This window comes from Lontra canadensis, unplaced genomic scaffold, assembly GCF_010015895.1.
Source record: "Lontra canadensis isolate GAN:19392208 unplaced genomic scaffold, GSC_riverotter_1.0 scaffold84, whole genome shotgun sequence".
Taxonomy (NCBI): domain Eukaryota; kingdom Metazoa; phylum Chordata; class Mammalia; order Carnivora; family Mustelidae; genus Lontra; species Lontra canadensis.
In genome coordinates, this window is record NW_022631078.1 from 693621 (window position 1) to 761230 (window position 67610).

Consider the following 67610-nt stretch of genomic DNA (forward strand, 5'->3'; position numbering starts at 1 on the left):
TGGGTCACTCCCACACGGGGGGCGGGGATCACACCATTGGCATCTACTCCCATTTGCCACCTGAGTTGAGACTTCCGTGGTTTTCTCGCGCCAGGTCATTTTCGTTTCTATCCTGGACATTTTGAGTGTTGTATCATGAGACTCTGGCTCTCCCGCCTGCCCCTCAGAGAATGTGGATAGTGCTGCTCTGGTCTTCTGTGCACTGCGGTTCCCGTGTCCTCTGGACATCCCAAGTCTCTGCAGCTCTGATCAGGGCAGTCCTGCACGAGCACCACCTCGTGGTCACTCTGAGACTTAGGCCACGGTCAACCTAGCAGGCCAATTCTCCAGCTATTCCATCTGCTGGCAAGGTGACCCCCACGCACCTGTGGATTAGCGCTTTGGCCAGGAGCCCAAACCTTAATCTCCTGGACTCGTTTCCCTCCATTTGTTTCTCTCCATTATCTTCCTGGTACTTTCCAGTTACCTGAGGTTCCCTTTTCCTCCAACCAGAAACTGTCCACTTCTGCATTTGTGACGCATTTGGGGCCAAATGGCAAGAGGACATGGAAAAAAGGCTGCTAATGAGCAAGTTCACCGAGGTTCCAGGAACCAAGAGGAGTACACAGATATCAACGGCATTTTTAAAAAATATTTTATGTATTTATTTGAGAGAGAATGAGAGAGAGTGAGACAGAGAGCATGAGGGGGGGAGGGTCGGAGGGAGAAGCAGACTCCCTATGGAGCAGAGAGCCGATGCGGGACTCGATCCTAGGACCCTGGGATCACAACCTGAGCCGAAGCAGTTGCTTAACCAACTGAGCCACCCATGTTCCCACAACAGCATTTCTTTACATTACCCATGATTAATCCCACAATAAAATTGAGAAAACAATTTCATTCACAACAGAAAGAAAAGAATAAAATACCTCAGAGTACGTTTAATAAAAGGAGTGTAAGACTTCTACACTTAGAACCACACAGCATGTCTTAATAAATGGAGAGACATCTAATGTTCCTGGACTGGAAAACTCAATATTGTTAAAATGGCAATATTCCCCAAACTGATTAATAACTTCAATACAATCCTTATCAAAATGAGAGTGTTTGGGGTTCTTTTGGCAGAAATTAGCAATCTGATCACAAAATTTGTTTGGACATACAGAGGACAGAGGATAGCCAAGCAATTTTGAAAAGGAACAAAGTTGGATAATTTACAGTTTCCAATTTAAGAAGTTACTATAGAGCTACAGCAGTAAAGACGGTGTGTTCTGGGATAAGGACTGACATACAGATCAATGGACCAGAACGGACAGTCCGAAAATAAACTCACAGGTTTATTGACAATTGATTTTTGGATAAAGGTGCCAAGGCTTTCACTGGGGAAAAGGAGACTCTTCAGCAAATGGGGTATAAAATTGGAAACCCAGGTAAAAACTGGCAGTCAGACCCCTACCTCACACTACACACAAAAATTTAACTCAAAATCCACCAGAAACCCAGATGGAGAGCTAAAGCTATAATACTTTGGAAAGGAAACATAAGAGAAAAATATGTGGGACCCTGAGATAGGCAATGTTCTTAGGTACAGGCCAAGAGCAGGGTCTGTGAAAGAAAACCAGATGGATCAACAGCACAGATCTGAGCTTCAAATGACAATAGTGAGAAAACGAAAACTGGCACAGAATGTCAGCAGATCGTATACAACAAGCGGTTTGTACTTAGAACATGCGCAATGCGAACATGAAACAAACATTCACTTAGGGGCGCCTGGAGGGCTCTGTCGGCGAGGCGTCTGCCTCTGGCTCGGGTCATGATCTCGGGTCCTGGGATGGAGCACCGCGTCATGCTCTGTGCTCAGTGCGGAGTCAGCTTGGGTTCTCTGGCTTGCCCTCTGCCCCTCCCCCCACTTGTGAGCGCTACCTAAAATTAATAAATATATAAAATGTTAAAAAAAAAAAACAGACAAGGATCCCATCAAAAAAGAGAACTACAGACCAATATCCTTGATGAACACCAATGTGAAAATTCTCACCAAAATACAGGCCAATAGGATCCAACAGTACATTAAAAGGATTATTCACCACAACAAACTGGGATTTATTCTGGGGCTGCGAGGTTGGTTCAACATCTGCAAATCAATCAATGTGATACAACACATTAATATAAGAAAGAATAAGAACCATATGATACTCTCAATAGATGCTGAAAAAGCATTTGACAAAGTACAGCATCCCTTCCTGATCAAAACTCTTCAAAGTGTAGGGATAGACGGCACGTACCTCAATATTATCAAAGCCATCTATGAAAAACCCACCGCGAATATCATTCTCAATGGAGAAAAACTGAAAGCTTTTCCCCTAATGTCAGGAACACGGCAGGGATGTCCGTTATCACCACTGCTAGTCAACATAGTACTAGAAGTCCTAGCCTCCGCAATCAGACAACAAAAGGAAATTAAAGGCATCCAAATCGGCAAAGAAGAAGTCAAACTATCACTCTTCGCAGATGATATGATACTATATGTGGAAAACCAAAAGACTCCACTCCAAATCTGCTAGAACTTGTACAGGAATTCAGTAAAGTGTCAGGATATAAAATCAATATGCAGAAATCAGTTGCATTTCTCTACACCAACAATAAGACAGAAGAAAGAGAAATTAAGGAGTTGATCCCATTTACAATTGCACCCAAAACCATAAGATACCTAGGAATAAACCTAACCAAAAAGGCTAAGAATCTATACTCAGAAAACTATAAACTACTCATGAAAGAAATTGAGGAAGACACAAAGAAATGGAAAAATGTTCCATGCTCATGGATTGGAAGAACAAATATTGTGAAAATGTCCATGCTACCTAAAACAATCTACACATTTAATGCAATCCCCATCAAAATCCCAACCATTTTTTTTTTCAAAGAAATGGAACAAATAATCCCCAAATTTATATGGAGCTAGAAAGACCTCGAATAGCCAGAGGAATATTGAAAAAGAAAGCCAGGGACGCCTGGGTGGCTCAGTTGGTTGGACGACTGCCTTCGGCTCGGGTCATGATCCCGGAGTCCCGGGATCGAGTCCCGCATCGGGCTCCCAGCTCCATGGGGAGTCCGTTTCTCCCTCTGACCTTCTCCTCGCTCATGCTCTCTCTCACTGCCTCTCTCTCAAATAAATAAATAAAATCTTTAAAAAAAAAAAAAAGAAAGAAAAAGAAAGCCAAAGTTGGTGGCATCACAATTCCAGCTCTTTTACAAAGCTGTTTTCATTAAGACAGCATGGTACTAGCACAAAAACAGAAACATAGGTCAGTGGAACAGAATAGAGAGCCCAGAAATAGACCCTCAACTCTATGGTCAACTAATCTTCGACAAAGCTGGAAAGAATGTCCAATGGAAAAAAGACAGCCTCTTCAATAAATGGTGTTGGGAAAACTGGACAGCCACATGCAGAAGAATGAAACTGGTCATTTCCTTACACCACACACGAATATACAAGGCAGCAACCTCTTCAATCTCAACCGCAGCAACTTCTTCCTAGAAACATCACCAAAGGCAAGGGAAGCAAGGGCAAAAATGAACTATTGGGACTTCATCAAGATCAAAAGCTTTTGCACAGGAAAGGACACAGTTAACAAAACCAAAAGACAACTGACAGAATGGGAGAAGATACTTGCAAATGACATATCAGATAAAGGGCTAGTATCCGAAATCTATAAAGAACTCAACACCCAAAGAACAAATAATCCAATCAAGAAATGGGCAGAAGACATGAACAGACATTTCTGCAAAGAAGACATCCAGATGGCCAACAGACACATGAAAAAGTGCTCCACATCACTCGGCATCAGGAAAATACAAATCAAAACCACAATGAGATATCACCTCACACCAGTCAGAATGGCTAAAATTAACAAGTCAGGAAATGACAGATGCTGGCGAGGATGTGGAGAAAGGGGAACCCTCCTACACTGTTGGTGGGAATGCAAGCTGGTGCAGCCACTCTGGAAAACAGCATGGAGGTTCCTCAAAAAATTAACAATAGAGCTACCCTATGACCCAGCAATTTTACTACTGGGTATTTACCCTAAAGATACAAACGTAGTGATCAGAAGGGGCACGTGCACCCGAATGTTTATAGCAGCAATGTCCACAATAGCCAAACTATGGAAAGAACCTAGATGTCCATCAACAGATGAATGGATCAAGAAGATGTGGTATGTATACACAATGGAATACTATGCAGCCATCAAAAGAAATGAAATCTTGCCATTTTGTGACAACATGGATGGAACTAGAGGGTATTATGCTGAGCTAAATAAGTCAATCATAGAAAGACAATTATCGTATGATCTCCCTGATATGAGGAAGTGGAGATGCAACGTGGGGGGTTTGGGGGGTAGGAAAAGAATAAATGAACCAAGATGGGATCGGGAGGGAGACAAACCATGAGAGACTCTTAATCTCACAAAACAAACTGAGTGTTGCCAGGGAGGAGAGGTAGGGAGAGGGTGGTTGGGTGATGGACATTGGAGAGGGTATGGGCTATGGTGAGTGCTGTGACGTGTGTAAACCTGGCGATTCACAGACCTGTACCCCTGGGGCTAGTAACACATTATATGTTAATAAAAAATTAAAAAATTATTTTTTTTTTTAAAGACAGACTTTGGGCACCTGGGTGACTCAGTGGGTTAAGCCTCCGCCTTCAGCTCAGGTCGTGATCCCAGGGTCCTGGGATCAAGCCCCGCATAGGACTCTCTGCTCAGCAGGGAGCCTGCTTCCCCCCTCCCTGCCTGCCTGCCTCTCTGCTTACATGCGATCTCTTTCTGTCAAATAAATAAATAAAATCTAAAAAAAAAAAAAGACATAGACTTAAAATTTTTGTGTGTATTTTACCACAATTAAAAAGAAATAGAAATTTAAAAATAGTAATAGTGAGACTAACAACCAAGTAAAAAAATAGGCAAAAAAAGTTACTAGACATCTAACCAAGGAAGGAGGGGGGAAGTTGGGCATCTTCTTGGGTAAAATGTCTCTCCCAGTTTGGAAAGATGTGCAGCATCATTAGTTACTGGGAAAATCCAAATGGAAAGTCAGTGCCGCAGCACCTCCGAGCCCCAGGACGCCTGGGACCAGAAGGAAGGGCGGTGAGAAGCACGGACCGGGGTGTGGAAGGCGGGAGTCCCTGCGCGGTGCTGCGGGAAAAGCAAGAAGTCAGCACATACTCGCCATGCGGCCAGAAGTTCCACTCGTCCGCGCTTGCCCATGGGCCGTGACACACGCGCGCACAAGAGCTTGCACGTGGGGGCTCCCGCGGCTTTATTCCAACACGGAAAACAACCCCAACCCCATCTCTGGTGAGCAGATGCGCACAGCGCGGTGCAGCCACGGCGAGCGCTGTCGGCGAACCCGTGGGCCTGAGCCTCGGGACACGGCGACAGCAGCCCCACCCCCGTCCCCACCCCGCGCCCGTGGGGGTCCCCGCAGGCAGGTGCGGAGCGCGGGAGAGCGGGTGCTGGGGCGCGAGCGGCGCGGCAGGGGATCGCCGGCTGCACACCTGCGGCGGCTGCACACCTGCGGCGGCTGCACACCTGCGCCGAGCGTGGGAGCGTCCTTGAGTCGTGCAGCGCGGGCGAATCCCACGGCGCGCGAGTCACCTCCGTGAGCGGCTCCCGAGGCCGCTGGAGCTTCCCACTTAACTCTCTGCGGAGTTGGAGGTGGCTCGGAGAGAGCCTGTGAGGAATTCGCTTCTCCCAGAAGGTGTGGTCAGCCCCCAGCGGGAGGCGACCTGGACCGGGCCCCAGGGCGCCCTGCCTGCGTGGGACCCCCCAACTCTGCGGCTTCCTGGAGCCACACGCATCTCACACGCCCTGCACCCCGCATCCCAGACACCGAACACACACACACACATACACACGCACCCCACACATGCCCCACACCACACCCCTCCCACACACCTTACACACACGCACCCTGTACACCACACACACACCGCACACACCCTACACACGCACGCATACACCACACACACCTCCCACATACACACGCACCCTACACACACATCTCACACACCCCTCACACCCCCCACCCCACACACACCCCACACACACCCCACACACACCCCACACACACCCTACACACACCCTACACACACACCCCACACCACACACACCCCACACACACCACACACACACCACACACACACCCCACACACACACCCCACACCACACACACCACACATATCACACACACACTTCATACCACACAACCATGCACACCCCACACACACTACACACACCACACACACATACACACATGCACACTGCATGGTGTGTCTACCTTCTTGTGCACTGGACAGAGGCCCTTGTGCAGGGGACTCCATGTGTGGGGACCTCGCAGACCTTGGCCAGCGGGGGAGGGCCACAGGGGAAAGGGGTGGGGGCTGGCGCTAGGGGCTTGACCTCCTGGTAGTCAGCAGGAGGAGACCCCAGGCCCAGGAGGTGCTTTCCCCCAGATGCACGGAGACCTGGGCAGTTGCTCTCTGCTGGCCTCCCCATGTGGGAGCAGAGGGGGCTGGGGTGGTCTGAGGAGGTTGGGGGCCCCCAGGTGGGGGCCAGTGGGCACGGCCTATGTGTTGTCACTTGGGCTCCGGTGGGAGAGGAGGCTAAGGGTGGCTGACCAGGCCAGCAGCTACACAGGTGGATGGCAGGTGTGAGGGGAGCAGAAACAGGGGGCCTGAGGGGAGTGGGGAGCAGGACCCAGGAGGTGTGACCCCCGGGAAGCGTCCAGGCACAGCATCCACGATGGTGGCCTGGGGGAGGGAGCATGGGTGGCGGTGGACTTCGGCCCAAGGACTGGGTCACAGTGCCCTCTGCCCTGGGGCCTACCTGCCTCCAGGCTGGGACTCCTCCACTCCTGCCCCCTGGTCTCCAGAGACGGGGCCACTGAGGCAGGCCGGGGATAAAGGCGATGGCCACTGTGGCCCACGTGGCAGTGTGCGCGCACCGGGGGCTAGCGCCAGCTCAGCGTCTTCCTCCCTGAAGCCCGGCGGCCTCCACTGGACCTGGGGATGACCTGTCTTCACCTCCTTTGTGCCCAAGAGGGAGTCAGGCGAGGGCAGTCAGCCAGCCCAGAACCAGGCTTTCTGTGGGTCGGCGGGCTGGACCCATGGTCCTGGAGACAGTGCTCTAGCCGGTCCTCCCCTGCGGCCTGGCCTGCTTCCCTGTGCCGGGTGGTCAGACCCCGCTGCCCCCGGCCCCCCAGCTGCCGGTACCAGAGCCCCAGCCGGCCAGCTCGGGGTGCCCACAGCTAATCTGCCCATTAGCTCTCGATAGCTTGGGCTGCAGCCTGGCATGGGGTCAGGTGCGGGCAGGCAGTGGCCAGGGCCTGGTGACCACGTGCAGGGAGAACAGGGACAGAATGTCCCAGAGATAGGGCCCGGGTATGGGGGTGGGGAAGTCAGTGGACCATGGCTCTGAGTCCACAGTTGTCCCCAGGCCTCCAGCTCCCCGCTCAGCACAGGGCAGGAGGAGGTCAGGTCGGGGTAGGTCAGCATGGGCCAGTGCATAGCCTCGTGCACTGATCTGAGCCAGAGCTGGCTTTAGTCGGGGGTGGGGAGCCATTGTACGTGCCCTGGGGGGCTTCCCGGGTGTGTGAGTGGGTTCTCCTAGGCCTTCTCTCCTTGGGTCCCACCGACCTTCTACCTCCAAAAGCACCCGGAACCCAGCCCACTGTGCTCCTGGAGGACTCCTCCTCGCCCGACTGCTGAAGACCCCCCCAGGCCCACTCTGGCCACAGGTTGCCTGCATCTGGCCCCTCCATGTCCGTCTCTTACCCACCTCCACCCTCCCCTCCCCTGAGATCTGGTCGATGGCCTGTATGCCCTGCCCCCATGTCCTCCCTCCTCACCTCCTCACTCCTCAGGTCCCCTTGGCCCCTGGACACCATCTCCTCTTGCTCAGATCGCAGCTCTCTGGGAAGCCCCTTCCTAGGACCTGGATGCCCTCCATGGCTCCCGGAAGGTGGGCTCCGCTAGGCCCGGGATGCACCAGTGGCCCAGGGACGTTCTTGAACACCCTCGGGCTTCAGGCCATCCCTACACACGGGCCCACAAGCCTGTGTGCCCCAGCCCTGGTCCATGGGTCATGGCCACCATGTGCTGAGCGGCCCGGGCCAGCACAGCCCAGTGGGCAGAACCTCGCTCCACGGCCCAGGGCACACACAGCCTTCCTGTCTACTCCCCAGCCCCGCAGGCCCTGAGCCCAGGCAGCCACAGTGGACAGGGCAGGGGATGGGCCGCACTCCACCCAGACCGGGTCCCGCACAGGAGCACACACACGGGTCATGTGCATGGATCTGCTCACAACGCACACTCAAATGCACACACGCACCATCTTTGTGGTCCCATGGGTCCTCTTGGCCCTTTCTGGACTCCGGGACCCGCAGCAGCTCCTGCCCCACTCCAGAGTTAGCCCGGGCCCTGGGGCAAGCTGAGGGGCCTGATCTGGTCCCTGGCAGTGGGACGCCTGTCCACCGTTCTGGCTTGTTGAGAAGGGCGCTGTGGGCTGTGGCACCTGCGGGCCGTCCCTGCTCTGTCCCGCCCCCTGCCTCCTAGCAGGAGGAGGGAGGCCGAGTCTGCCCCGGGGTTCTGGTCAGGGCCTCAGCTCACCCTGCGTGTAGCAGGTTGTTGGGTGGGGGGCGGGGGGGATTCAGGCCACAGAGCAGAGCTGGGGAAGAGCCCCGGGGACTCCGCAGCCCCCACCACCGCCCCGCCCTGTGCCCGCCATCTTGTTCCTCTGTTGAGTGAGACAGGCCTGGGCTCGTCTCTTTGCCTTGGGGCCTTCGCACCTGATGGCCCCTCTGCCGGAGCCCCTCTCCCTGGCTTCTGCAGAAAGGCTGATGGTGACCCCTGGAATCTCGCGGTCACACCCGAACACTATCGTGCCAGTTTGTCCAGTCACTGTCCCTCTGGCAGAGGGGAGCCCCCAGGAATCTGGAATGTCTGGTTCTCTCTGGAGTGCAAAGGGCCCTTTGAGCTCACTCACGGGAGAGGCTTGGTGAGCAGAAACCAGCCGATGGGGGAAGGGTAGCAGTCTGGGTTGGGCCTCTTCCGGAGTGCTCCGAGGGGTGAGAGTGAGAACCCCCTCCCCATGCGCTCCCTAGGGAGTGGCGGTGTGCCGGGCCGGCACTGCCATGACCCAAATCCTGATTTAGGCCTTGCCAGGCTCCCGGCCCCAGCATGGCCCTCGCCTCCAGCCCCCAAGATGGTGAAGTAGAGGGTCCCGAGGCATCCTCGTGCTTCCAGGATCGCACCACCCGGAGCAGCACCCAGCGTCCGGGATCCCTGGCCGGGTACGTGGAGTCTCCCCGCCCTTCCCAGTCTCTGGGTCCCACGGCCAAGGGCATCTGACACCCGGAGAGGTCACCGCCTGCCAGGAGTAGCACCTTCTCACCCTTGGGGTCCAGCCATGGCGGGGGCCTTAGGGGCCATAAGGGAGAGGAGACATAGCCATTGGGCCTGGCCTTGGGTGCCAGCACCTCTCATCCCCAATCCTCCTGCCTGCTCCTAAGGTGCCCAGTCGGGCGGGGGATCACCAAACCCAATGCTTTCCAGTGAGGAGCCCAAGGAGCACCACTCAGGGCAACCCAGGTGGGGCGGGTGGGGCTGCTTGAGGGTCCCCTCCCCCGGTGGGACCAGCGACATCAGGGCTCCTTGCCTCTCCTGGGGCCTGAGCCTCAGATCAGGGCAGGTGGCCTCCTGGCAGGACAGGTGAGAGGGCCAGATCCCAGATCAGAGGGAGCTCGCCTTGCTGAGTCCCATGCTGGGAAGATGAGGTCCAGCCCACGCCAGGGCACCCTCCTCCTCCTCATAGGGTGGGGTGGGCCCATTTGGCGCCTCTGACCTTTGGTGGGCCCCGACCCAGCCTCCTCCACTGGGGTCATTCAGTGTTGGGTACGGATGACCCCTCCCCCAAAGGAGGCTGCTGTTCTTTGATCCGGGAATGGACCTCTCCCATCCCACCCCATCCTACTCTGGCCAATACATGGGCCCAGCCTCCCAGGAAGAGCTTTCCTGCCTTGACGGGGCCAGGAGGGCAGTGACTTGTGCTGGAGGGGCAGGCCCTGCCCCCACCCAGCCCGATAGGCCTGACTGCCAGGAACTCCGGGGCTCAGTTGTGTAATCGAACTCAGGGTTTTGCCAAGGCTGGCCAGCAAGTCATGTGCTAGAGGCTCGGCAACCTCGCCACCCCCCAATCAGAGACCTCTGGAGAGGGGAAGGGCCCATTGAGAAACCCCAGGGCTAGCAATTCCGCTGGGTTCCTGCACCCCCTCGGCAACAGCCCAGGGCAGGAGATGAATGGGGGCCCGGTGAGTTCCTGGCCATCCCTCGACTCCAGGTCTGGCTCATCGCCTACTTGTGACCTCTGGCCGTGCCCATCACTGTCCACACAGTGTCCCTCCAGAAGCCTTCTCCAGAGGGCCCCAGGGTGCCTCCAGCTGGGGGGGGGGGTGCAGGCGTGTCCCACGCCTCCTGGGACCCCATGCGGCGCGGGGGTTCCCTGAGCCCCTGCCCATCCAGGCCTCTGCTACCCGCCTCAGGAGTGGCCCTAACGGCCCGATCGCATTTCCTTCTTGCACGACCTTCACGAGCATGGGGGCTCCCTGGCCAGCTGGTTTCTGCAGGCCCAGGAGGGGCAGGTGGGGCTCCTGGGGTCCTGCCAGGGATCACTTCCCTTTTCCGTGAAGCTTTGGCACCAAAGGCGCGCCAAGGTTTTGTTTCGGGGCCGCACCAGAGAGCAGAAACTTAAGTCTCTGACCACGGCAGGAGCTGTTCTGGACCCGTGTCTGCTCTTCCCAGGAGCCGGGGGGTCTCAGGCCAGTAGGCAAGGGGCCTGGATGCCGCACCCCCACCTCGTGGGCAGTCAGCGCCCACCTCCCCTCCGAGGGCCTGGCCACGAGCAAACCGCTGGAAGCTTGGACCGCAGACGGGCGTAGCCTGCTGCCCCGGGAGGGAAGGGGCCAGGGGAGCCCAGGCAGGACCTAGATTCAGTTCAGGATTTTGGTTCTTGCCACAATGATTTCTGCATTCCATGCAACCCCCCCAGGGGCGTCCCTGAAGGAGGGACACTGCAGAGCCAACCAAGTGACTCTAAAGGAGCGTTGAGAGTCACAGAACCCAGATATTGTAAATGAGGAGGTTGGACAGTGGGAGCTGCCCCAAGCCGTCCACACAGCCACCATCCCAGCCTCAGGGGGGTGGGGCCCGGCCCACAGCAGCAGACCCCCAGGAGGGTCCATGCTAGCGGACACCCCTCCCCTAGCCACCCCCCACAGGCCCCTCAGGCAGCACTGGTCTGATGAGTGCAACAGACCCTTCCCCAGCAGAGGGGCTCCCGCAGATGCCGGGGACTGCAAAGTGCTGTCCGCTCAGGGGTGAGGGGCCCATGGAAGCTCCCTAGCCCCCCACACTCTGCAGAAGCCCTGCACCCAGAAGTGGGACAGTGTCAGATGGGGGCGTGGGGAGTCAGAGGCTGGCCCACCCCAGGCCCCACTGGTCCCGGGCCCAAGAGACCGGCCTGCCCTGGGGCTGGCCTAGCTCACCTGACCCTGGACCCCCAATGAGAGGTGTTGTAGCCCTGGAGGCTGCCTTCCGGGGTGGGAGGGGCCCAGGATGGGGGGCGCTTGAGCACCCCCAACCAGATCCCAGCAGGAACCAGGAGAGGTCCCTGTGCTGACTGTGGGGACTAGGGCAAGGGCAGGCCGGGGGGTGCAGTCTGGTCCCTGGGATCCTGACCGAGCACCAGGTTTGTGTCTTAGAGCCAGGGGGTGGGGGTGTCCGATGCAGAGGGAACAGCCAGGGGGCTCATGTGGCAGGGGTGGGACAGGGCAGGGCTCACAGCCACAGCTCTGGCTTTCTGCCTGTGCCTCAGACCTGGGGCTCTGCCCATGGCAGTACCTGGCCAGCCAGGAAAGCTCCTCCCACCGGGTGCCACACCCTCTGCCTCTCCTGTGGTCTGAGCCTTGCTCCCACTGCTGGGGTCCTGGATGCAGGCCCCCTCCCCGGCTCCAGGCCCACCCCAGCGGGAGTGTCCAGCCTCGCTCTCAGCTGCTCGCTGACATGTGAGGGTATCACAGTGGGGGCCGGAGCCATGCTCCAGCATCTACATGAGGGCCTCAGTTTCCCCAAGCATGACCTGGCTGCGAGCCCTTGCCTGAGGGATGCCCATAGCATCCAGCCCAGGACTGGGCAGGCCACAGTGTCCCATGGCCCTGGTGCTTGGGGTGCCCAGGCTAGTACGGCCAGCGTGGAGACAGAGGGGCGCAGGGCTAGGCCAAAGGGGTGAGGACGGCCAAGCTGCCCGCTCTCAGCCTTCTCCCGTCTTCTCCCTCTTGCCCCGGGACTGGGCCCTCTGCCCAGGGTCACACCACCTGGGCTGGTAGGTACCGGCCCCCCATCTTCTGCCGGACCTCAGGCTCACTCCCTGCGTGACCACCCTGACACACACTGGCCTGGGCTTCCCCCAGCAGCACCCCTGGATCTGGGGCCAAAGACACCCTGTGGCCCCAGCATCCGCATCCGCATCCCGCGAGCCCATCAGTGGCCACCCCCGGGACTGTCCCCGCATGGCTAGCCTGATCCCGTCCCACCTTCAATGATCCCAGGGAGTGGGAAGTCAGAACGTCCCCTGGCGTGGGCGCCCCAGGGGCTCCAGCACTCCCCGTACAGGGCAAGCCCCTCCTGCTAACCTCCCGACGGTGACCCCTTGCCCTCTCGATGACCCTGTGCCCTCCCGAGCATCCTCGCCACATCCGCACCAGAGACTGGCCCTCCACAGCATGTCCAAGAGACCCTGGCCTCGCCCCAGCAGCAAGCTCTGAGCGCCCGAGGGTGAAGGGTCCTGGCCCTCCCACAAGCGCTTGCCTCGGGGTCCCCCCAGACGTGAGCGCCACGGGGGACGGCTGGACGGCTGCGTGGGTGGACGGATGCTCAGGTGAGGATAGGCTAATGCAGGGGGAGGGGGCAGTGCCAAGAGCAGCCTGGCATCCTCAGAGGGCAGGTGGGGGAGCTGGCATCACAGTGACCTGGGAGTCATGGTCACCAGAGGAGGACGCAGAAGCCCTAGGCTCAACTCTCCCTGCATAGTCCCCCACCCAAGCCCCAGCCCATGAGGCCCAAGGCTCCTACCCAGAGTCCCTGTCCTGGCAAGGGGTGTGGGAGGAGCCACAGCAGGCTGGCGGGGGTGGGGGGGGGAACAGGTGGACTGTCTCCCCAAACACCCCCCTGCTTTATGCATCTGCCTGTGCTGAGGGGGGCCACCCCTGGGGATCCCTCGGGAAAGACTCCCCAGGCCCCAAGCAGGCCACAAACATCCACTGACTCCCCGCAGGGCCAAGATCAAGCCAGGAGCCACCCCCTCCCCGCCGCAGCCCTCCTACCTGTCCCCCGCCACCCCCACCCAACGGACACGAGGGCTTCATCTCCTCCAGACTGTCCCCGCTTGTGGCCTCGGGACGTTCCTTCATCCCGCTCTGAGTCCCCAGGGACCCATTAGCAGGCACTGGGGCAGGCGAGGGTGCGCGTGCTCTGTGGACGGGACAGGGAGCTGGCACCGGCGGGGCTGTGGGACCCAGTGACAGGCCTCCAGGGGCTCCGGGCTGCGAGCCCCGGAGCAGCCACTCTGCGGCCCGCGGCTGCTTCACCCCCTCCAGCACAGGAGCCGCCAAGCAGAGGGCCCCGAGGGGCCGGATCTGACCGAAGCCTCCACTCAGCCTGCCCTTCGCGCTGGGGCTGGGCCACATTTCCACACCTGGACCTGGCTGTGGCTTCTACCTGCTACCTTACCCTTCAGCGGTCAGACCGAGGCTGCACCAGCCAGCACGCGCCCCTCACCTGGCTCCACTTACTCCTGTAGTGTGTGCAAGGAATGCCTTCTCACCCCTCCACCTGGCAAACTTCTACTCATCCTCCAAAACCCCTTCCAACCGTCTGCCCAACAGTGCAGATCCCTCTCCCTGAGTGGCCTGAGCAAAGGCCACCTTCTCTTCCCACCTCTGGGCATCTCTAGTAACAGAGGCAAGAAGGTCCCCCCAGGACTACCCACAGGCACACTCTCCAGACTAGGGGTGGCAAAAGCCCTCGGGGCAGTGGGGGGATGGGGATCATGGGGTGACAAGAAGGGGGCTGCTCAGGGGCCCCTTCCCCAGACCTTTGACCCAACCGTCCTGCCCAATAAACACAAAATTATATACAAAACAATTTAATTGAAATACTGTATAAAAAATATGATCTCCGGACATCTCACTTGTGAACTGAAAGAAACCCCATCCTCGATGCCTACACACACCGGGACCCAAAAACACAGCTGCTACAATAAATTAACGGCTTGAGACTCTGTCCCCCCACCCCCCACCTCCAGAGCCAACAAGCAGACTGTACAAGGTCAATAATTTAAAACCCACCCCTACCCCACTCCCCCCACCCCCGAGGCGCAGAGCCACAGGCGGCGGGGTCCCCCTCACCCCTTAAATTAGCCGCTGTACAAGTCCATCTTCGACAGACACAGGTAGGATCAGGACCTGAGGTCCACACACAGCCATGCCCCCACCTCCGGGCCCAGAGGTGCCGGGGGCGCTGGCAGGAGAGAACCTCCACAAATAAATTAGACAATAAATAGCCCTCCTCGGGGTCAGACCAGAAACAGACGAGAGCAGGCGCACACACTCTCGGGCACGCACGGACAGCAGAGGCCCCGCCGTTGCATTGTTTGTGCACAGACGTGCCCAGACGAACACCGGAGGCAAGCGGGCGCGGGAAGTGGGCACAAGGGACCCCACGTCCCTGGTGAGATGAGGCCACGGGACATGCTCCTGGTCCCACACGGTCCGACGGGGGAGGCGCGGAGGGCCAGCACGGCAGCCGCCCAGAGCAGCGCAGGAGAGGGACAGTCTCAGGGTCCCGCCCCTGCCCGGCCCGGGCCGGACCTCACATCGACCGGGGCGTCTTTGGACAGACAGAGCTTGAGAGGACCAAGTCCCGTGAGAGCAGCGTTCGGAAAGGCACTCAAAGCAAAGAAGAGAGCCCGGCGCCAGAGGTCACTGCTTCCGCAAGCAGCAGCCGGCTCGGGCGGGGCTGGTCCCTCTGGCTCCCACCGGCCAGGCCCGGGCTCCTCCTCACAAGCTCTCACTGCTGGACGTGGTGCTGGCCCCGTCGTCCACATCCAGCGCGCAGAGCCGCAGGTCACAGCTCTCGGCGGGGCCCCCCTCAGCCCCGAGCATCCAGGGGTGCGCGGAGATCTGGTCCAGCGAGGGCCGCTCCGAGGGGCGCAGGGACAGACACCACTGAATGAGCTGCTGGCACTCTGCGGGGAGGGGGGCGCAGGGTCAGGAAGGGGCGGGCTCCTCGGGCTCCCAGCGCCAGCCCCGCACCCGCCACGCACCTGGGGAGACCCTCCTCCGGAAAAAGAGGCGGCCGCGGAGGATCTCCTCATCCTGCTCGAAAGGGATGTCCCCGCACACCATGTCGTAGAGCAGCACGCCCAGAGACCACACCGTGGCCGAGCGCCCGTGGTAGCGGTGGTAGCGGATCCACTCCGGGGGGCTGTACACCCGGGTGCCTGGGGCGGGGGCGCGGGGCCGTCAGGGCGTTCGCCCAGGGACCAGCGCCGAGCCCCCGCGCCCCCGCCCTCCCAGTCCCCCGGGGAGGCCGGCCCCGAGGCGGCAGCGGCCTCCAGAAATCCTGCCCGTCATCACCCTGGAAAAGCCCGGCGGGCGCGGCCTCCCCAGCTGGCCCGCCCGGTCGGGGGAGGGGCGGGTCACATGAGCCAGGGCTCGGGTTTCACAACAAACAGATGTGACCCAAGGACAGCGCAGGCGGGGCGCGGGGGGACGCAGGCGCCGGCAGCCCCGGCTTCCCCGCGCTCCGCAATGCGGGGTTCTCTGCGGCGCCGCCCCCGCTCGGCACGCACGCAGCGTCCGCCCCACGCACGGGGAGACCCGGGCACTCCCGGCGCGCCCCCGCCCGCGGCCCCCCGCGCCCCGCCCCCGCCCGCGGCCCCCAGCGCCCCAGCCCCGCTGGCGGAGGCGGTCTCGAGCCCGCCCCCCCCCCACCGCGAACCCGCTCCCCACGCGCGCGGCCTCCAACAGTCAGCGGCCCCCGCGGGCGTCCCCGGCGGCCGGCGGCGCGCTCACCGTCGAAGTCGGTGTACACCGTGTCCTTGAGCAGCGCGCCCGAGCCGAAGTCGATGAGCTTCAGCTCGCCCGAGCGCAGGTCCACCAGCAGGTTCTCGTCCTTGATGTCGCGGTGCACGACCCCGCAGCTGTGGCAGTGGCGCACGGCGGCCAGCACCTGCGCGAAGAAGCGGCGCGCCAGCGGCTCGTCCAGGGCGCCGCGCTCCGTGATGAAGTCGAAGAGGTCCTGCGCCGGCTCGGGCCGCTCGAGCACCAGCAGGAAGCCGTCGGGCCGCTCGAACCAGTCCAGCAGGCGGATGACACCGCGCGCGCCGCCCGCCGCGCCCACCTTGCGCAGCAGCACCACCTCGAGGGGCACGGCCGCGCCGCCCTGGGGGGACACAGCGGCCGGTCAGCGCGCCCCGCGCCGCGGCGGCCCGCCCCCGCCGACCCTGGCGTCCGCCCCACGGCGCCCGCACTCACGATGCTGCCCCACTCGGTCACCCGCTCCTTCACCACGTGCTTCACGGCCACCTGGGGGGGGGGGGCGACACGGACGGTCAGGCCCGGCGGGGACGCGGCGGCACGCGCGGCGGGCGAGAATCCGGGGGTCCGCCCGGCGGCCCGACTCACCGGGAGCCCGTCGGCGAGGCGACTGCCCGCGTAGACGGTGCCGAAGCCGCCGCTGCCCAGCACGGCGCCCACCTGGTACAGCTTCTCGAAGCTCTCCTTGTCCGCCTTCACTGTGGGGACCGCGCGCGGGCGGGGTTGGTGCGGCCCGGCGCGCCCCGGCCCCGCGCCCCGGCCCCGCGCCCCGGCCCCGGCCCCGCGCCCCGGCTCCCGCCCCGGCCCCGGCCCCGCGCCTACCTGGCTGCAGGATCTTCACCGGGAGGTGGTCCACGCCGCCCGGCCCGCACAGGTGCGCCAGGGAGCCGAACTTGGAGAGCAGCATCGCGGGCGGCAGCGGCGCGCGGGCCCGCGGCACCCGGGCTCTCCGCCGCCGCTCACCTGGCCCGGCTCCCCGCGCGGCCGCAGACGCGAGAGGGCGGCCTCCCGGCGCCGCGCGGGGCCCCGAGCCTCGGACGGACGCGGCCGCGGCGCGAAGCGGGAGCGCCGAGACCCGCTCGGGCGAGGCAGTCCGCGCGGCGCAGGGGGCCCGGGCCGAGCCGCGCGTGGACCGCGTGCACGCGCGCAGAGAGCCGCTCACACGCCCCGGCCGCCTCGCCCCGGGCTTTTGGTCCGCGGCGACCGTATCCCTCCGCGGGGGCGGGGCGAGTGGAACCCCGCCCCCTTCCGCCGCGGTCGTCGCCGCGGGGTCGCCCCCGGGAAAGCGCGCGGGCGGCCGAGGCGACGGTCTGACGGGGCTGGGCGCCGCCCCCCCGGGTCGGCGAGGGCCGGTGTGCCAGGGGAGCGCGGCGATCCGCCCGGAACTAGCTTCGCTGTACTGGAGCCGCGGAGGCGCACAGCGTGGCGCGGCCATACACGTCAGCCCGCCCCCGCGCGCGCGCACGCGCGGACACGCACACACAGACACGCGCGCACACACGCACGCACGCACTCACACCGCGCACGCGCAGCTCCTGCGCGGGCGGTGGCCGAGGCGTGTGGGGCGGGGCCGCGGGAGCCAATGGTAGTCGGGGTTTCCAAGGGCTCCGAGGCCTCAGCCAATGGAGGCGCGCGGGCGGGGCGGGGACTCACCAGTCCCGCCCGAGGCCGAGCCGGGGAAGGTCGGCGGCGGAACGCGCGCCCACCTCCGCCGCGCTCCGAGCGGGCGGCAGCACGGCGAGGGCTGTCGTGAGCGCGGGGTCCCGAGCCGGGGCGGGAGTCCAGGAGACGACCCCCGTGTGCCTCGGGCCGTGCGAGTGGGTCTCCGGCGGTCCGTGCCCCCTCGCGCGCAGCCGGCCCAGCGCAGAGGGACGCCGTGCCTCCCCCGCGAGGACCTGCGAGACCCTGCTCAGCGTCCGCGCTCTGGAACTCGCAGCCCCTTACGTGGGCTAAATGCTGACCCAGCCCTGGGCGCCCCCTGCTCGCCCCGGGGCCAACGTTCTGACCGGCGCTTGACCTCAAGCCCGCAGCCCGAGGTCCCTACCTGGCCACGCCTCCCCTCCCTGGAACCTTTGCTCTGCTGTCCCCATACTTGGAACACAGGTCCCCGCTCTCCACCCACCTGGCTGTCCTCCAGGCCCTGCGGCTCTCCGCCTTTCCTAGGGACTCCACCTCGATCATGGCAGTCAGGGCCCGAGACAACCGAGGTCCACTTGAGCCTTCAGGGCTACACAGAATCACCTGTATGAAGTGGTCAGCCCTTATGAGTTGCTGACCTCGACCCAAGGTCACCAGCCTGAACTGTCCTGGACTCAGTGTGAGCAGCTCTCTGCCAGCTGCAGCAGCCACAGAAGGGGCTTCCACACCCGCTGGCTCCTTTCCCCATCTCAGAGAGGGTTGAGGGTTGGGGAAGCCGAGAAGCCAAGGTGCTGGCGTTGTGGGTGCTGTGTGAGGCCTTTGTGGCGCATGTGGGCTAGGCTGGGGTCTAACCGTGGCAGCCACAGCCTTCAGGAGTGCCCCGCAGACATGCACACTCCCGTGCCTCCGGGGCCTGCCCTGCTGGATCCCCCAGCACACCCAGCCTCCCCCAAGACCCTCCGCCTTCGCTGCCATTCACTGCCCCTATTACTGTCTCAGATCAGAAAGTGGACCCTCTCCTGGTCCAGCTCGTGGGCTCTTGCCTTACAGGAGCTCTATCCACCATCCTGCAGCATGGGCCTGTGGGGCAGGGCCCCCACAGGGTCAGATCCGTGGTAGGAGGCAGGAGCCCACCCCTTTGGCCCAATCCATGCAGCGCTGGCAAGGAAGGAAGGGCTACTGTCCACTTGGGGGTCCTTCCAAGGACAAGCAGAGGGTCCCAGAGCCTAACCCCTGGAGAGCGAGTGCCCTCAGGTCAGGCTTTAATGGGTTTCCAGACCTATGGCCTGTGCTGGGGCTGGGAGGGTGGGACTGATGTAGGTTCTTCTGGGTCTAGGTGATGACCACAGCAAGATGTGGTTCTGAGGCAGGCCTGACTCCTTGGACAGGGACTGAGGTCTCCAGTGGCCTCCCTAGTGGGCCCCCAGCCCCTCAGGTGAGGCTCCAGGCCAGTCCTCCTCACATGCCCTGGTCTGTGTGCCCAGTGGGTCCTTGGCCTTGGGAGGCCAGTATCCTGGGGTGGCGGGCGGGGTGGGGGGAGCTCCTGAGTCTTGATCTGAAGACCTTGAGTCTCCCCAGACTCAGAGCAGCATGCTGTCACACTTCCTCAGAAAGTGGTGTGTCCTGTCGGCAGCCCCTCAGACGCAGGTAGTAGGCTCTGGAGCCCACAGGTAGCTGTGGCCCAGCCAGGAAGTCCATGAGCAGCAGGCCTGGAGATACCCCAGCACACGGCGGGGTGGGGGCCACCAGTCGTGGGCTCAGAGGGAAGGTTGAGGTGCGGGGTCCTTATCCTGCTGCCTCCGACCACAGAGAGCCAGGCCTGTCCCTTGGCCTCCCGTCACCCTTCCAGGTGTGTGGGGCTCAGGCCCCTGTGCTGTAGACACCTCCATGCATGGGGCCATCCTGCTGAAGGGGCAGACTTTCACCCGAGCCAGGTGCCTCTTCCAGTCCCTGTCCTCTGCAGGCAGCTGCTTGCTGAGGTGGAGAGCGGGGCAGGATCCCCCCGAGGCTCCCTGCCCGCCTCTGGCCCTGGAAACAGCTGGCCCCATAGGTCACCCTATGTCCTGCTGGCGGGAGGGGATGCGCTGTTGCCGTGGTGACCGGAGGCAGGCTGGTCTCCGGGACTACGAAGGAGGAGCGGGGTGGACAGAAGACAGCCTGGGTCACCCACAGTCTGTATCTCACACACACATGCACGCACACTCTCACATGCGTATGAACACACCCACAGAGCTGGGCGTCATCACAGCTGGGGAATGAGGAGGGAGGGCACGTACTGGGGGAGTGCTCTCCCACACTCCCCCAGACCCTGGGGCTCAGGCCTGCCCTGGGCCCTTTTCCTTATTCCCTGGCTATCTTGTCTGCCCCAGTCCCCACACCAACAACTAAGGCCTCCTCGATATGCCCCTTTCCAGCTCCCCCTAGCATCCCACAGGTTTGGTCAGCCCTTCCCTGGCCTCTTCATACCCCTCAACCTAGGCCAGTCCTGGAGGGTCCCTCACCTTCCCCCATCCATCGCTTGCCTGCCCATGGTTCAGTGGTTCCGTCCCACTGTCCCACAAGTGAGTCCCCGTGACTTGGCCCACGGTCACAGCTTTCAGCCTCAGCCCCTCCAGCCTCCACTCCCAGTGCAGGAACCCTCGGCCTTCCTGGGGTGGTCCTCTCCCCAGCCCGTGCCCCTGGCTTGCTGTCTCCCAGACAGTGTCTGCTTTGCAGCCGCTTCCCTCCTGCCCTGGCCCCCAGCTGGGCCCAGCCCCCCTCCTGCAGCACCCGCCCACAGTGGCAACCTGGCGAGGCAGGGAAGGCCTTGCTTCTGGCCTCCACTTGCCTCAACTCTGTGTGTCCTCTCACCCGCTAGGGAGGGGAGCCAGCAAAACCGGGCCAGGGTTTTGCAACATTTCCAAAAGCAACACAGGGTAGAGTTGGGCTGGGGTTGGGTGAAAACCAGTGGGAGCCCATGGGCGGGGTGCCTGCATGAACTCTGGCCTCCCCCCCCAGGAGACCCCAGCCTGACCTGACCCTTGGCCAAGGCCAGCCTGCACTCAAGAGCTTGACACCCCACCTGCTACCACCAAAGCTTGTTGATCCCACAAGCCACTGGGGCCTGGCGACAGCTCACCATGCTCTTGGCCAAGGAGATCCTGAAAAACCAAGAAGCCCAGAGAGCATCCATGCCTAACCTGGAGAGAGGCCAGGTCCCCAGTCGAGTGGAACCAAGGGCAGCTGGACCGGGGACCCCAAAGCCAGCCTTGGCGGCAGCGATGGAAACAATGGACATCCAGGCAGGAGTCCTGGCCTCACACGGACCCTCTGGCCGGGGATCAGGATCACGCTGCCTCCATGATATGAAGGCGTGTGCCGTACCCGCTTCCTGGACACTTAGCTGGGGCTTCCCACCTCTGGGCCTTCCTTTCCCGCCCCCTCCCTGACTCCCTCCCCCACAGGGCTCCCTCCTCTGAGCTGAGCGGCCTCAGCCCAGCCCCATCCAGCAGCCAGGCCACATGCCTGCTCTGCCACCCACCCACGCCAGAGCTGTGGGCACATCCCTGACCTCTCCTAGCCTGGGTCTCCCATCTGTGGGGACTCTGAGCACCCTTGCCTGGGCCCCAGGGGAGGATCTGGGAAGATGTGTGGGAGTGCTTGTCCATGACATGCGGTAGGCCTCTCGTGGACACGGCTGTGGTGGATTGGTCGAGCTGCTGTCCGGGATACGAGCCCAGGCTTTCGTCGAGAGAGTCTGGAGTTTCGTTGGGACCAGGAGGCCCGGTACACCCTGGCAGCTCCACCCTGACCCCACTGAGACCCTCAAGGCCCAGGAGCCCGGGCTGGATGGGACTAGGGGAGGGCAGCCCCACGCCCCACCTGCGGGGCCTCCGCTGCCTGCCTGCCGCCTCTCGGAATCCAGCCACGGCGTCCAGCAGCCTGTGTGGATGGTGCCTGGATTGGACGGGACCCTTGCCCTGCGTTGCTCAACCTCCGGCGCGCAGATGAGGAGATGCACGGGGGCCACGACGGGGATCCCCAAGGAGCCAGAAGCTCACTGCGCCTGTGTTTGCCTCTGCCTGGCCTGCAGCTCTCACTGGCCCCGGGCCAGGAGCTGTGCAGGCACTGGGTCCCACGTGGGGGCCTCCTGGAGGAGGAGGCCCAGCTCAGCTGTCTCCAAGGCTGACTGAGCAGAGGGAGGGGGTTGGGGGCTCTCGGCGCCATGATGGCCAGGGTGCAGGCTGGGGCAACAGCAGAGCCGTGGGCTGGACCCGAGTTGTGCTGTTGGAGCCAGTCAGGAGGTCTCTGTAGAGGGGAAGAGGCTGGTGTCCTGAGTCCCGGAGGGCCTTGGGGCTCAGGGCCTACAGCAGTGGTGACTAGGACAGTCCCTGGGCTGCAGCGCGGGCCACTCAGACCGTGCTCAGGCTGTGGAGGAACTGTCCCCTACAGATGGATCCCCAAGGTCCCCAGAGCTCAGACCCCCGAGGGCCTGGTCCCAGCTAACTTGAGCTCGGGACATAGGATGGCCTTGGAGAGGCGCACTCAGGGAGTCCTTGCCACGTCCCTGCCTGTGCTCAACGCTCATACACACCCCGCTTCAGCCCTGGCCCGGGCCTTGCCTTCATGCGGCAGCTCAGAGACAGCAGCGGCCCATGGGGGCAGGGCCGGCCTGGGGTGGCAGCTGGCCCAGCCAAGCAGACACGGGAGTCACAGCCAGGGTGCGAGCTCCACCCAGGAGCAGGTCGGGCTGGCTCAGCCCCTCCCTGCCAGCCCCTGGCCCCCAGCCAGTGCAGAGCCGCTAAGCCTGGGTGCCCGGGCCCTGTGGGTACCCCCTCCGCGGATCAGAGAAGGATGGCCGGGGAGCGAGTCCCCCATGCTGGGCGCTGGTGGAATGCCAGTGGGTCCAGGGAAAGTCTGCAGGCCCCAAAGTTCTGCTCGGGCACGAAGGACGAGATCTGCACTGGCCAAGGCCTGTGTGGTCCTCAGTACCCTGGGGACACAAGCTGGCGCCCAAGCCTCCCTGGACCAGTGCTTCGGCCGGCCCGCTCCCTTCCGTGCTGCTGGGGGTGGCCCCAGGCCTGTGGGCAGGGGCAGATCATGGCAGCCACAGGCTGGGTGGGGAGCTGGGCAACTGCCACGGGAGCCCCAGAGGCCGCCTCCAGCCTGTGCTGCCTTTCAGACTCCCCTCACTGTGGCTTTTGCCAGAAGGACCCAGGTCTGCCCCTGGAAGCATCCCTAGCGCCAGACCAGGGCTGGTGCGGAGAGGCACCTGGGCACTTGGGTCTCAAGACGTGGCAGGGTCAGAGCGTGGAGGCTCCTGGGACCCCACTCAGGAAATGGTGCCCACTGGGGAACATCAGTATTCACGGGCTGCTGGCCAAGCCTGTGAGGGAGGAGGGGACAGTCTGGTGACCCTGAGCCATGACCCTGGGCTCAAGGACTTTCCTGCCTTATCGTGTTGTTCTGGGGGTGGGGGGACCTGGGGACTACTAAAGGAAGAGGGGTTTGGGGTTGCTGTAGCTCTGGGCGCCCCACCCCTGCAGCAAGTCTAGGCTCCAACACAGACTGGGGGAGGTCAGAGGGCCCGCTGCAGGAGGGGCCCTGCCCTGTCCCTGTCCCTGCTCCCGCCCCCAGGCCAGAGGTGGCCTGGACAGAGCATCCGGTCTGAAAGAAGTTGGGGGGGGGCTAGCTTCCCCCTCAGGGCCACTTCCCTATTCCCAGAAAGTGATTGTGGATGGGAAAACAGGGAAGGGAGGGCTCTGGCCAGGACACGCCCCCAGGTCTTGCCCCCTGCTCACTCCTGCTGCCTCCCCGAGTGGGCTTGCATGCCTCTGAGGGCTTCCCTGGGGCTGGCGGCAGCTGCACCCCAGGGCCCAGGAGCCCAGAGGGGCGCAAGCTGGCTGGGAGGCAGGCTTTCCCAGAGCTCCCCAGTATCTAGTCTGCCTGCGTCTGGGCTCAGACAGACAGGAAGGGCGCGCACTGGGAACAGGTGAGCAGGTGTGTGTGCAGCCTGCGGCCCCCGTGGACGAGACAGGTCGTGTCCAGGCGTGCGTGGTGGGCACTCTGTCAGGCAGGCTGGTACATCCTTCCCCTCCTCCTCCCAGGCTCCGGCCCGGCTGGCCAGGCACCATGGCTTGCAGCCCCACCCCACAGCAGGGCAACTGAGTCACCACGGGGTTGGGGGCAGAGCCTCACAGAGCGCTGTGTGGACCCTCTGTCGAGATCCAGAGCCAGGTCCTCTGAGGGCGGCAGGGGCCAAGCACCCTGTGAAGCCCTGAAGGCAGGAGGCCAGGCTGGGTGTGGAGAGGGCCAGGGCCAGGTCCTCCGGGTGGGCGACCAGGACAGGGAGAGCGGGGGCAGGTGTGGCTGAGCACACCTGACAGGAAAGAGAAGTGGGGCTGGGGCACAGGTTTGGTGGGGGGGTGTTCTGCTAACCCCACCCTCCAGGTCAGGCACATTCCTGGGCTGACGCAGGCCCTGTAGGGGAGGGGAGGAGGCACAGCCACCAAGTCCCGCAGAGAAAGGGAAAGACCTGTGCTTTCACCCTCCGGCTTAGCTCTCCCACCCCCAAGAAATTCCCCACCCCAAGCCACCAGTGCCTCCCTGCCCGATCCCTTCCTGCTTTCTGTGGGCCTAGCTCACCCCCAATGACCGGCTGTGGGGGCTGGAGGACGCAGCCCACAGGTCACCCTGTGTCAGCTCAGCGCTGGTCCCCTGGGCAGGGGTGCGTGCTCAGCTTCTTTGGGGCCCAGAGAGGGCCCCACTGGCCTGAGTTGGGGTGCACCGTGGCCCAGGCACCAGGAGGCTACCCAAGAGCCATCCTGGCCCAGAGTGGACCCTAAGCAAGCCCCCTCTACCTCTTTTTGGGGGCCTCCCCGGGCCTGGATGGACTCAGGACAGGGTCCTTGCCTCTCTGGGATCAACAGCGCAGGAACACTGGCCCCTTTGGGGTCTGGGCCCCCAGGGGTTCCACGCTGAACCTGCCTTCCTATCTGTGAAATGGGTCCTTCAGGGACTCCCCTGCTTCCAGGCGGGAGGCAACACCCCTCGTAGCCAGGCCGGGGCATCTCCCTCTCTGTTCCCTCCAGCTCAGGCCGGCTGTGCCCGCCTGTGCCGCCTGGCCACATCCCCACACCGACCCTCTGCCCTCTCAGCCTCCACCTCCCGCCACACCCCGTCTGGGTGTTCCGGGAGCGGCTTCCCTGGCGGCAGCAGCAGGAGGGGAGCTGCTGGCTCGTAGTTTCTGGGACGTGCCTGTGTGGGGTTTCGACCTGGCCCTCGAGTCCTTCCCAGGCAAGCGAGTCAGCTGCTCTGGGACCTGGGGCTAAGGCCGTCCCACGGGCAGCAGGAGAGCCCAGCTTACCGGGCCACCCACCAGCTGCAGTGATCCTGGGATCCATCCTGCCCTTGCCAGACCTCCCCCAGCTCCAGCCCCCAGGCTCTGCCACTTCTCTCCACCCCCAGGGGCCCTCCGCACACTCCTTCTGATGAAGCCTTTGGAGCCTGCTTCTAAACACACCATTCTCTTGCTCCAAACCCTTTAGTGGCTCCCTCTTGCTTGTGGAGGAAAGGCAGAGCCATTGGGCCTCAGTTCTCTGACCTGCAAAATGGGTCTTCAGGGAGCACTGCCGGTCCCCACAGGGCTGCCAGGGGAAGGTGTGAGTGGGGAGGGGCATGATGTGCTGGACAGGTGGGGGCACCCAACAGCACCCTGAAGCCAATGGGACCTGCTTCTGTCTCTCCCCGCCGCTCCCAGCACCTCCACTCCTATGCCAACCGCTCCTGACCTCTAGACCCTAGAAGCACCATACTCCCAGGCTGCCTCTCAGGCTTCGCCTGGGCTTGGCCTCTGGCAAAGGCCCGGAGCAGACCCGGTCAGGGCTGGCTGAGCAAGCGATGGGCGTGTGCCAGACTGAGGTGGGCTTGGAGGTGGCTGCAGGAACAAGCTCAGGCCTGGGGGTCCTGGATCATTCCAGGTCCTGGATCCCAGTTCCTGGCATGGCTCCTAATGCCTCATCTTGTCTGCTGGAGAGCAGGGCTAGGAAGGGAGGGAGATCGATGGCCACACCCCCACCCAGGTTCAAGACCTGCGCAGTCCTCCTCCTGGTCCTCATTTGCATATTGGGAAACTGAGACTCAGAAGTGCAAATGGCCAGCCAGTCCCCAGTTGCCCGCTCGGGTCAGGCTGTGCTGCCCAGCTCAGAGGCTAAACAGCCAGCTGAAGCCGGGGTCCCTGAGCCGGTGGGAGGGGTGTGAGGGAGGGGAGGGTAGGGAGCTGGGGTGGACGGCCCAGAGCCCAAGGCCAGGCCTGGAGACTGGGCAGGAGGGGCTGGGTGTCCCTGTGGGTCCCTGGGTCAGGCAACATCAGGACGGAGGTTTCTCCCATCGGGAGGATCTAGGGTCACAGAGGAGCGGGGGTAGCTTGGGGCAGAGGGACTCCAGCCAGGCCACGAGGAGTGAACTTGGACAGTGTGATGGGTGGGGGCGGAGCCCAGCCGGGCTCGAGGAGTGGGCTGGGCTGAGCCTGGACAAGGGGGCCCCAATGCAGAGTCTGCCCTCCTGACGTCTCACCTGCCAGGACCCCAGTACTCCCAGCAGAAGCGACTCACTGCATGCCTGGGTGTGGAGCCTCTCAGGGAGGTGGGGCGGGGGGGCCTGCGTCTGGGCAGCCTGGCCCCTGTGGCCCCGGATGCTGGAGCGGGGCCCCCATCTGCCTGGCGCACAGAGATGGGTCTCTGGGCCCACAGAGCAGGTCTTGACACCCCCAGAGGCCAGGCCCCGGGCCGCGTCCAGACCCATCCCCCCGCCCCATGCACCCATCTCTGCGTCTCTTCCCTGAGAGGAGGAGCGAGACAGCTGCTCTCGGCCCATCCCCCCACCCCCTCCAGGGCCCAGCCTCCGTGGCTCTGCTGCCGTCTGGGCTCTGCCATCTGCCGCTGGGCGGGCGCCCCAGGGTGCTGCCCGTGACGCAGGCTGTGGCGTCTGTTCCGCGGGCCTCCCGGCTGGATCCCAGCCCGCGTGCACATGTGAGCGTGGCCACGCAGGCACACACGCCCACACGCACACGCGCGCACGGTCAGACCAGTTCTACCCCTCTCAGGGCAGAGGACAAGGCTGCCTGGCGGCTGTCCTCTCCCTTCCTTGCGTCTGGCCTAGGCCTCCCACCTGCCAGCTGGGCAGGAAGCCAAGCCTGCCCTAGGCTGGGGACCTGGAGGAGGCTCGTGACCTGAGGGGGTGGGGCGCGGGCAGAGGACAGACCCCAGTCAGTGGGGACCCTGGAGAACCCCTGGGTGGCCGAGGGGCTGGGGAGGTCACGGAGGAGCGGCCGTCACCTGGCGTTCCTCTGCGGGCGCCTCCAGCTGGGTGAGGGGCACCGCCGCCGTGCCCCCGAGCTGCACATCACCCACACACGTCCCCGTGTAAGGGGCCGCCGGTTGATCCTGAGAGCCCGGTGCGGGGGCCTGGCAGGGCAGACCCGGATCCCAGCAGCTCCCAGCAGAGGGCCTGCACCAGCCCCTTCCTCTGACCTAGGTCTCGGGTCCTGCTCCCATGCCTCACGCATCAAGGACACACCAGCCCAGCGCCTCACCCTGTCCCTGCTCTCCCCTGGGCCCTGTGCTGACAGCCTTTCCGTCACGGCGACCATTCAGGCCCTCCTGGCATGTGGGCACCCCCTCACCCTCTTCTGGCCCCTGCCCCAAGGTTTGGGGGTGTCCGAGGCGCATCTGGGAAAGTGCCGAGTCAGCTGTGGGACTGGAAGGGAGTGAGCATCTGCGTGGGCAGGGGGCGGTGAGCGGGCACCTGCGTGCCAGGACCTGGGCGGGCTTGCCTGGGTGCTGGGTCACGGCTGGGCCGGTGCGGACCCTGAGCCGCACGCCCGAGCGCCAGCCTCCCCAGGAGGGTGCAGGGGGCTGTCCCCAAGCCCGAGCGTCCACTGACAAGTCCAGACACCCCGATGCCTGTGACCAGGCCTCATCCTCAGGCTCCGTCTTGTGCCGGTGCAGCCGGGCTGCCACCCTTGACGGGCAGCCCTGTGGCTCACTGATCTGCGGGCCCGGGCCCTGAGCCTGACATAGGGCGTCCAGGCCCTGCCCCCCCCCACACACACACCCCAGGACCTTTGGCCCCACCCAAGGGATGGCCACCTCCCAGGCCCCCTCAAGCGAGAAGCCCTGATGCTGAGGGCCTTGCTTTCCCCACCCTTAGGCCTGGCCCCAGGCAGTTGGCTGGGAGGATCTCCTGCCCCACGGACACCTGTCTGGGTGGGGCAGAGGGGAGGAGCAGCGGGCAGGCCCACTAAACATGGTGCACACTTGGAGTGGGTGTCTAGGCTGGGAGGAGCACCTGAGATCTGGACCCGGGATGCCTGGGTCTAGGGGCCGGCCAGGGTATGGGCTGTCAGGGGCATGGGCACTGGGGGCAGGACATGGGGACAGGCTAGGGGTTGCAGGCTGCGGAATGCAATGCAGAGGCCGTGGGGGGCGCAGGTGGAAGGAGGGGAAGGCAGGGACAACAGGCAGGAGATGGAGTGGGGTGGGGGGGTTGCTGGGCAGTGGGAGGCTGTAAATCTGGAGGGTGGGGGCAGAGCAGTGGGGAGTGGGGGACCCAGCGGGAGCTTTGTGGCCCACGGCTGTGGGGCAGGGGTGCCTGGGGACACAATGGGCCCTTGTCCAGCCTGCCGAGGCTCCCAGGTGCTGTGCAGGGACCCGTGGGGCGTCTTGAGCAAACACACGCCCTGTTCCGGCCGCACACAGTATCCTGGGACGGGTGGCCATGGCGCCGGGCCAGCAGAGAGGGTGGCAGTGGCCAGGCCCACACCACCAGCTGGAGCCGCCCCTGCCAGGGGCCCCAAGTCTACCGCGAGCAGCCCAGAAGGCTCCCTAAAGCTCGGCCTCAACCCCTGGGCTGGTAGCCGCCCCCCACGCCCCTGCTGGAGCCTCGGTGGGCAGGTGGGTGTGGGTTCTGTCCCTCAGCCCGTCTCCCAGGGCCTGCCACCCCAGCCCCACATGGCCACAGGACCCGGGCCTGGCCGCCACCGGCCAGGGCTCCCGGGGCGCCTGGATACAGAGGCAGGCTCAGCTCCATGGGGTGCGGCGGGCCCAGGGTTGAGCTCCTTCCCTTCCCTCTTCCTTCATAGTTCTGGGGGCGGCCAAGGACGGACTGCTGGCCGTCCCGGACTGCCTGGGGGACCGTGGCTGTCCTGGGTTGCACAGAGGCCGGCATGGACACTGAGGCCTCAGGGTCCAATCGCAGGCCAGCCTGGGTCTGCCGCTGGGGACCCTCATGGTCGAGGGGCGTCCCTCTGCTGCCACCCACTGCGGGGGGAGGTGGGGTGCGCAGGACCCAAAGGACCCAGCAGGGGACCCACCCTGGCTGGTGACAGCTCTCCAAGCCGCTGGAGAGGCCCTCAGGGGCCCAGAAGGGGGCATTTGCATGATAGATGAGTTCTCTGGAAGGCTGTGGCTGCCAGGATGCACAGACATGAGCGTCGGCCACTGCCAAGGGCACACAGCCAGCACCTGCGGTCAGCCACCCAACCAGCCCCGAATCCTAAGTCCCCAGCCACCTGAGCCTGGCCGTCCTCACAGGCCGGGCCCTCCCACTCCTGTGTCCACCAGGCCGAGGGAGCCCCCAGCTGGGGGTAGCTTGCTGCTCCCAGGGAAAGCCCAGCTCTGGGCCACACAGCCAGGCCACACTGGGCCCCAGCCGGCCTCAGAACACGTCCTCATCTGTCTGTCAGGAAGACCTCATCCAGGCCCAGAGCTGCTCGATGCCCCTGGGGTCCCCATGCCCTGCTGGTCGTTCTGAAGCCGGTGGGGACAAAAGGGTCTGCCTTCTGAGCCAGGCCTCCTCTTTCTCCCCTGGCCTCCCAAGGCCACTGCCCCACTCCTGAGGACCTAGGAGCCGTGCTGCAGGGGTGAGGGCTCCTTCCCAGACTCCTGGTCCCCCCCGTCAGGGACCCACTCAAGGGGAAGACCTGGCCAAGTCAGAAGGGCAGGTGGAAAGGGAGAGCGGCTGGGTGGGGCTGGGGGCTGAGGGGTCCACCTGCTCTCTCCCTCGGCCCCCTTGGAGACAGCAAAGAAGAAAGCATCTGACTGTGATTCATGGGTGGTGGGGAGAGCCTAGACCAGTGCCCTAGGTGAGAAGTGAGTGTGGGCCCCTCGGGTTACAGCACGTGGCAGGAACAGCCACAACATACTGGTCTCTGACCCGGCGTCCGCGGAGAGCAGCGCTAACGACACGTCCCGTCCCCCCGCACCTCCCGCATCACAGGCTCTCGGGCCGGGGCCCCACCCCACGGGGCACCTTGCCCGCCTTTCCTGTGCTGCGGCTCTGGGCCTGGCCGGCAGGGCCTGAGTCTGTGACAAACAGATCGCCCACCAGGACACACTGGTCACTCCCCGGTGACCTCCAAGTCAGGGCCCCTCCGAGTTCCCAAGCCCGGGGCGGGGGGCCTCCGGAAGGTCCAGAAATGTGCCGGGGACTGTCTTTTGAAAAAAATTATGCGCATTTCAATATCCAAATTACTACATGCGACTTGCCTGCAGAGAAGGGCACCAAACTGGGCCGTCCGAAGTCTGAAGAGTCCTAACGACAGTGTGTGTCGCCCCAGGTCACCCAGCGGGGCCTTGCCAGGACCTCAGCCTGCCCTCCAGCCCCTCCTGCAGAAAACCATGTTGCTCCTCCCCTGGCTGTCCTCATATTTACGCCCTGTGCTCACGTGGCCGTCCGCGTCCACGCAGTCCTGCAGGCCCCCTTCCCAGATCCAGCTCTCGGGAGGCTCCGGCCACGGGGACAGGGGAGCATCTGCAGGAGCCAGACCTCCGCCCTCCCCGCAGGCCCTGCCCTCCCTCTGGCTCCCTCCCCTCCCCTTGCCCTCCCCATGGCCCCCTGCTCTCCCTCTGCTCCGAAAGCAGGAAGAAGGGGCACTGAAGGAATTGAAATACAGAACTTTTTTCTTTTTTCCGGGGCCTTTTCCTCAACTAATCATGGTGGTTTTGTCATTTAATGTTGCTCTGAGTAAAGAAACATTAAATGGTGCAGTCGTTATCACGGATGTTCCCATCTTTACGCTGTGCAGCATGACTTAACGCCAATACCAGCGCAGGGCTCAGGGCACACGTGGAAACCACGTGGTTTCGATCTGTGGCTCCCCATGGGCGCGCTGGGTTCGGACCAGAGCGCCGAGCACCGCAGCAGCCGCGGGCTTTTCCACTGAGGTGAGACACCCACGACGCCAAGCCCACCCTCCAACCACGAGGCATGCAGGTCAGGGCGTTAAGCAGCTCGGCCCCTCTGTGCACCTGTCACGGAACTCTTCCATCTCCCCAAACTGAAACTGTCCCCATCACACGCTCTCCCCCCGCAGCCCCCTCCCCGGCCCCACCGTCGACTCTGTCCCCGAGTCTGACCACTGTGGTTGCCTCCTAGAAGTGGGGCCAGGACTTGTCCTTCTGTGTCTGGCTGGTTTCACTCAGCACCGTGTCCTCGGGGCTCCCCCAGGTCGTGGCAGGCGTCCGCTGCTCCTTCCTTTTCGAGGCTGAGGACTATTGCACGACGCCCACGGGCCGCATTTTGTCTGTCCCTTCGTCTGGCAGGGGACACTGGGTTGCGTCCACCATTCTTCTACTGGAATAATGCCACCGAGAATGCGTCTGTGTCTCTGCTTTCAGTTCTCAGAGCCATACGCCCACAAGTGGAACCCCGAGTCCCACGGTGACCCCCGCCGTCCACCCCGTGCTCCATCCCCAATACCGGTGCACATGTGTCCGCTCCATTGTTGGGGAGCTAGCTGTCCTTGAGGGGGAGGGGGACCTCAGGGTGGTTTTGATTTGCAGTGTACTGGGGTTTTCCTGCCTAACACCTTCTCTCTGTCCTCACGGTCCTCTGCACCTAAGACCCCCAGCCAGCACGGGCCCCTGCCCCTCCTCAGCCCCCGTGTGGCCGCTCCCTCCTGACGGTGTCCCTGCTCACCTGCTCTTCTGCCACACACTCCCCTGCCGGCCCCACCTGCTCAGGGAGCCCCTCCCAGCCTCCGGGGCCCATCATCAGTTGTCCCCACCGGCATGTCCGGCATGTCCGACAGACACAGTGGGAACACCATTTCTCAACGTTACAAGCCCCTGGGGATCCCCTCACCCCCAGCCATGAGACTTTACCAGCCAGCTCCTGGAGGGGGGGCCCCGGCTGCTGCCCCCTCCCCTCCCGGATGCCCTGGGCTCCCTCCCCCAGTGTCATGTGGGTGGGCTTTGGCCACAGCAAAGGATCCTGAGCTGCGGGGGCACTGGCTCGTGATCACTGACTCTGCGGTGGCGGATTCCACTGTCCCTGCCGCTACTGCTCTGCACACACGGGCTGCACCTTCCCATGGAGCCCTACAGGTCAGCTGCCCAGCACGCATGGGAGGGGAGGGCATGGCACAAACCAGGAGGTGGGATCCAGAATCCTCCCGGGGCTCACCACCCAGCCTGGTCCTTGTTTCCGTCCTGCCTCACCTGGGTGACCACAGGGCCCCTCCTCACCAACCCCCCCCTCTGCCCCAGGCAGAGCAGCCAGAGGGCCAGGGATCCCCTAAGTCCTGTCCCACCACCATTCTGTCCTCGGTCCTCCCAATGGCCTTCTCGCCGTTGTTGGCCCGGCCTCCAGCAAAGGCCCCTGCAGCTCCGCGCCCATGACTGAGCCTGACCCACCCACTGAGGAAATCCCGGGGAGGAAAACCTGGTGCCCGGTGGCTCGTGGGGACGCCCTGGGGACAGGAGCTGTGGCCTGCGTCCGCCTGGACACCTGCCAATCTGGAGCAGTGCTGTGGCCCCAAGAGAGCCGGGGCACGTGAGGCCACATCCAAAGTCCACACACTACGGTCCCCAGGTGAACGGCTGGGGTTGGAGAACGCAGCCCACGAGCCGGAGCCGTACCGCCACGTACAGTCACAGGAAGCTTCAGGAGCTCCCCCCACCCGGCCAAGATCACAAATAAGCAGAGTACCCCTCCCAGCGCACTGGCGCCGCACGAGCGAGCCCACCCCTGCCCACCCCGAGGGAGCAGGCCACGGCCCCCGTCCCACCCGTCAACTCACCAGGTTGGCCCCTGAGAGGTGGGACGGCCACGGGCCCACCGCAGAGCTGCCCGAAGGCCACTGTAGTGGGGAGGCCAGAGCAGCTCCTGGGAGGGGCCATGGCCGCTGGTTCCGAGAATGCACTCTCCTACCCGGCCAAGAGGACTGGAAACGGCGCCCCACAGGACAGACCACAGGTGCTTTCCAGTCCGGCCACGGAGCCACGTGTGCGAGGTCTCCTGCCTTCATACAGCGGGACCGGGGATCCGGAACCCTCAGTCATGCTGTCTTTCCCATGGGAGGGTCAACCCAGCCACCCGCATAGGGACCGGGGTGTTGTGGTGCCCAGACACCGAGGGACGGGAGCCGCAATGGTCACTCTCGCAACTGCGTGGGGACCCTGTGCTCCTGTCCCCAGAGCTCTGGGCTCTACGGGTCAGAGGTCCTGCTGCCCCATGAGCCCCAGTCTCTCCTGGGAACACAGGAGCCAAGCTGAGCTGCCCCAGAGCAGCACGTGAGCAGGCAGCCGTCTCGCTGGGGTGGCTGGCCCTGACCGGGGGGAGCTGGGCCGTTCTCAGCCGGGCCCCAGCAGGGCCACAGGTAGACGGAGAGCCAAGGTCAGACCCCCCAGGGATGAAGGCTTGCATTAGGGAGGAGTCGCCAGAGGGATACGCTGGGGCAGGGACCCTCATGCGTGGAGAAAACCCTGGGGCCCTCAGGGCCTGAGAGTCCGTGCACCCCCCAGCCACACAGTCCCCACCCGCTCACCAGCCCCCGGGGGGAGCTGCCGCTTCAGGGGTTCTGATCTGGGCGCCAGGGCTGTGGGACACATACTGGAGGCTGGTTTTGGGGAAAGTGATTTTCAAGCAAAACGTCCAGAACTCTCGAGTTTGCTCACCTAGGATCACCCCTTGGCCTGGGCTTCGGCAGCCCCCTGCAGAGGGCCCCTCCAGCCACCTCACCCCTTGCTGACCGCCAGCTCAGACCTGGGTGAGGCCGACTCCCCGTCCGGGGGCCCCAGGGGCGACGAGGGGGCTCATCCCACGGGCCAGGGCCAGGGGTCCTCGAGGGCTACTCTGCACACCTCAGATCCCAGCCTGGGCCCCGCCTCAGCCGCGTGGTCACCCGGCTTGGGGCCTGCCAAACCGGGAACAGCTGTGGCTTTGTGTCCTCCCCAGGCAGGAGGCGGCCTCAGCCACCCAGACGCCTCGGCGCTGCTGCAGCTTCCAGAAGCTCGTGAGCAGCCTTTGAGGCCATTCCCCCTTCACTGGGCAGCGCCGGCAGGGCTGGGGCTCGGAATGCACTGGTCAGCAGTGAGCCCACGGGGGCCGGGCGGCCCATCCGCCGCCACCTCATTCCTTCACCCTCCGGCGCCCACTCAGGCCCTCACTCACTCCCTGGACCTCTCACTCTCTCACTCCCTGGTTCATTCATTCGTTTGCTCATCACGGAGTTCTCTCCTGACAGCCAACCCCCAACCAGGCCCACATCAGGTCTTGGGCCGGAGGGCAGTGGCCACACAGAGAGGAGGGGTCATTCATTTACTCACCATTAAAAAAAACTTTCCAGAGTGGCGATGGGTCTGCAGCACTGCAGATGCCTGGACAGAGGGACGGAGGGACAGGCAGACACACAGATTCCCTGGCTGTGGGTTCTGGGGGAGGCATCCCTGAAATAGTCACCTGAACAGAGGCCCCTTGCCCTCTTGTTTTCTCTGACAGAGGCACCATCTGGGCGGCCGGGGTGGCACTTCCAAGGGGGCCTCAGCAGGCTGCAGGCTTTCGGCGTGCCACGGAGGACACGACCCCGTCAGCGAGCCGAGGCCTGCAAGCGGGAGCCGAGACTAGGTGCTGGACCTGGACCCAAAGGTACCGCATCCCAACAGAGCGCCCAGCCCCGAGCCCCGCCCCAAACCCACCCAGAGCCCCGCCCCAGCCGCGCCCTGAAGTCTGGAGTGGCCCTTGGCTCGCCCCCTCCCCACCAGGCTCTCGGCAGGGCCCTCAGGGCAGCCAGGAGTTTCTAAGCAGCCCCCAGCACTGTGCAGCAGGGGCCCCGGCCAGACTCTGGCGCTTCACGGCCCCTCTGCGCAGAGCCCACTGGGCTCCCACCCCGGGGGTAGAAGCAGAATCCTCCCCAGATCTGCCCCCTGAAGCCCCTCACACTAGTGAGGGCACCGTGCTCCCACCCCCCCGGCCTCCAACCCTGGCTGCCCCCTGCCCCCACCCAGTGTCCGCTGTCCGCGTGGCCCCTCGCTCACCTCCGCCAGGACTCTCTGGCACCCAGGGCTACCCAGAAATTCAGGTGGGCAGGTCAGGGGCCAGGCCCAGGGGTCTTCTGTTGAGCCCTCCATGCGCCAGGGCCAGAGCTGACCTGAGCTACCTGGGCAAGGGTGTGGGGGAGCTCTGGTCTCCCTGTCCACCCGACAAGCTTTTGAGCAGCCCCTCTGAGCCTCACGGGGCCACTCCCGATGGTGCAGACCCAGGTGCTGGGGCACGGCAGTCCCTGGCGTCTGCTGCCCGTGAGTGCAGGAGGGTCAGTCTCTAGGCCCAAGGCCTGGCACGGACAGGCTCAGTGCACTTCTTTCATCGGCTGCATAAAAGAAAGAACAACATAAAACCTTAGCACAGCTTGGGTGGGGGTCCCAGCACGGGCCCAGCACCAGCCTGAAGAAGCTGTAAGGGAGGCCCTCCCCCTCCGGACAGCTGGACACTGTTGGACGGAGGCTAGACCAGGCAAACTGAGGGGGCGGCGTGTGCACCCCCCGCCTTTCTGGACACCCCTACCTCGGCCTGCAGTGTGAGATCCACATGCACCCAAGGGCCGACCGAGGTCACTGGAGAACCACAGACTCGACTCTGGCCCACGAGAGCCCAACAGGACGTGCAGCGGGGAGCAGGGGGACAGGGGGAGGACTCCGAGTCACAGAAGCCCTGGGCAGCGGGGAGATGCAACGTCAGGGTGGACAGGGGTGGGGAACTGTCACCCTGCCACGGGGCTGTCCCCCCCACCCCAGTGCCAGGCACTGTGTGGCACTTCACAGCTCCATGGGGCAGGGCGACCACACAGGCCAGCCTGGAGATCGTGCCTGGGGACTGTCCCTGGAGCCGTGGAGTCTCCTGGCTGGGAGCGGGGGCAAAGGGGTGCAGGTGGTCAGTGATGATGGGGCCTGTGGGCTGTGTGTATATGCTGGGACATGTGTGTCCGAAAATGTGTGCACATACCCTCCCACGCACCCTTGCCCCTGCTGTTGGTGGGTCCAGCTGCTGAGCCACGCGTGAGCCATGGGCTGGATATGGTCCTGGGTGGCAGGGACACAATAACCAGACCCCAAGACGCCAGCTGCCCGGGGAGGCAGAAGGGAGGAAGGAGAGGGCCTCGGGCTGTGTTGGCCACCACGTCCCCTGACCCCCGCACTTAGCCTGAGCCTCATCCCTCCGCCCCATGCCTAATGACGCCATTCTCTGGGCTCCTTGGGTCTTCAGTCCAAGGCCACACTCAGGGGCAGCCCTGGTTGCTGTTCCGAGGGAGACCCCTGCCCACCCCTGGGATCCCTGCCCCGCAGGTTTGCTGTGTGGGGCTGCCCCCGCTAGTGGGCTTCCACGCGGGGCTGGGACTCCACAGTGGCCAGGCCTGCTGTGCTCCCCGCCTCTGCCTGAAGCTGGGCGCCCAGTGGGCACGTCTCAGGGGTTGGTCCCTCTGTGGCCGGGGGGCAGGAGAGAGCAGCCTCCAAATGAACCCCCCCCAACTGCGGGACTGAACACTGAGGGCAGCTCTACCCCCAAAGCTGGAAGTCTGGGTCTTGTGGTCAGAGGGACAGAGACAAGGGGATAGACAGACAGGCAGCTGGTGGCCAGCGGAAGCTGCTGAGAAGCGGCGGAAGCTGGGGCGGCCGGCCGGCGGGTGGCCCAATGGGTCCTGGAAATCCTCTCTTCCTGTTTTTCCAACAAAGGGCCTCTGTCCCCCCAGGAAGGCCGCTGGCCAGTGGCAGCGGACGCGCCTTTTCCGTAAACAGGGTTGTTTTCCTTTTCTCCACTTGTCACAATAACAGCGGGCTCCACGCCCCCCATCCCAGCCCCGGGTACCACCAGCCACAGGGGCCCGCAGGAGAGAGGTCACCGCTAGCTGAGACCAGGCCCCCCGGAGCAAGCAGGAGACAGGAGTTCAGTGGGGCCAGTGCCATGGGATAGGTGGGAGGCGGGACCAGCCCCGTGGTCCTCCAGAGCCAGTCAGGGGGCTGTACTGGGCTTGTGACCTCCAGGGCCTGACCCAGCAGCGCCTGGAGCGGAGGGCCAGGGCCGGGTCCACACAGGGGCTGGTTTCCTAGGACAGAGAAGTAGGGCCCCGGGCCTCCCTCCAAGTGGATCTCCCTCCAGACTAGCGGGGGCCCCAGTGCTGGCTGGCGTGCCGCCCCAGGATGTCCAGCAGGTGGGTGCTATGGTACCTGCTCCACAGAGGAGACGCTCAAGGGTCTGAGAAGACCTCTGAGGCCCCGCAGGAGCAGACTGAGCCTGCACGCCTGGAAGGGGGAGGAAGGGCCAGAAGGCCGCAGGGCCTCGGGGACGGATGGCGGGGCGGGGGGAGAGCCCCCCGGCCGGAGCCTGCCGCCGGCCCTGGCTCCGGGAGGACCCACGAGAGTGTGGGGACTGTGTCGGCTGCCAGTGTCTATGGCGGTGTGTGCCCCCTTCTGTGCGCCCGGCCGTGGAGCGGAGCAGGAGTGGGCTCCATGCCCGGGCGTGCATGGCTCTGAGTGGACCAGTGTCCTAGTGTGTGTGGGTGATTGTGTGGGCCGGGCAGCAAGCCTCTGAGGGGCCTGTGTGAGGGGCTGGGGGGCTATTTATAGCTGCTGGCTTGGGGAGGGGCTATTAATAGCAGGGCGGAGGGTGAAAGGACAATATACTGGGGGTGGGGGCAGAAGCCGTTCCTTGCCAGCGACACCAGGGACTGGCACCCCAGCCGCCACCCAGGCAGCCAGACAAGGGCCAGTGTTGTCCAGCGAGTGGCTGCTCCAGGGGGCGCGGCTCACCTGGGAGAGCAGGCTGGGCGAGTCCCAGGTCAGGGTCCCCCTCCCCAGGCAGCCCCGCAGGGGGCCGTGTCCCAGCCACCCTTCACCCTAAGGAGGGATGTGCTGATGGTGGGGTCACCCCAACCTGTGTGGTCCTCAGGGCGCAGTCGGCTTTTAGCCAGGCCATGCGGTTGGCCCCTCCTCAGCCGTGAGCCCTAGGACGCTGAGCAGTAGATGGGGGCCGGTTTGGGCCTCTGGGCCACACCCAGCAACGAGGCTGGGGGATGGATGAGGTTGCTCTGTCTGGCCGCTGTCTGGAACCTCAAAAGGCGCACCCAGCGGGAAGCACCAGAGCGGACCCCCCCACCGAGCAGCCTTCCCGTGCCCCAGCCTCCCTGGGTCTCCCTGGGTCAGAGGGTCCTGCCTCCCAGGGGAGCACGGAGGCGCTGGGCCCCAGGAGGCCTCCCCAGACCGCGGGCCCCAGAAGAGCCTGAGGCCCCGGAGGGCACTGGGGATGACTGGTCAGACCTCGGGGGTCCAGCCACGGGGGGCAGCGGGGGCGGGACGGGTCCTTCCCGAGCCTCAGGCCTGGAGTAGGCTCTGCCCGGGCGGCGGCTGGCGACGCCGGGACTCAGGGGTCCAGGCGGGAAGGGCGGGGCGCCCGGGCTGGGGGAGGCCCCGGTGGAATAGGGGTCGGGGGAGGCCTGGGGGCCCACAGCACGGCAGGAGGCAGGTGTCTCCCGGGCGCACCCGGCCTCTAGGCAGGGAGCCCCCACGGCCACATTCTGCCCCCGCGAGGACGCGGGGACGCCCGCCCGCGCCCCCCCAGCTGGCGTCGCCCTCACACGGCCCCCCCGCTTCCGCCCGCTCGTCTCCTCCGGGAGCCCCCCCGCAATGACGTCACGAGGAGCGCGCGTCCCGCCCGCGGCCACCTGTCGCCGGGCGCTTCTCAGAAGGTCGCGGCCGCCCGCCCACGCGCCGCGCCCACGTCCCAGAAGCCTCGGGCTTTCCCGGCAGCGTCAGCACCGCGTCCCCCGAGCTCCGGGAAGGGGGGCGGGCCCGGCTGACCCCCGCCCCTCCCCCACCCCGCCCGCCGAGCGGGGGGGGGGTCCGCGCGGCCGCTTCCGGCTCCGCCCGCTTCCCGGCAGGGCCGCGCCGCGTTGCCCCCGCGGGGCCGGGAAGCGGGCGGCGGCCGACGGTCCCGGGCTGCGGAGGACCGGGGGGCGAGGCGGCGCGCGGCTCGGGCCTGGGGGAGCCCGGAGCGGGGCCGTGGAGGTCCCCGAAGCTTTCTCCGTGCCATGTGTCCCGAGGGTGTCCCGAGGAGCTGAGGTGGGGGCGACCCCAGAGGCCGGGCGCCGTCCGGAGGGGCCCGTTCCCACCCTCCACCATGGCGGGGCCGCGGGCCGTGCGCCTCGAGCCAGCAAGGACCCTGAGGTCCGCGGGTGACCCCTGGAGGCAGGCCTGGGGGACGCTGCCCTGGACCCCTCTGGGAGCGTCCCGGGTGTTCAGGGTGGAGCGGCAGACGCGGTTACACACCCTCCCCTCCTTTTACTTCGGCGCAGCCCAAGACCGCCCCCCCTTCCCGATGGCAGGTGTTGGGGGAGACCCTGCGCCCCGCCAGCTGTGTGGTGGCTGGGGTGGGGGGGTTGCCGGCCGGACAATGTCATCTGGAGACTTGGGTCTGGGAGGAGGGGTCCCTGGAAAGGTGGGTGTCCCCCACCCCACACAGTCTTGTCAGGACAGGTTGGGCTCCTTGCCCCTCACGGTTGTGGAGCCAGCGTGGGGTCTGCGATGTTCCCAGCAACAAGGGCTTTGGGGGGCCCCTGGCCTGGGAGGGGGCTTGTGGCCTGAATGGCTGCTTGTCTGGGCAGAGGCAGGAGGCGGGTCCCACGCAACCACAGGCAGGGCTGAAGCCTTCTCTGTGCCCCGGTAGTTTCCCGTGCCCCTCCCCGGAGTCCCTGACCAGCCCCCACCTTGGGGAAGATCAGTGTGGCTGCGGGGAGCCGCACCTGCATGCCCAGGTGACCCCTCAGTCCTGTATTTTACACTGCCCCGCACCAAGTAGTGGATGGGAGCCCCCCACCCCCAGGCTTGCCTGAGTGAGCCCAGCAGTGCAGGAGAGCAAGAGGGCAGACCCAGTGGGGTGTGGGAAGGTGGGGGGAGCATGTGTAAGCTGAGAGCAGTGCCCAAGGTGGGGTCCCCAGGAGTCCAACCTAGTCCAGGACCCGGCAGGTAGGGAGTGGGGAGCCAGGGAGGAGATGGCCCCAAGAGGGTGGCCCTCAGCTGAGGGGCTTTGGGGAGTCTGTGTAGTGGGGCATGAGGGAGATCGGGCAGGCCCTGGCCGTGCGGCAGGGGCTCCACACAGCCACCTGGCGTGTGGACCAGGGCGCAGCATCGGGCCAGGGCCAGGGAATAGGAAGGAAGGGCGCATTGTCAGCTGCGGGTACTCGCCCTAGGTCCCTGCAGGGGTGGCCGCGGCCATGGCTTTGCCCAGTGAAGAGTCACTCCAAGGGGGATCAAAAGCCAGCTCTCTCACCACCTTGTGGACACTGCCCAGGGGGTCAGTCTGGACCCACTGCCCTTCTGGGAACAAGCGCGGGCGGACAGAGCCAGGGTGGTCCGGGTCGGCTGCTGCAGAGACAGGAGGACTGGGCCCACTCCGCACGGTGGGTGTTCCAGGGGTCCCAGCTGTCGCCCTGGGGAACTGGGAGGGGGCTGCGCTGGTGAGCGGAGTCCAGTCGTGGACAGTATGGGGTGATGACATCCCCCGTCACTCTGGGAAAGGGCCGCAGGTTGCAGGGAGGCTGGGAGGACTCAGTGGTCAGAGGAGGTGGCTCCCGCGGGGTGAAAGCCAGGTCCGCTGGGTGCTGACCAGGGTGCCGGCTGGATGATGGGCACTCGGGGACGACCACACAAGCCACCCATACCTTCTCGGGAAGGCTTCCTTCCAGAAAACAGGAGCCTTTCCTCTCAGGACCTGCTCGCCTCCCTCTTGGAACTAACTAGTGGTGTCACGTGTTGGGGACCTGGTGGCCCAGGGCAGGGCAGAGGGGACTCAGGCCCCAGCACCTTGTCCCAGGCAGCCGAGGGGAGCTCAATGACCAGGAGCCTTTCCTGGTCTGAGGCTCCGTCCCAGGACGTGCTGCGGTCACAGGGCTGGGGAGGCGCTCTTGAAAAGGGCAGGCTGTCACAAGGGCCACGGCCGCAGCGGAAGGCTGGGTGGGCTCCACTGGGGGCCTGGAGGACACACCATGGAGCCAGGCCACCAGGAGCACACCAGGAGAGGCACCTGCGTCATGTGGAGGTCAGTGGAGGCTCCTGGCCGGGTCTGCTGACAGTGACGGGGAGGATGGCATCTGGCCATGAGGGGCCATGTGGACACAGTCAGACTGGAGCCAAGCCAAGGGCCAGAGGTGCCGAGGCGGTGGTGAACGGAACACAGAGTTCTTGGAGACCGGACGAGTGTCCAAAGAGAAGACATCAAGGATGCGTGACCAGGCGGTCCCAATAAAAGGTCGTGGTCCTTTACCCAGTTTTCAGACATCAGCAGATTCCAGACCCAGAACCCTGGGGTGAGGGGGGACCAGGTGCTCAGGAAGCACGCTGCGACAGCAGACAAGTTCGCACCATGCGGATGCCAGCCCCTCCCCATGACCCCAAAATTGAGCCCAGGGGAGGGGACATGTCCGGGCATTTGAGGACTGCTGGCCATAGGATTCCAGCTGACCCTGGTAACCTGAGGCCCAAAGTGTGACCGCAGGTCTCCGGTTAGAGTGGGGGGTCCCACCGATGCGATTCCAGCCCGGGTCCCCGCCCTGACTTAGGGTCTGCTCACCCAGCCAACAGTCATCTGTGGACAAGTGTAGTGGACATACTCAATGGCTGATACCGTGCCCTTGGCCACCAGCATGGAGAAGCCCAGGGGAAGTGTCTGTAACTGCCCCCAGCTGAGGGTGCCCTCCTGGCTGAGTGGTGACACGTTGAAAGACCAGAGGATGCCAGGGAGGGCACTGGGGCACCCACAAGTCTGACCACTGCAGAAGGCAGGGGATGGGTCCAGGAGGACTGTGGACAGCTAGAAAGCAAGTGAGGCTGTGTTCTCCCCCATCCTGATCAGGAAGGAGAACCAAAGACCACGTACAAACGCTTGCAGAGAAAATGTGGTCCCTCCCCAGGTGACAGGAACGCTTCTGCCCAGGGTCACCTGGACCAGTCCCCCATCCCCAGAACAGCACAGCTGTCCCCCGTATTAACAACCTGTGTGGATCAGACCAGATGATGGAGAAGTGGCGAGTACCCCGGGGCCTTCGTAGGACACGCACACTATAGGGAAGAGTCCAGGGGTCCCGCGCACACAGCAGCCCCCACCCCCGCCCCCCCACCGAGGACAGCGGGCTGTGCTGGCAATTCACCACGATGGAGCGTGGCAGCTGGGGGCTTCTGAGTGCTGGAGCGGGCACTCGTGGGAATCCTGCTCCAGGACGTCCTGGTGCCACAGAGGGCCAGGGGCGGGGCAGGGCCGGCAGGGACGGCCCGAGGTCCCTGCTGCTACATTGCAGCTGACTCCAGGGGCCTGGGAACAAAGTAGGCTTTGCAGCAAGTGTGGGTGGGAGAAGCAGCACGGGGGTCCCCGGGTCCAGGGCGGGAGAACAGGTGTGGCTCTGGTCTGGCCGTGGGACCATGGCCAGCTGCCTGGCACTGGCTTCCTCAGACATGCCCTGTCGTGAGGTTGGGATGAGACACGAGCAAGGCCGGAGGTCAGCAGCACCCTGCTCGCCCAGGTGGTCCAGACCTGCGTGAGTGTCCCCTCTGCGACCCCCTCACACCTGTGGCCCCGCAGGGGTTCCTATGACCAGCTGAGGACGGGGACGAGCTCTGTCACAGTTCAGGGCTGGCCGGCACAGTGTGTAGGCACAGGTGGACAAGGACAGTGGCGGAGGGTAGCCCTCTCAGGTATTACGGGTTTGGGCAGTGGGCCCAGCTGGCTGGTCGGGGTTGGGGGGGCGGGTGGGAGAAGGGAAATGGCCGTTTCAGGGACAAGGAGCCTGGGGAGAGGCACGTGGGCACATCGTCACCCCACATCGACACCCACCAGAACGTACCCACCGTGTGACAGGTAGACAGAAGCACTCGGCAGCCTGACAGCGGCTGGCTGGCCATCGGCCCCAGGTGGCACAGCCATGCACAGACAGAACGGCCAAGACAGCAGAGATAAAGGCTGCTCGCTCATTGGTCCCACGGGTGAGTCCAGGACAGCCCAGCCCCGGGCAGCGACTCTCACGGGGGTGGCCCGCGGCTCACGGCTCGTGCTGCTCAAGGGACAGAGGCTGGGGCCTGAGGTCAGCATCCCCCCACTGCTGCTGGCAGGGGCTCAGGGTCGTTCTCTGTGGGGGTGTCCTGTGCGCTGGGGGGAGGGGGATTGAACGGAACCAGAGGTGCCCCTCACCCAGCTGTGACAAATGTCCTGGGCCACCCCTGGAGAGCCACTGGCTTCTAACGTGTGCACCTGCGGCGCGGGACCTGGTGTAATCACACCACAGACGAGGGACCCGCTGTCCCGCAAGGTCAGGGTGGGGTAGGCCGTGGCCATGGGGCTCTCCGGCACCACACTTCCTGAAGCTTCTGGCCTGACAGGGCGGGTATGGAAGGCCGCCAAGACCTACGCACGGTGCTGTGTCCCCAGAGGGCCCTGGGGTCCAGGAGCCGAGAGCCCCGGAAACGTGAGCCTCCTGGCCCCGCGGAGTCCCTGCTGTCCGGTCCTCCAGGCCCCGTGCACCAGGGTCGGTGGGGAGCAGAAGCCCAGCCAGCGGGAGAGGACCCAGGGAGAGGCAGGGTGCCTGACTTGAGGGGGCAGCATCTGCACCTGGGGTCCTGAGGGGCGAGGCCGTGTCTCCGTGGTTACGGGGGGGGGGGTGCTGACACGCTGGTCCCTGAGCCCCTCCCTGGGCAGCATCTAGGCTGGGAAGAGGGAGCAGAAGGCAGTTTCGCACTGCGACCAGGTCACTCCACGGTCGTGAGGTCTGGGGCTCCCTGTGGGGCCGCTGAGGCTCCCTGTGGGGCCGCTGAGGCTGTGTCCTGCCTGTTTCCTCAGTGACCCCTTCCTGCAGAGTTTTGATCCCGGGAGCACGACAATCCTGTCAGTGCTGGGGGCTGGGGGTCCCTGCCACAGCACGTCCTGCCCTGGGGGCCCCCGCCCTCCTGGGCAGTCACCGCGGCGCCCACCCACCCCTCCGCGGGGTCCAGGCAGCGCAGCCGCCAGGGCCGGTCCTGCAGCGCCACCTGCCGGCCTCGGCTCCTGCATCTGGGGGCGGGACCCGCAGGAGTGTCCTGGCTGGTCTCCACCAGGCCTGAACCGGGGCGCAGGGCAGGGGTCGCCGCCAGAGGCGGGGGATTCCAAAGGATCACCTCCAAGCCCAGCAGAGCCCCAGGCCCGGTAGGGGCTCTGACATCTAAGTGCTCGGCCCCTGGTCCCCGCGCCCCGGCCCCCACCACCATGGTCCCTGGGACACTGCCTGCACCCGGAGCCCCACGCCAGGCCTGGCAAAGTGATGCTGGGGCCAGGTGCACCGTTCCTGCCCACATCGTGTCCCAGGACAGCCCGACACACCACGGGCTAGCTGGGACCCTCCGCCTCCTCCGTATGTCCCCTGACTGGGAAGGTGCTCTTTACAGGTGAGGACGCGGAGCCTGGGGCGCTCCAGCATTGGCTCCAGACCTGCGCGCCTTGGGGACGGGGCCAGGGCATGCTCTGAGAGGCGACAGGTGAGTGGGACCCCCACTGGAGGAATGGAGCAAGAGGAGACAGCCCCGGATGCCCCCACAGGACAGCAGGACAGAGGCCCTGAGGTGGGACCACACTTGGTCCATTCCAAGAGCCAGGTCATCCTGAGCCGTCCACTGCCCTGCTGGGGGGCCCTGAGTGGGGTTTCATGGGGCACCCTTGGCCCGTGGCCACAGCTGCTGTCAGCACAGAGATGCCCGCCCTGGCCTCGTCTCTCCCTGGGCCCGTTTGGTGCCATGGTGGTCTGGGGTGCGTACTTGGCACAGAAGGGCAGGGTACAGACCAAGAGGACCCCAAAAACCTCGGCAGGCCAGTGTGAGGACCACAGGAGAGCCGGCTGTGGGGCTGTCTCCTCATGTCCAAACAGCAGGGCCTGACCCCTCCCCACTGCCAGGTGGTAGGGCCCCCAGGACCCTACCAATGTCACCTGTGGTGGGAGGGGTGTGCTGGTGCCCACAGAGCCCTGTTAGGGGTGGGGTGCCACCCAGGCGACCCCACCATGAGGACTCAGGACCTTCTTGGTTTTAACTGGAAAGCAGGGGGTCAGTTCATGCCCCAGCCACGTTAGCCTGTGGCTTTAGCTACTCAGGCCTGGGTCCCACGTGCCAGACCAAGAGGGCAGGGACCACCGGCTCTGGCCCAGCCCTCTGCTGAGCTTGAGCCCTTCCCAACCATCTGCAGCAGCCTGGGTCCCCGGGTGTGGTTTCTTCTTGCGGCCATGGGTAATGCACCCCCCACCAGGGGCCTCCCTTCTGAGCCTCACTTTCCTTGCCCTGCCCCCCAGCACCTCCACCCGAGGGGCTCCATCCCACCAACCTGTTATGCCTCTGCTCACCCCTGCTCTCCAGCTTGCCCTCCCTCCGAGAACCCCCCAGCCCACGGGGTTCCCTGGAAGTCCCCCCAGCTACAGTGGCAGCCTCTCCCACCACAAGGCTCCCAGTGTCCCATGGCCTAGACCCACACCCCACGTCCAGCAGCAGACCATGTGCGTGGACTCCCTGACAGTTCTGGCCTGGACAAGAGCAGCGTCCCAACTGGGCTGTGGCAGCCCTTGTCCATCACACGTGACTCAGTTTCCTCTAGGAGTTCTGGGGCACCTGGCCCTGTTCCCCACCACAGAGACGGAGGCAGAGTGAGGGAGGCCCACTGAGGCACACGGAGGTCCAGGGAGAACCGGACACAGGACGGGGATGGGGCGGGCTCCACCTGCCAGCACGTGGTCACCCCTGCCCAGCAAGGACCCACATGGAGTCCTGCCTGCGGGAGTCCCTTTGCACAGATGCAGCAAGGGGGCGGGTGGACGCGGCAGTCCTTGGTGCCAGGACAGCGGGGGACAGGCGGCCTCCCCGAGTGACCGCCTCATGGACGGGTGCGGCGGTGCGGGAGCTCACGAATGCAGGCGCTCACTGAGGGTTGACAGAGCCCTGGGGGTTTGGACACTCCGATGGCTGAGGACACTCTGGGGGAGGGGGCCGGGGGGGCCCCCCTGTGACACCGGAGCCTCCATCTGACGCAGAGAAACTGGCCCCGGGGCTCTCCTCTCTGGCGGCATCCGCGAAGGCGGGACGGCCGTGTCCAGCCCTGGGGGTCCTTCCACAACAGCCGCTCTCCCCATCAAGACTCCCGTGCCTGCGGGGGGGCCGCCCCAGAGAAGCAGGGGGCGCAGGCTCAGAGCGCTGGGCCCCCCCGTGAGGGCCACACCCGCCCCGGAGCCTTCCTGCTTTTTCAGTGAGACAGATTCGCGCGTGCCCTGGGCCTGACGACCTCCAGTGGTCAATTTTATTAGAAACAACGGTATCAAAATATACAACTCTGGGTTAGGGCCGCCAGGGACTGCAGCTTTCTGAAGGGCCGAGCGTGTGTGAGCCACTTCCCGGGCGCAGCTTCCCTCCGCGTCCCCTGGAGAAACGGGGACCTGTGAGGACCGCACGTCCGGGACGCCAGTCTCAATAACTTAAAGGGCGGGTCCGGCCTCCGGCTCTGGACGCGCATCACAGGTCTTCCCGCGAGGGCTGCCGCGTGGGGTCTCCTTCCGCGACTTCTGCCAGGAAACGAACACAGCTGTTGGGGGACCCCCGCACGAGAGCTCTCCACAGGGCCGGGGCAGGGGCTTCGCGGCAGGAGGCCTCTCGGGTGTGGGAGACGAAGACAGGGCCCGGGGAGGTGCCCCCCACCCCATTCGCCGGGGCCCACAGGACCATGGCCCCTGCTGCTGGGTGCCGGCGGGGAGGGCCCCCCGGGCCATGCTGGGGCAGAGGCGGTGTGGGGCTCTGCTCCCCGCTGACATCTGGTGGGTCCGGAGCTGGCTCTGAGGCACTTGGCTGTGCGCTTGCCCTCGCTGCCCGGCTCGGGGTCAGGGAGCTTCTGGGGTCTGTGGTCTTACTCGTTCAGGAAAACTCTGTCAGCGTCGTTTTGACACTGGCCCTTCTGCTCCACGTTCTTCCACGACTTCTATGGGACAGTCGTGGGCAGAGCCATGTCCCCCAGAACCTGGGGCCATCCTCACCCCTGGAAGCTGTGAACTGGGGACACTTTACGGACGGTCAAGGTGAGAGGAGGTCACTGGGGTGCGACCACGTAGGAAGAGGGAGATTCGGACACGGACACACAAGCCACGAGAAGGCCACGTGGACAGAGGCCTCCAGCAGAGACTGGACGGACGCAGCCTGACAGCCGCTGGAAGTGCAGAGACGGGACGGACCTGCCCTCCGGGCTCGGAGCAGCCGCTGCCCTCGGGCTCTCAGGAAGCACAGGCAGAGCCCGCCTGCTGACTCCGGGGTCACGGACCCTCCTGCCCGGCCCCACCTCCCATGGGGCGGTCACGGCCAGGGCTCCCCACAGGCACGCTTCCCCTCCCGTCTGCCCGGAATCCCAGCCATCGCCCCCCTCGGGCCGCGCTGCTGGGAGTTTCTGCACGTCCACCGCGCGGCGCCTGCCACTCACCGCCGCCCGGGGCCTGCGTCTGCACGCACGCGTCTTCCGTGTCTTCGAAGCCCTCGGGACACACGCACACGAAGCTCCCGGGCGTGTTGTAGCAGTTCTCATTCCGGCGCGTGCACGCCTTCTCCGGCCCGGCGCACTCGTCTACGTCTGCAAGAGACGCCCGCACACAGGCCACCGTCACCGGGCGCCCACGCTCGGGACTCGCTGCTGCCCCACAAGCGCGACGGTCGGGAAGGGACTCAGAGAGCAGAGCACGAGGCTCAGGGTCGGCGCCGCGGAGGGAGAGGAGCAAAGGGGCAGTGCAGGCGGCCTGCAGGGGGAAGCCTGGTGCCAGCGCACGCCGCCTTTTTCCAGGTGGGTTCCAGCCGGGCCCCGACGTGGAGGCCTGACGTGCAGCCACGGGGGCTGTGGGGGTGGGAGGTCGGGGGGAGGCCCGGGCCCCCGCTGGCGGGCGCACCCGCACCAGGCACACCTGGGGGCCGGCGGGACAGACGGTCGGTCCCCGACCTGCTGCGTCTGCATCACATGCTGGGGAAACGGAGTCGCAGGAACAGCCGGACCGGGTGTCCCACCCCCGCCGGCCCCTCACGGCCCGTCCACACGGTGGCAGGGGGGCCACGGTCCATCTAGGTCTGGCACAGACGCAAGGGCGCTGACCTGCACACTGGCCGCTTTCTTTGGTGTAGCCAGGGATGCACTCTTTACAGTGTCCTGGACCCTTCCCCGTGCAGCCCACACAGGTGGAATCACATTCTGGAAAAAAGCAGAAAGGTGTCGACAGCCTCCTGTGAGCACACCGGGACCGGAAGCCACGCCGCGCAGCATCAGGGTCCCTCCTCGACGTGTGGGGGCCCCAGGGGCGTGTCCTCGACACCGCAGCCCCGTCTCCCAGCAAAGCAATGATGTGCCCCCCAGAGCTGCGGCCGCACACTGCTGACCATCTTCTCAGAGCAAAACAAAGTCCCCTCCAGCTCGGGGACACTGCCCGACTGGCCCGCTGGCAGCGCAGGAGGAATAGTACGGGGGGAGACGCGGGATGCTCCCCAGTGAGCCTCACGGTCGGAGCTGCTGTGTGGGGCCAGCAGATACGGTGGGGGGAGTGGGACCAGCAGACGCGGGGGTGGGGAGCAGACAGCCTCAGGCGCTGCTGGAGAGCACGTCCACGCGACCTCCCGGGGGTACCGCGACCCTACAGTGCACTGTCCGGGGCACTTTGGAAACGAATCCAAAGAAAACGAGCACGAATGTGAAAGCCTCATCGACCGAGGAACGCGAAGCTCACAGCTGTGGGGAAGTTGCCGATTTCGACGCGCAGCAACACGGACCGCTGAGGACAACCAGGCCCCACAAGGAGGGCCGTGGGCGTTCCCGCCGCAACAACGGGCACAGCGGAAGCAGCCGCGCCCGTGGAATGGGACAGAGTGTCGTGGAACTATTGACCGAGCCTCCGCTCCACGGAACTGGTGTTTTAAAAGTTATCTTCAACTTCTCTGAACTTTGGGTTTTTCGGCAGCCGGGACCGACGACGTGGGTGCCGCCTTCCACTTTCCACAGCAGGCGGAACCCAGACAGCCGCCCGCCCGCAGGGGCCCGAGCCCAGGCACCTTCGCACACGAACGAGCCGCTGACGTTCTCGCAGTACTGCTGGTCGCCGCAGGGAGGCGTGTCCGCCACACACTCGTCCACGTCTGGAACACAGGGGTGGAGCCGTGAGGGTCCCAGGGCCGCCGTGGCGGTCACATGGCGGGTGACCGGACACAGCCCACGGCCACGGCCAGCGGGACAGGGAGGGGGCCGCTGTGTGGAGGACGTGTGTCCGTGTTTCTCCCGGAGGCCCCCCTTTGGGCCCCGGGGGCGGGGCCTCCGCGAGGGACCAGCAGCTAACATGAGCACCCTCTGCTCCACGTGGACACGCAGAAACTCCAGGTCGGTGTCGGACCACCCACCTCCCCACTCCAGATGGGACACTCGGGACAGGTCTGCCATCCCTGACCGGCCTAAGGGCAGCCCACCCGCCGGCACCTGGGCCTCAGGAAGGGCCTCTTGGCCGCTTCTAGGGCCCCCCCAGGGCTGCTGCAGCGCTGGGTGGAAGCCAGAGCTCACAGGCAGGCTGGGGCTCAGAGGCAAGGGTGCGGCAGGAACACATGCGCACACCAGGCTGGGCACGTGGGGATGGCAGGGACGGGGGCAGCCGAGGCCCAGGGCCTGAACTGTGTGTGTGCGTATCAGGAAGGCGTGTCTCCCTGCCATGGTGGAGCGGCTAGACCACGCAGACACCGTGTCTGTTGAGCGCCCCTGTATGGCTCTCCAGGCCAAAAGTAGGTCTGTGCCTCAGTTTCCCTGCCTGTACCTGCGGAAGGGAGAGGGAGGAAGGAAAAAAGGAGAGGAGGGAGAGGAGAGAAAGGGGGAAAGGGAAAGCGGGGAGGAGAAGAGAGGAGGAAGGAGAGCAGGACGCCAGATAGGGGAGGAGGGACAAGGGAGGAGGGAGGGAGAAGAGGGAGGCAGAGAGGAGAGGAGGGGGGGCCAGGCCACCCTGGGGGTCCCGCCAGGCCTCACCCATGCAGGCGCCGTCCTCCTGCGCCCAGCCCACGGCGCACTGGCCACAGTCCCTGTTGCTCGGGCCGGTGCACGTCTTACATGACTCGTCACAAGCTGGGAAGCAGAGGTGGGACATCGGTCATATGTGGGAATGCCATTTTCAGTAAAAAACAGAACACAAAGGTCATTTCAGCAAGTAAGAATTTACCTTCACTAGGATGAAAACAAAAACCAAATACAAATAAGAAAAAACCCCAGTAGAGCGAGACTCGTTGGACGACCATAAAATCTGTACTCGTGACCCACAGCATTCCCGGGCTTGACGAGCGAAACACTCCACGGGCTTTCAGGGCCCCTCACGGTCACGTTCTGGTGGGCCCCAGGGAAATGGCTTATGACCCGAGGAAGGCAGCGGCCCAAACCCCAGAGCCCACGCCTGCCAGGCGGCTCCCAGCCCTGGGGCCCCCGCACAGCACCCGCGTCCCGGGCCAGCTGAGGGCCTGGGCGCCGGGACCAGAGAGGACACGGCCTTCCTGGCGCTCCACTCGCCACAGAGACCACCCAAGGGGGCCGCGGACTGATGTCGGGAGGCACGGCCGGCGTCCGCCTGGCGCTCAGTGCGGTCGGTCACAACAGACACGTCCGAGCCCGTGGGCCTGTGGGGGACCCGACCGAGGGGGAGCCTGGAGGCCAGGAAGTCCCACCCGGTGGCCTCAGGGGTGCTGGTTTTCGTTTATGCCGCTGCTCTGCCCTCTTGCGCGGGGCCTGGGCCTTGGCAACCCGCACCGGGCAGGCGGGTCACCCCGTCCAGGTGGCCGCAGGGCAAGAGTAGGCCTCTGCTGGGATACCGCGGGTGCCGGGTCACCCAGAAGCAAGGCCAGCATGGGTGGGACGTGACCGCTGGCCCCGCACCGTCCACCTGCCCAGTCCTTCTCCAGAGAATGTGGGGCCGGGGGCCTGGCTCTCTCCTCCTGGGCACGTCCAGAGACAGCAAGCGAGACCATCCAGGGCCTGCTCGCACTGCTGCAGCCTTCCGCGGGGTCCCCAGGGGCCTCCTAGCTGCGGGGGTGCAGGCGAGAGCCAACAGGCCCCCATCCGTGCCCGTAGCTCCAGGAGACAGCCGTTGCGGTGTGCCCCAAGGCCCGCGGGCTGAAGGCCAGCGCAGCCCCCCTACCTGTGCAGACGCTGTGCGTCTCGTTCCTCAGGGAGCTGAAGTAGCCGTCCATGCAGTCGGAGCACGTGGCGCCCTGGTAGCCGAGGTGGCACTGGCACGACCCGTCCCCCTGCCTGCTGCCGTCCCCGCTGCAGTGCCCGTTCCCGCTGCAGGGCCTCTGGGAGCCGCCCTGGCACGCTGGGGATGACACGAACCCACCAGTCTGAGTGTGCCCCGGGAGAACGTGGCACCTTGCTTGCCTGACCTCACGACCACTCCTGTTCTGTCCCCTGTGAACTCTGTCCTCACTCCCTCTGGCCAGCTCCCCCCACGACCACACGAGCCAGAGCAGCCAGGTCTGGGGGAGCAGACACGCTGGGGTCTGCAGGTACTCAGGAGCCTCCCCTGGAACACGGGGACAACGGGGACAATGGGGACATGGACGCGCAGAGAGTGTCGGTGAGGACGGCCCGCTGCAGTACCCGCCCGCCGACAGCAGGAGGTGGCCACAACCCAGGACAGGGTCGGACTCGAGACATGTCTGCTCTGTCCCGCTGGGCACCCAGAGTGACGAGTGATGCTGGACAGCGGCCCGTGGCTTCGGTTCAAAGCGTGTCTCTTCGTGGAAGAGCCTGGCTCTCCGGGGAGAGCTGACGCGACGCATCCCACCCGACAGACGCCCGAGCCGCGCCCCCGGGCTCCCACACCCCGGTCTTGGCTGCTCCGTGGGCAGAGCCAGGCGGGGGACACGAAACCAGAGCTGCCTCTGTGCCCTTGGAGGGCCCTGCACAGGCAGGTGGACAGCGACCCACAGCGGCCCCAGCGAAGGCCTGCAGGCCCCGGAGTGAGGCGCCCGCGTGGCATCGGGCTCTCAGGGCTGTCTGGCCCCGGGGAGGAGGTCCCCACGGCGTGAAGGGGGCGGTGACCGGGTGCCCTAGGGCTCAGTGGGAGCTGACGGCCCCAGGTCCCAGCCACGGCTCTGCCCCCCGGGAATCATGACACGGACACTGGGAACAACGCAGGACACTCGCGATTCCTGACAACAACCTACCGAGGCAGTCTGGCCCGTACGTTCCTGGCGAGCAGCAAACCTTCAGCGTTTTCACACAAAACCACTCGAATAAGTCAGGAAAGTCCTTCTTCCTGAGGAATTAAAAACACGTGCATCAAAGCTCCGTGACGGGTTCTCCAGAGCAAATCACGATTCACGACATTCGCTCCAGAGCGTCACGGCGTTAGGGACACAGCGGTCTGGGGTGACCAGACGTCCCCATAACCACCTCGCTGCCCGCACCACGTTACGGTAAGGAGAGACGGCGACCCCCGGGCAAGGAGGAGGACAAGCCTGTGCTGACACTTCTGAGTCCGAAGTTATTTCAAACTTATAAACTGAGAAATAAAACGTCAAGAAAGCTTCAGTGAACACGCGGGGGAAGCCAGTGGGGCTGGAGCTGTGGCATGGGAGGAGGCGGGGGGGGCAGGGGTGTGTGTCTGGGGGTGTGGGGTGCAGGGTGTGGGGACGGGAGGGGACAACAGGGTGGGAGGTGCAGGGAGACAGGGTTGTGGGGGAGAGGGTGGGGGACGCAGGGCCGGTGCTTGGGAGGGGAGAGGGTGGCGGATGCAGGGCTGGGGTGGGGGGACGGGGTGGGGCGCGGGGCACTCACAGCCGCAGCCACCAGGCCTCCAGGTGCCCCTCGTGCTCCTCCAGCAGACTGTGGCACTCGAAGTCGCTGCTGCCACACAGGCCCTCGGTGATCTCCAGCAGGCGGACCTCACTGCAGCAGCCCGCGGCACCGCCAGGTGACAAGGGAAGCCCAGGCAGTCAGCGGCTGACCCACGGGGACGCCCGAAGGCCCCGCTTGGTGCCAGGCAGGAATGATGGTGGCACTTTGGTGGGGAACACGTCCGCTGGGGACAAGCGCAGTCGGTACCACGGGGAGAACTAAACTCAGAGGACAGCGGTCAGGGTGGCAGGGGAGACCCTGACGCGGGGTGCAAGGGGGCCAGGACGGACCGGACTGGCAAGGGAAGCCGGTGACACTTTACGTGGTGGGACTCCACTCCCGCTCCCGTGTGCACCATGGAAAGACCACCCTGTCCGCCCTGTGGAAAGTGGACACGGGGACAAGTGTGGGAGCAAAAGGCCAGTTACGGGCCAGCGCACAGGTGACTGCACAGGGACCTTCCGTGTGTCCATCGTCGACGTGGGTGATGGCATTCGCGGGGACACGTCCAGTGCCACAGCCGGGCTACCAGAGCAGGGCACCCACCTGAATTCATACTTGGACAGCGACTTCTCCTCCCAAGCCGTGTTCCCACCTCCGAAGTTCTTCTTCGCAGTGTCCACCATTCCCTGAGGAGAGCGCGCGGGCACAGGGCTCATTGCTGCTGCCCCGACCCACATCTGTGGAGGGAGCAACCCTAGCCCCCCCATGGGGGTGACTTGAGTCCACTGCGTGGTGACCCCAGTCATTGCCAAGTAACCCTAGGTCCATCACCAGGGTGACATGGAGTCCATTCCTGGAGTGACCCCGTCCATCGCGGGGGCGACCCTGGCTCCGTGACCCTTGTCCCTGGTGGGGTGACCCCGTCCATCGCGGGGCGACCCCGGCTTCCTGACCCCGGTCCCCGGCAGGCTTAGCCTGGGTCGGCGAGCCCGGCCTGTCGCGGGGCGCCCCCAGCCCCGCCGCCCCCAGCCCCGCCGCCCCCAGGTCGACCCCGCGCCCGCGGCCCCGGGGCGAGTGGCCCACCCGGTTGAACTTGTCCACCAGCTCCCGGCAGCGCTTGCAGGGCGTCGCCTTCTTGGCGGCCTCGGCAGGCGGCGGCGGCAGCAGCAGCAGCAGCAGCCCCAGCGCGGTCGGGGCCGGCGAGCGCATGGCGGGCCGAGGCGGGCAGCGTCGCGCAGGACGCGGCCCCGCGGGCAGACCCCAGGTCCAGCGGGAACCAGCCGAGCGCTCGGCCTCCGCGGCCGCCCCCCGCTCCGCCGTGCCGGCCGTTCCCGGGGCTACTTGGCGGAGCCGGGCGGCGTCCCGCCCACCGACAGCCCTAGCGCCGCTATTGGCCGCTGGGACCCAGGCCGTCCCCATGTGGCCCAATCCGGGCTCGCCACGAGCAGCGGCCAATAGGAAGGCCCCGGGTCAGCGTCCGCCGGGAGGGGGCGCGGACGGGGGCGTGGAGGTCCGAGCCCGCCGCTCGCGCGCTCCGCCCACTGCGGCCATCTTTACTCCGGGCAGGGCGAGCGTCCGCCGCGGCGGTGACCAGGCTTGGGGGCCATGTTAGGTTTGGGCGAGGGCCTCGCGTCGGTCCCCGGCTTCCGCCCGCCGGCTTCCGGCCTCGAGCGGTCCTGGGAGCCGCGCTTCGAGGGACGACGCGGCGGCAAGGCCAGGTCAGCGCGCGCTCCCGCGGCCGGGGCTGTCGGGGCTGGTGGCGGGCGACGGCGCGACCCGGACTGTCGGGAAGGGCGGGGGGAGGCGCGGGAGCCAGGCTCGGAGAGGGGAGAGCCGCGGCCTGCGTGGGCCGTGGACGTCGCTGGTCTGGAGCTGCCGCTCGTGTGCCCCGCCCGGGGCTGTCCCCCTGCGGTACGGCCCTTCGCCCGCGAGCCGGCGGGACAGGAGGGCGCCCGCCCGTCCCTCCTCCGCCGATAGCCGGGCTGAGCGCGCCTGCGGCGTCCGGGACCCCTCTCCGGCCCCGCGCGGCGCGCACCTGCCGTCCCGGGCGCTCCGCTCGGCCTCGGCGCGGCTGGGGCTTCTGCCCTCGGTCCCTAGCGGCAGAGGGACACCGCGCTGGCCGTGGCCGTGTGCGTCCCTGCAGCCGGCGGGGCGGGGTCCGGGGCGGGGGGCGCCGGTTCTCAGCGGACCTGCGGCAGCGCGTGTCCGTTGGGCAGCGGGGCAGCTGAGCGTGCAGGGCCCGCGTCCTGGGGCCGCCGGAGCATCGGGGTGTTTGTGGTGACCCCGGGGCGGCTGTGACGACCCGGGGGGATTCTGCTGGGGTTCGTGGAGCGCGTCCCGTGCGGCAGCCCCGCCCTGGGACCCGTGAGCCGGCTCCGCGGGCAGCGGCAGCCACGCTCTCACGTGGGCCGCGGTGCTGACCAGCGGCTCCTCCCCGGAGCGGGGAGACCAGAGAAATGCCACCCTCAAGCTGCTTACGCTCCAGGAGGAGGGGGACACCCGGGCAACCCCTGTGTCCGTCGCGGCTGTTTCGGTGATTCTTGTTAGTGAAGCCTCTTTCCCCTCCGCGCCCACCTCACCGCCACCTGGAGCCGGACTCCTGCTCCGCGTGCGCAGATTTTCCTTCCCTCGTGGATCCCCCAGTTGCCTCTCTGGGGGCCACAGACCCCATACGTCTCCCTCCGGTCAGAAGGCAGCAAGCACCCTGACTCTCTCCTTTGGCTCCCCGCCCTTCTGGTGTTGATCAAATAAAATCAAGCCTGTTTTAAGAGAAGCCAGAAACTTTATTATGAAGGGGCGCCTGGGTGGCTCAGTGGGTGAAGCCTCTGCCTTCAGCTCAGGTCATGATCTCAGGGTCCTGGGATCGAGCCCCACATCGGGCTCTCTGCTCAGCAGGGAGCCTGCTTCCTCCTCTCTCTCTGCCTGCCTCTCTGCCTACTTGTGATCTCTGTCTGTCAAATAAATAAAATCTTAAAAAAGAAAGAGAGAGGGGAGGGGGGGCCAGAAACTTGAAGAAGAGCTTGCCACCTTCCCTCCTGACAAGTTGAAAACTATCTCACCCCCATCCCCCCGGCGTCACCACTGCACACACATCTGTCTGAACCCCGCAAGGATACGTTCCTGTTTTTGCCACCTACGTATTCACGTTCAGGACCAGTCTGGGACCACGCCCAGGTGCCACGTGGCTCCCAGGATGAGGGCAGGTGCAGCCTGGCAGGCGGCCAAAGCTCCTGTCTAGTCTGGCTCCACTGGCTGTCGTGAACTCTGGGTCCCGCCTCCTGCCCTCCTGTGGCTGCCCCTGCACGGTCCTCCAGACCCATCCCTCCCACCCCACAGCCTCCTGTCCCTGGTCTCTCTGCCCCTGCCACAGGGTCCTACTCTCCTGCCAGATTTGAGCCTCTCAAGGGCAGGGGCCGGGCCCTCCAGAGGCTGGGCCAGTCCCGGCCCGGCTGCACCGAAGACCCACTCAGTTCTGCAAAAAAAACCTTGGGTCCTGGAAAGATCCTCCCACAGCTCAGTGTGAGGTAGCCGGTTAAGCCGGGAAAGGCACTCAAGCGTGATTTTTCTTTGAACTTTCTCTTTCGATGTGTTTCGATTCACCGAGATTACAACAGTGGTTTAAAGACTTCGCACACGCCCTCCACTCAGCTCCCCCAGGTGTTAACTCGGGGGACTTTGGAAACCCTGGAACCTGTGTTTCCATCTTCTCCCAGGGCTCCCGGAGCGGCGCGGCCGAGGACGGCTGGAGGCCCGGGAGGAGGGAGAGCGCCATGGCTGGGAGGAGGACGTGGGGTGCGGGCAGGCAGCGCCGGCTGCTGGGGCTGCTGCTGGCTGTGGCCGCCACCCACCTCCTCGCCTGCCCCTACGCCAAAGTGGAGGAGAGCTTCAACCTGCAGGCCACGCACGACCTGCTTTACCACCGGCTGGATGTGGGCAAGGTGAGCCCTGCGTCCGAGGTTCACAGCCTCCCAGCCGCGGGCGCCCGCTGACCCCCCTTCCCCCTGCAGTACGACCATCTCGAGTTCCCCGGAGTGGTCCCCAGGACGTTCCTCGGGCCGCTGGCCGTGGCGGTGCTCTCCAGCCCTGCAGTCTACGTGCTGTCCCTGCTGGAAGCCTCGAAGTTTTACTCTCAGCTAGTGGGTAAGGGGTCCCCGGATGACAGAAGGGAGGGCCTCGGTGTGGTCGGGGGATTTCCAGGAGCCCGGCAGAGGCTCCCTCCCTCAGGAGGGTCCTTCTGTCAGAAGCTTGGCCATCCTCAGCCACTCGCCGTGGTGGCCCGGAGCGCGAGGGCAGCTGCGGCCTGGGCCCTTCTGTGGTGTCAGCTGGGACAGCTCACGGAGCGCCTCTTGCTCCTGCTCTCGAGACCGCGACGTGAGGGTACTGGCCCCGGCTCCGCAGGCGGGAGCGGCAGGGGTGCGGCGGGCGCGTGACGTCTCCCACAGGGCTGCACCCCTGCAAGGGAGCCCTTCACCGTGCGGAGCTTTCCAGCCTGCAGTGGCAGCCTCCTTCCCGCCCCCGGAGGTTGCCGTGGACACCGTGGGCAGAGGGTTCCGGATCTTCTGTGTGCCTGGGTGGACAGCTGTTAACCTGGACTCGGAGCATCTGTGCCCGCCACCCCACAACGTCATCGTTGAGCCGGCCGCCACCGTGTTTCCATTCCGGTGCATTTGTGCCGCATCCGTACGCAGACTTCCTTTAGATTCCCCCCCAGACGCACACACACTCTGTGGCTGGCTGTCCGTAGACTCCTGGAAATCTTGCCAACACGTGGGGCAGCTAGACAGGCTCAGCTGGCTTTGTGGGGTCACAGGAGCCCCAGAGGGGGCGACGTGACATTTCCAGGGTGCTAAGCCAGTCACACTGACCTACGGACACACCTACCCTGCCCGGTGGCTGTGTCCCCCAGGGCTCACCTGCCCTGGGCCACGCGGTCACAGCGGAGCTGTGGGGTTGGGGTGCCAGGGTCCAGGCTGTCCGTTCCCCACGCCCCGTCCGTTTTCAGTAGCGGGGTCAACACCCCTCTTTTGAGGTGGCTTTACTGTCCTCTGGTCATTAACTCGCCATCACAGGTAACCTATCGGGTCCCCTTGGCCTGCGCCTGTCGCTGCCGACCACACCTTGCCACGTTTGTTCAGTCAGGGCTGTGCTTGGACTCGGAGTTGTTTTCGGACTCTGGACCTTACAGAAGGAAGTGAGACGGCAGTTTGGAGCCACGGTGGCCACCATGTTCTGCTGGGTGACGGCCACACAGTTCCATCTGATGTTCTACTGCACACGGACGCTCCCCAACGTGCTGGCCCTGCCTGTGGGTAGGTAGCCGCCGACCACGCCGGTCACTGGGCATGCCGGCCGGGGGCAGGGGCATCCGTCTGGGCCGTGTCTGCCTGCGGACAGCTGGACCCCACTGGGCATCTCAGAAATGCCCCGGAGCAGGCGGGCCTGTGACGAGCAGCAGGGTCTCGTGCTGGATGGGGGTGCGGTTTCCAGCAAGAGGTGCAGGTGCACAGAGGAGGCTGCCTGGGAGGGTTCCTGGTGTGTGGACAGTGAGCGCTTGGCCAAGAGGAGCCGCCTGTGGGGGCATGGGACGGCCGCACCCTGGGAGTCACGAGGAGACCGAGAGTCGGTGGACGAGGGGCTGTGGATGGCTTGGGTCTGGGGGTCTGCGCCGATCTGAGCAGCGGAGCCTGTGGGATGTGGTGGAAGGGTGGCAGGCGGGGCACCAGCAGGACATGGTGTGTGCCCGGGAGGGAGGCCAGGCAAGGGTGGTGCTGGACGTGTGCTGCTGGGGCCTGGAGCAGCTAGGAGGCCGGTTGCGGGGATGCAGGCATCTGGGGTCTGGGTGCCGTCGGGCCTGCGCAAGTGGCCCCAGACTGCGTGATGGCGCAAGGCCGTGGCTGGAACCCGCAGCCCCGTGTCAGCACATCTGGGTCTGAGCGACACTGCTGTCTTCTGGAGGGTTCCATGGGGCTTTCACAGTGAGGAAGGCGACCGGCCTGCCCTGGCCCCCCTGTCTTGCAGTCCTGCTGGCGCTCACGGCCTGGCTGCAGCTGAAGTGGGCCCGCTTCATCCGGCTCTCGGCCTTCGCCATCCTCGTCTTCAGAGCCGAGCTGAGCCTGCTGCTGGGCCTCGCGCTGCTGCTGCTTCTCGGCACCCGGAGGCTCTCCGTGGTGAAGGCCCTGCGCTGTGCCGTGCCGGCCGGGCTCCTCTGCTTGGGTGAGTGGGACTGGCCAGAGCCGTTCTCGCGGGGCGTGCAGCTCTGCCTGTAGGAAGGTGCGGAGAGACCCGGGACAGTGGCTTTTTACTAAGTGAAATCGCCTTAACTTAAGCAGCATGACGGAGTCTGAACGCGGCTCCCCGGCGGTTCTGCCCGAGCTGCTCCCAGGAGGCCCTCACCCCTGCGCGGGGTTCTGTCCCCAGGCTCTCCCCGGTGTCTGGGCCGGCGCGGGGGCCCGGGCCCTGCGCCTGGCCGGCTGGGGGTGCGGTGGTTCCACGGTGTGCGCCGCTCCCCGGGAGGCCCGGTGCGTGGTGTCCGTGCCAGTGTGGCTGCCTCGCGGGACGCTGACCCGTGACCGGGAAGCCGGAGCCGCTCGGGCGGCCGGTGCGCTCCTACGGGCTCCTCTGTCTCAGCAGGACTGACGGTGGCCGTGGACTCCTATTTTTGGCGCTATCTCGTGTGGCCAGAGGGAAAGGTGCTCTGGTACAACACGGTCCTGAACAAAAGTTCCAACTGGGGAGTATCCTTCAGGGTGTCTGTAGGTCAGGCCGCGCAGGCGAGGCGGCGGGAGCTGCTTTCCTCCCCGTGGAAGCACCGCGTCAGGGTTGGTCGTGGAACAGTCCAGCATCCGCGCGAGCTCAGAGGAAAGTGTGACAAGTCCCCAGCGCACCCGCCTCGGGATGGGCCATCCTGTGGGCGACGGGGAGTCTGGGGGGCCGCGCAGCGCAGGGTGGGGGGGTCTGGGAGCTGCAGGCAGGATCCCCTGTCGGCCGTGCCGCCCCGCTCCGCGCGGACGGGCTGGCCGGCGTGTGGTCTCCTTAACCCTCCCGCCCGAGACCTCCCCGCTGCTGTGGTATTTCTACTCGGCCCTGCCCCGCGGCCTGGGCTGCAGCCTGCTCTTCGTGCCCCTGGGCGCCGTGGACAGGCGGGCGCTGGCGCTGCTGCTGCCCTCGCTGGGCTTCGTGGCGCTGTACTCGCTGCTGCCACACAAGGAGCTGCGGTTCGTCATCTACGCCTTCCCGCTGCTCAACGTGGTGGCCGCCAGGGGCTGTGCCTGCCTGTGAGTCCTCCCTCCCCCAGCCACGCGCTCGCTGGCTCGCGGGGACGCTGTGCAGCCGGACGGATGTGTCCGAGCGGGGAGGGCAGTGGGGTCGGGAGGGGCCGGCCTCTGCTCCGTCTGAGGTCCGTCGGGCCTGCGTCCACTCGGCGGTGCGAACCGTCCAGGGCTCGGCCGCCCGGGGAGGACACTCGGTGTGGCTGCGGGGCAGCCGGGCAGGCTGCGGGCGGGTGGGTGGTCCCCAGGGCCTACTTCTCGGCTGGGGGGTGCTCGGGGGGCCGTCCCCATGTGGACAGTGTTTGTCTGGGCAGGGGATAGGCCAGAAGAAAGGGGAAAGGCAGGGGAGTGGGCTAGGGCTAGGAGACGGAGGTGTGGGATTACTGAGGGAGGGGCCGGTGCAGCACAGAACCAGCGGCCCCTGGAGAGGGTGCCCAGGCCATAGGCAGGGTGGTCCCACGGGGCTGCTGCTCTCTGGAACGGGGCTGTAGGGCTGCAGGGCTGTGGGGCTGAGGCGGGACGGTCTCTGCCGTCGCAGCATCTCTGTGAAACGTACTGTTCTCCTTCCAGGCTGAACAGTCACAGGAGGTCTTGGCTGTATAAGGTGGGGTCCGTCCTTGTGATAGGACACCTCTTGGTGAATGCCACATACTCGGCCATAGCCCTGTACGTGTCCCACTTCAACTATCCCGGTGGCGTGGCCATGTGGAAACTGCATGAGTTGGTGTCTCCCAGGACAGGTGGGCGCTCGGGTCCGTGCTGGGGTTTCCCCGGGACAGGTGGGCGCTCAGGGCCATGCTTGGGGCCAGCTGCAGCTCTGGCCAGGGGCACGCAGCTCTCAGTTCTCACTGAGCATACGCGGTTTTCCGCAGATGTCGTTCTGCACATCGACGTGGCTGCCACACAGACAGGTGTGTCCCGGTTTTTGGAGGTCAACAGTGGCTGGAGGTATGTTCCCACTGTGATATGACTGCAGACGAGGCGCTCCCCCAAGAGGCGGTGCGTGGGCTCCCTGGGGGCACCTGGATGCTGGGAGCCGGCCTGGGGCCTCAGGTGTACAGCCACGCTCTGATCTTGCAGGTATGACAAGAGGGAGGACGTGCGGCCTGGGTCAGGGCACATGCTGACCTACACGCACCTCCTCATGGAGGCCGCCCCTGCGCACCTGGCCCTCTACAGGGACACGCACCGGGTCCTGGCCGGCATCGCGGGCACCACTGGCGTGAGTCTGAACCTGACCATGCTGCCGCCGCTGGACGTGAACCTGCAGACAAAGCTGGTGCTTCTGGAGAGGCTCCGTGGGCCTTCCTGAGCAGGGGCCAGCGTTGTTCCGAGGACGTCGGAGCTCCGTCAGCGTCCCTGCAGAGGAGACCATGCGAGAAACAGCAGAACCGTGGACGTGCCCTGGACGGAGGCCTGAGGGAAGAGGCCCAGCTCCTCCATGGCTGCCCGAGACCACACGCGGTCACAGCAGCGGGGACTGCAGGCCTTGCCCTGCACTTCGGCTGCTGCCCCTGGGCCTCTCGGAGCACCCGAGAAAGCGCCCCCTTGGAGGGGCGTCCTGTGAGTCTTTGTGAAGACGGACCGTGGGAACTGCAGTGCCTGCTGCCCCCTCCCCTGCCTCAGCTGCAGGACGAGGCCTTTGCGGGCACAGGCATGACGTTTCCATCCCAACAAAACTGGGGAATTCAAGGAGGAACAAGAATAAAAATTTAGATGTTTCTTTCTTAGACATCTCATGAGAAGTAACGTTGCCAGAGACCCCTTCACGCAGGTTGTCTTAAGTGATAATTTTTATGTCTTTACGCTTTACTGAGAAGTATTTACGAAGTACCCGGAGCGTATCCAACACCACCAGGCGCTGAGCACAGTGCGCAGAAATGAGCGTTATTGCACATGCGCGCTTGGGCCACGTGCGCTCACCACGCACACCTGCCACGTGTAGTCCTGCCACGCGTGTGCTGACACCACGCGCACCCACGTGCACACACACCACATGCACTTGTGCCACACGTAGGCACCAGGCACCCCCACTGCTCGTGTGCATAAAGAAAGGCTGCATTTTCTGAGTCGTTGGAGAGTGTTGCCTATGGCACGGCCTTGACCACGAGTGCCCCAGTGTGTCCCAGGAAGGAGGCGATGGCATTTCCTACCTGTAGCTGCTGTGTCGTCCACAGCACCGACGAGCAGCGTGTGAGCTGACACGTCCACTGGGAGGACCTCCTCCAGCCTCTCCTGCCTTGGTGCCCACTGATGGTTGCACGGCGTCTGGCCTTGGCCGCGCTCCCGCCTTCCAGCTGGTGCCCAACACTCTGCGAGCCAGCCCCGCCTTTCCCCTTTTATCTGTCATCAGTGTTTATTATTGATGTGTTATTGGCACTTGTCACTCATGTATAACGCATCAGCATTCACGTATTTGTCATCGGTTATCAGCATGAGCCTGTGGATTGCCGCTGGGCCTTGACCGTCTTGAGTCCTACCCAACCACCGTGGTGTTAATGCTGCACCAAGTTCACACAGGCTGTGCGTTGTGACACACCCTGGCGTTGCTGTGTTTTGTTGGAGTGCTTCCCTACTTCCTGGTACAAGGCTCTTAGGCCTCTCTGCCAGCCCTGAAATCAGCTGTGTGAGGGGCTCTGATTCCTTTGGTGGGAATGGTTGTAGAGACCAAGGTCTGGGTGTGAAATGTGCACGTTGCTCTCAGGATGTCTGTTTTTAGGTCCTCTCTGTGGATGGAGCTGGGGAGGATGGGCGTGCTCGCACACAGACCTGTGGACACATACGTGTGTGTGTGAGAAACCCCAGTGCCAGGCTGACCCTTCCAGCTCCCCGGTCTCCGTGGGCTGCTTGTTCTGTATCTGCGCCCGCCCTCCGCAGTGAGAGTCCCAACTCCAGCAATTTCCCTGTGTTTGCTTGTTGCCTTGGCTACACAACTGCAGGTTTGTAGGCAGATCCGGGGTCTTCAAATTCCTTGGAGGAGCCCTCCTGCTTCCGTGTGCTGGTTTTTCATTTGCAGTGTAACCGGCTTCATGTCTTTCTGATAGCATTCGGTCTCAGGATCTGACTCCCCACGCTCTCCCACGCTTCCAGAAATTGAACTGCTCGCAAAGGCACACTCGGGGACGGCACTCCCTCCTGGGCCTCCTCCACGTTTTTATAACTAGTGTCACTGCTTTCTGGTTTATCCTTTCTTTTTGTAAAGATGAGCAGATACACGTAGACTTCATTCCCTTCCTTTCTATGTGCTCTTTTGCACCTTTTTTCTTCTCCCAGAAATCCCCCCTTCGACCCAGAGACTTCTCGCACAGTACTCTGCTGTGTGAGTGTCCGCGGCTCACTCAGCCGGGCTCCTGTGTGTGGCACGGGGCCGTTGCCAGAACTTGACAACTTCACACCATGCTGCACATGTGCCCCCAGACGTGTATTTTCGTGCTGTGTGAGGTGTGTCTTTATGGTGAGTTCCTACGAGCGGGAATGCGAGCTCTTGGGGAAACGTGTATGGGATTAGCTGGGTATCACCGTGTCTCCCTTCCCAGGGCTGGCAAAGCGTTAACACTCGCTCCTTGTGCTCTCATGGGGGAGCGTGGGGTCTCTGTGGACTTCATTCCTTCAGGAGGGAAGGTGAACCTCTTCATAGGATGAAGAATCATCGGTTTTGTAAGTTGTCTGTTCACATCTCTTGTCTGTTTTCCATTGGACTTGGGTCATCCCCCCCCCAACCTTTTATAAAAACTCTTCACTTTCTGGGGTGTTTACCCTTTCCATCCAATATATGCTGCAAATAATTTCTCCGTTTGTCACTTGTCTTCTGACTGATTATGAAGCACTTTCCTGGGCACGAGTTCGCTCAGTTTCACATTTGCACACGTGTTTACTGCTCTTTTCTTGACCCGCTTCCTATTTGGGAAGATTTTCCCACGCTCGGGCTCCGCCCATGTTTTCTGTCAGTCACTTCTGCCTGTAGACTTCAGATCCATTTGAGGTCACTTCCGTTTGTGTGAGCGGTGGACCTTATTTTATCTTTCTCCACATGGCTGTCCACCTACTGAAGGGCCATCATTGCCTCAGAGATTTGAAGTCACAAACAATATCCACATTTCAAGTTTGGTCGATTTTGAGAAAAGCCATTATAACTCTGTGCAGGCTTTTGTGAGGCTCTAAGATTCCAGCTCCTTTGTGTAAATAAGAGTACGTTTGGTTTTATAAGAAACCACCAAGCTGCCTTCCACAGTGGCTGCACCGTTCTGTGTCCCGCCAGCCATGCTAAGAGCTCCCGCTGCTCCCCGTCCTCCCAGCACTTGGTGTTGTCGGTGTCCTGCCTCTGGGCCATTCTGACAGACGTGCAGTGGTGTCTCATTTTCATGGTGCATTTGCTGGGTGCACGTCTCTGTGTTTGCTAATATCTTTAAGACTCTTTTTCAATGGGATTGTTTCCCTACTGTTGAGTTTTAAGGGTTCTTGGTACATTGGGGATAATAGCCCTTTTTCAGAGGCATCTTTTGCATATTTTTGTCCCGCCCTGTGGTGTGTCTTATTCTCGTGACATGGATCTTTCATAGAGCAGAGAATTTTAATTTTAACAAAGTCTAGCTATCAGTTCCCTCTTTTTGTGCTTTTGGTGTTGTATCTGAAAAGTCATCTCCGGGGCGCCTGGGTGGTTCAGTGGGTTAAGCCTCTGCCTTCGGCTCAGGTCATGATCTCAGGGTCCTGGGATCGAGCCCCGCGTTGGGCTCTCTGCTTGTCAGGGAATCTGCTTCCCCCTCTCTCTCTGCCTGCCTCTCTGCCTACTTGTGATCTCTGTCTGTCAAATAAATGAATAAATCTTAAAAAAAAACCCAAAAACTCATCTCCACACTCAAGGTCATCTAGATTTTCTCCTATGTTACTTTCTAGGGATTTTATAATTTGGATTTACATTTAGGCATGTGATCTATTTCATGTTAATGTTTATGAAGGGTGTAGGTCTGTGCCTGAGTTCTTTCTTTTTTTTTTGTGCAAGTGAATGCCCAGTTTTTCCAGCCCCATTAGTTGAAGAGACCGTCTTTGCTCTATTGTGTTGCTTTTAGTCCTTTTTCAAAGATCAGTTAACTGGATTTATGGAGGTCTATTTCTAGGCTATTTTGTTCCATTGATCTATTGAAATTTTCTTTTGCCAATACCACATTGTCCTGATTAACTAGCTTTATAGTAAGTCTTGAAGTCAGGTAATGACAGTCTTGCAACTCTGTTCTGCTTCAGTATTCTGTTGGCTATTTTGCTTATCTATATAAACTTCAAAATTGTTTTATCAATATCCACAAAATAACTTGCTGAGATTTGATCAAGATTGCACTGAATCCACAGATCAAGTTGGAAAGACCTGACATCTTGACGGTATTGAGTCTTCCATGAATATAGAATTCCTCCCCATTTATTTAATTCTTTGATTTTGCTCATCAGAATTTTGTTCTCTTCCTGGGGTGCCTGGGTGGCTCAGTGGGTTAAAGCCTCTGCCTTCGGCTTGGGTCGAAGTCTCAGGGTCCTGGGAGCAAGCCCTGCATCAGGCTCTCTGCTCAGTTGGGAACCTGCTTCCTCCTCTCTCTCTCTGCCTCTCTGCCTACTTGTGATCTCTGTCTGTCAAATAAATAAATAAAATCTTAAAAACAAAAAAGAATTTTGTTCCTTATAGAAGCCTTGTATATATTTTATTAAGACTTATGCCCTAAGGATACCTGTGTGATTCAGTTGGTTAAGTGTCTGACTTCAGCTCAGGTCATGATTTCAGGGTCCGAGGATCGAGCCCTGCATTGGGCTCCCTGCTCAGCAGGGAGCCTGCTTCTTCCTCTGCCGCTCCCCCTGCTTGTGCTCTCTCTCTCTCTCTAATAAATAAATAACATCTTAAAAAATATATTTATGCCTAACTATTTAAATTCTTTGAGTGATAATGTAATGATATGCTTGTAATTTCAAATTCCATTTGTTCATTGGTATGTAGGAAAGAAATTGACTTTTGTATATTAACCGTGTCTCCTGCAACTTTACTATAATTGCTTAGTTCCTTATCAATTCTTCTTAAATCAGTTATTTTGTCCTTTCTACTTAGATGATCATGTGATCTGTGAATAAAGAGTTTTATTTTTTCTTTGCCAATCTGTGTACCTTTTATTTCCTTTTCTTGTCTTATTGCATTAGCTAGCATTTCCAGTTCAGTGTTGAAAAGGAGTGGTAAGAGAGGACATCCCCTCTATGCCCAGTTTACTGAGAGCTTTTATCATGAATCAGTGTTGGATTTTGTCAAATGCTTTTTCTCTATCATGATCATATGATTTTTCTTGTTTAGCCTGTTGATCTGATGGATTAAAGATTTTCAAATGTTGAACCAGCTTTGCATACCTGGGATAAATCCCATTTGATCATGGTATATAATTCTTTTCATAAAATTGTTGGGTTTGATTTGCCTTTTTTTTTTTTTTAAAGATTTCTGCATCTCTGTTCATGAGTGATTTTGGTCTGTAGTGTCTTTGTCTGGTTTTGGTGTCAGAATAAAGTAGGAGGTATCCCATCTGTTTCTATCTACTGGAAGAGATTGCAGAGAATTAATTTCTCCTTAAATATTTGGTAGAATTCACCAGTAAACTGATCTGGACCTGGTGCTTTCTGTTTTAGAAAATTATTAATTGTTGATTCAATTTCTTCAATAGATACAGGCCTATTCACATTGTCTATTTCTTCTTGTGTGACTTTTGGCAGATGGTCTTTGAAGAAATTGGTCCGTTGTTATCTAGGTTATCGAGTCTGTGTGCATAGTTGTTAGTAGTATTCCTTTATTACCCTTTTGACATCCATGGATCTGTAGTGATGTCTTCTCTTTCATTTCTGTTATTAGTAATCAGTGTCCTTTCTCTTTGTTTTCTTAGCCTGTCTGCAGGCTTATCAATTTCATTAATCCTTTCAAAAGAACCAGCTTTTGGTTTCATTGACTTTCTCCATGGATTTCCTGTTTCTGATTTCGTGAATTATGGCTCTGATTTTTATTATTTCTTCTGCTTACTTTGGACAGAATTTGTTCTACTTCTTCTATTTTCCTAGGTGGAAACTTAGGAGTATTTATTTTGGATCTTTCCTCTTTCTGATATATGCATCCAACACTAAATTTCCCTCTAAGCAGCACTTTCACAGCATCCCACAAATTTTAATAACATGTTTTTATTTTCATTTAGTTCCAATTATTTTAAAATTTCTCTTGAGAGTTCATCTTTTACCCATGCATTGTTTAGAAGTGTGTTGTTTAGGGGCACCCGAGTGGCTCATTTGGTTATGCATCTGACTCTTGATTTCAGCTCAGGTCATGATCTCAGGGACACGGGATCGAGCCTGCACTGGGATCTGAAATGGGTGTGGAGTCTGCTTGGGATTCTC

At 63.3% G+C, this 67610-nt stretch overlaps 3 protein-coding genes across 4 annotated transcripts; 1 reads left to right on the forward strand and 2 right to left on the reverse strand.

The window, feature by feature from the left end:
- Window positions 1–14704: 14704 nt before the first annotated feature.
- PIM3 (Pim-3 proto-oncogene, serine/threonine kinase) lies at window positions 14705–17366 on the reverse strand. Its single transcript, XM_032882743.1, has 6 exons — window positions 17008–17366; window positions 16774–16883; window positions 16624–16674; window positions 16162–16531; window positions 15411–15587; window positions 14705–15332 (listed from the first exon to the last, which is right to left on the reverse strand). The coding sequence occupies exons 1-6, from the start codon at window positions 17090–17092 to the stop codon at window positions 15145–15147; spliced, it is 981 nt and encodes a 326-aa protein (XP_032738634.1). The 5' UTR covers window positions 17093–17366; the 3' UTR covers window positions 14705–15144.
- A 29025-nt stretch (window positions 17367–46391) lies between these two features.
- Window positions 46392–54286, reverse strand: CRELD2 (cysteine rich with EGF like domains 2). Its single transcript, XM_032882747.1, has 10 exons — window positions 54028–54286; window positions 53548–53630; window positions 52942–53052; window positions 52329–52420; window positions 51299–51475; window positions 50143–50238; window positions 49191–49274; window positions 48244–48339; window positions 47587–47733; window positions 46392–46684 (listed from the first exon to the last, which is right to left on the reverse strand). The coding sequence occupies exons 1-10, from the start codon at window positions 54151–54153 to the stop codon at window positions 46635–46637; spliced, it is 1062 nt and encodes a 353-aa protein (XP_032738638.1). The 5' UTR covers window positions 54154–54286; the 3' UTR covers window positions 46392–46634.
- Window positions 54287–56453: 2167 nt separating this feature from the next.
- Window positions 56454–61537, forward strand: ALG12 (ALG12 alpha-1,6-mannosyltransferase). Of its 2 annotated transcripts, none has more exons than XM_032882745.1 (9): window positions 56454–56882; window positions 56952–57084; window positions 58080–58253; window positions 58963–59157; window positions 59575–59678; window positions 59995–60218; window positions 60783–60952; window positions 61085–61160; window positions 61293–61537. In XM_032882745.1, the coding sequence occupies exons 1-9, from the start codon at window positions 56529–56531 to the stop codon at window positions 61522–61524; spliced, it is 1662 nt and encodes a 553-aa protein (XP_032738636.1). In that variant the 5' UTR covers window positions 56454–56528; the 3' UTR covers window positions 61525–61537. The 2 variants fall into 2 exon arrangements, with proteins under 2 accessions (XP_032738636.1, XP_032738637.1); XM_032882746.1 differs by having other exon boundaries at window positions 61392–61537.
- Window positions 61538–67610: the final 6073 nt, after the last annotated feature.

Coding starts and splice junctions, on each gene's coding strand:
- PIM3 (XM_032882743.1), bottom strand. CDS start 17,092: ATGCTGCTCTCCAAGTTCGGCTCCCTGGCGCACCTGTGCGGGCCGGGC. Junction 16,675..16,773: donor GCCTCGCCGACGGGCTCCCG/GTGAGTCGGGCC, acceptor CCCCCCCCCCAG/GTGGCCGTGAAGCACGTGGT. Junction 16,532..16,623: donor TGACCGAGTGGGGCAGCATC/GTGAGTGCGGGC, acceptor GTGTCCCCCCAG/GGCGGCGCGGCCGTGCCCCT.
- CRELD2 (XM_032882747.1), bottom strand. CDS start 54,153: ATGCGCTCGCCGGCCCCGACCGCGCTGGGGCTGCTGCTGCTGCTGCTG. Junction 48,340..49,190: donor CGGCTCGTTCGTGTGCGAAG/GTGCCTGGGCTC, acceptor GCTTTTTTCCAG/AATGTGATTCCACCTGTGTG. Junction 46,685..47,586: donor GACGCAGGCCCCGGGCGGCG/GTGAGTGGCAGG, acceptor GTTTCCTGGCAG/AAGTCGCGGAAGGAGACCCC.
- ALG12 (XM_032882745.1), top strand. CDS start 56,529: ATGTGTTTCGATTCACCGAGATTACAACAGTGGTTTAAAGACTTCGCA. Junction 56,883..56,951: donor ACCGGCTGGATGTGGGCAAG/GTGAGCCCTGCG, acceptor TTCCCCCTGCAG/TACGACCATCTCGAGTTCCC. Junction 59,158..59,574: donor GGCCGGGCTCCTCTGCTTGG/GTGAGTGGGACT, acceptor CTGTCTCAGCAG/GACTGACGGTGGCCGTGGAC.